Below are 72,089 nucleotides of genomic sequence, written 5' to 3' on the forward strand. Positions count from 1 at the left end.
TTGTCTGGAGATGTTGTGCTTTCGTATGTGCATAATTGAAAGTTAAAATGAATGAGTCGGCAACGCGTCCTGGGACGTCGCAATTTCATCGCAATTTCATGACCTAGTAAGGATGTTCACGTACTCGAGGGTTTGGGGCGTGACATATAGTATAAATAAAATATTCATATATTTTAGATAAAAAAAAGAATGGCCTTTGGTATCAGTTTAATTAAGATAGCTTGATTAAGTGAAGATTGGAAGTTAAGGGTAATAATTACAAAATGAGAAACTTTATTGGCGCAATTATATAATTACGAAAATCTAGAATTGTAGGAATTTACTTTCAATTTTGATGATTAAGGTGAATTTAATTAAGGTGTGGTCTAAAAATGGCAATTATATGAGTTTTTTTAATTATAGAAATTTTGATTGTCCAAGGAAATTCATCTCAATTACGAATCTGCATAAATTCTCTATTAAATCATGATGGCATGATGTTTAGAGAATATAGATTTAAATGTTGGAAAACACGAAATTATTTGATTCCGCTGTTTACATGGAAAATCTCAAAAGATTAGTGTGATATTATTCGTAAATGTGATTATTGGAAAATACGTGACATTTGTTATGTAGTGATGATTTGCACGTGATGATGTAATCTACTGAATGATGATTGTTAGAGTTTATGGTTTTGTAAATAATAATAAATGGATATTTGGTTCCAAGTTGATGCGGGGAATTCCAAAAGATTATAGTGATGTTATATCCACTGCTATATATGATTGAACAGGGGAATTATTATTTTCTTATTCCATCCCCCATACATATTAGCGGTGACAATGTTTTGTTAGTCAATATGTTATAATTTTGTTCCCCATTTATTAGTAGTGATGATGCCTCGTTAGTTTAGATGCTTATGAGTCGAGATGTTAGAATCCCGTCTCCCATGTGTTAATGGTGACGATGCCTCATTAGTCGAGCTGCATCACACTAATCAAGATTTCATAATCTCATATGTCATATTTTAGTGGTGATGATGCCTCGTTAATCAAGATGCTATAATTCCGTCTCCTATATAACGGTGGTGATGATACCTCTCTAGCCAAGATGGGTCTTGGTTGGTGACAAGTATGAAATAGATGCTCCCTTGTGTATAGCAGTGTGCTGCTATGTGGTTTTTGTTCATCATGAGATTCGTACATTCATTTGTGTACATTTGAGTATTCAATCGTATGTGACTCATGACATTTATTTAATTGCACATGTGATTATGGTCATTTATCTATCACGTGTGATTTACGTCTAAAATATTTTGAAATAACATGTTTGGAAAATGTAAGTGAATACTTGTGGTTTAGAGTAGATTGATATTATTGTTACTAAAGTGGAAAAGTGATGAAAAATTTGATTATGTGCTTGAAGATGTAAATTTTGATATACTTATGAATTGATGCTATGATGCGTGTTCATAGAAGATGAAATGATTAATATGTTGTTTTTGGATTAGATTACAAGTACTTGAATCATATATGATACATCTTGTACTTCTGGAGTGATTGAAATATTCCATTATGAATACAACATTAATTGAGGAATAAGTTTAATATTTATCATACTATAGCCAAATGGTGAGCTTCATTACTTGAATTATAGTGATTGATATAAGTGACATGTGATAACTCATTGGTTGTCATTATGTTGTTGTACTCCTAGTCGAGTGCGAAGATAATTTTCTACCTCAAATCTAGAGAGTTCGTTTATTGAGTTTATGCTCACCCCAAAGTATATTTAATAGACTGGTCAAGTTCAGAGTTTAGGGGCCTTTAAATTAGCATTTCCGACGATATCTCTGAAGACGAGATCAAAGTGCACGGCGAACGTAAATGTGTATATTTTGTGCTGGGAGTTTTGATCATGCATAATTGTGTACATCATTTGAGGCTAAACTATTTGTTCATTCGAGGTCCAAATTATATGGAGATTTCAGGTCTGATTTGGTGGATCGCCACATTAGCGATTTCGGGCGGCAATTGGTTAGAAGGACTTTATTGAAATTTCGCGTAGAGGTTTAATACTACCTTAACAAAATTGAAAAGTTTAAGCTTAAATTGATATTTGTATAATAGATTTAAGACTGAAATAATAATTTTCCTCAAATTTTTCCCCCCAAAAAAGAGGGAGCAGGACAAAAAGCGGGGAACGGGGCAAGGATCCGATGGGGCGGCTATTGACTTTGCCTTGCCAAATTTTTATGTTTTTGTCAAAAGAAAGTCTTTGCCTTGCCAATTTGTCCCGGTAGGTTTATTTTATTTATATTTGTAAAAGATATATATATATATATATGTATATTGAATATCGTTTCTTGTATGAATTTATTATTATTATTGAAAACTTAATACAACCCATAATATTATGTTATACAATTACATTTTCCATTGGATTGGAATTAGACTTTCGAAACACATCAAGCGTCGTGCTCAAAAATTAAAACGGTGGATAGCCCTACGTCTTTAAAAAAACAATAGATTAGCTCACAATTCTTGTTACTCATTCAATGACACAACGTGGGACCACGTTCTCGCGGTGTTCTCACTCACAAGTCATAGAGTCCGACTTCCATAAGAGATGCAAGTTTGAAAAGTGCGACAATTGCTTTACTCAATCTCTACTAGATTAGTAGCTCACCACCATGGGAGACTTAAGAGCCTGTCTCACTAGTTTGAACAATAATTCAAACTTAGTTCCAAAAGCCCAACCCAAAAAAAAAACCCTATCAAACCTTTTTATCCACAAATAACTTCGATTCGAAAAAATTTAGCCGGCAAAATTCGAATTTCGGGAAACAAATGGAGCTTAAAATAGCTTTCCTAGCGCACGGTCACGATGAATTACGACATTTCTTTTTGCAATTGGCCGCAAATAAGTAACTCTTAAAGTCAAACTCGCATTGTGGTCAGTACCCTTTCCACAAAGTAAAAAAGAAGAACAAGCAAGTTTTAACCACTGGAGTAATTAGCAACTCCTCGCTAGGTAATAACTATTGAAACGAAAGCAACGCGTTTCACATGGTCAATAATTTAGTTGAACTACGTTTAAACTTATCTTTCGTGTCAGCAAGGATTAATAAGTTTTCCGAGGATCAAGTAAAGATCGACCACAAGATCTGAGAATTGGCAGAGGAACGAGATCAGAGTGAGATGTGGAGGGGTAAAAGAAAACAGCGAATCTGTCCTGGAAGTGAAGGGATCTTCACTGTACAAGAAAATGGAAACTCAGGTTCTGCCACCAAAATCACCAGCACATGTTCCCATCGACGCGCTATCATCATGTCCCACAAATTAAAGACCTTTTCCCTTTTACAACGCTTTACATTTAGAGAGAAAAAAAAAATATTATTCCCCTCTCAAGAACTTTTATAATGGGGAAAAGAATTGATTTAAGGTAAAAAAATTAAGCAAAATGGATTGCGGTAAAGGTTGCATTGAGGGCACTTTGTAAGTCTGAGTGTGTATCGTGAGTGAGTGAGAGATAGAGTAGGACCGACCAAAAAAAAAAAAAAAAAAGTAACCCGCGACAAAAGTGTTCGTATTTTCAATGCCCCGACTTTTTTTTTTTCCATATATATGAGCAATATTTCAAAAGGTGGATATATTTATCTTTAAAAAAGACAACAAAAAAAGGAGAAGAAGATCACAGAAAACGCTCATTAATGTTTGGACAGTAATTTCTTTTGTCAAAGGAGAAGGCCGACCCACCTCTCAGTAACGCAATCAAACCTACTGTTTTTACATCGCCAAGCGAAGAAGAAGAAGAAGGAGGAGGAGAAGGAGGAGGAGGAGGAGAAGGAGAAGGAGAAGAATAGGAAAACTCCATAAAGAGATGCAAACTGATATAGAAAATAATATCTGATCCAAATCGGAACACTTTAATCACTGAACTAGAGTGCCGTAACACTCCCGATCAACAGAATCACACTTGCCAACAGACCCACATTGCCCCGACCCGCCCTCGCTCCGCTCTTGCTCGGCGCCGGAGCGGGGGAGGCGGTCTCGTTCGTCTCCGACGAGGCCAGCTCGAGCGTCCCCACCGACGCCTTGTTGGCCGGATCCAGCAGGTGGATGCTCGGATGGGTCCCGTTTACGATGCCGCCGACCTGCCAGACCTGGTTCACGCTCGCCGCCTTCTCCGGCACCTTCACCGTCGCGAAGATCCGCATCGTCCCATTCACCTCGTCGGCACTCAGGTCCCACACGTCGAAAGAGAGCTTCGACTCGACGATCGAGTGGTAGCCGGAGATGTTGTAGGTCTTGGCGACGACGGAGCCGTTGATCCTGAGCGCCATCAGGGCCTGCGACCCGATCATGCCGGTGAGGACGGGGTTGATGGCCCAGGCGACCCAGGCGCCGCCGGGCGACGGGGCGGCGACGTACGCCACGGAGAGGGAGGAGTTGGAGGCGTCGTAGGTGTAGTGGAGGTAGGCGCCGAGCTTGGGGAGGTCGCTGCAGTTGGTGTAGAGCTTGCCGGTGCTGGTGAGATTCTGGGACGTGCAGGCGAGGGAGAGGGCCTGAGGGAGGAGGAGAGGGAGGAGCGAGAGGGAGAGGAGGAGAGAGAGAGACGCCATTGTTGCTCCGTAGAGAAAGAGAGAGACAGAGAAAGAGAGGGGGGGTATTCCGTGCCTTTAGATACCGAGGGGTTTTATGAGGAGAGCGTGTGCCAAAGTGGCCGGCGGAGCGAACTAATAGCTGAAGATATTTTTTTTATTTTATTTAAATGGCAATTTAGATATGTCGAAATTTATGACGTGAGTCGTGCGGCCCAGCACGAGTGGATTATCTGGATTATCCATCCCCGGATTTATCAATACGTTTGGTAATCAAGCTAAATATCGGGATTTATCATATACCGTATTTGGTTCCTACCGGAGATAGAATAAAGTCGGATACAAAGGGTTACGGTCCGAATATCTCACGGGGAGTTGGGATAAAGATGGATATGATCCATGCCATGAAAGCTATTTTTCTCGAATAACAAATTTCTTAAATTTAAAAAATAAAAAATAAATAGAAAATAATATTTGGTTTCTGATATAAAAAAGAACATTCAAATTAACAAAATAATAAAGGACAATTTTCGTTTTTTTTATATATATTTGAATTTCTTTCTATTCTATTATATATATTCGGTATCTCTAATTGTTACATATTTTAGGTATATCAGTATAGTTTATTATATAATAAAATTTTTATTTGGGAATGATGGAAGGATATAAAAAAGAAATAAAAAAGAGATGAAAAATAATTAAATATTACGTAAATAAAAATGAAGTAGAAGAACTTAGATTTTAAATGAACAAATTCAAAACTGAAACCAATCTTCCTAATTCACTCCATCTTCTTCTTCTAGTAGCTCTTGTTCTTGTTGGCGCTTCACGGCTCCACTATAGTTCTTTGTTCATGTCAAAACTCCACAAAAATGAAAAGAGAGTCGAAATTCCTTGTCCTCCATAACTCGCTGACTCAAGTCAAATGAAGAGAATGTTTTAATGAGCTCTTTTCCAGTTTAAGATGTAGATTGCACAATAGTTTATGAATTGATTGATGGAGGCTATTTGCATTTGTGCATTTGTGGCTTCTTTAGCAGTAAATATGAGAGATCTTACAATCTCTATTTGGGCATTTTCATCATTTACATCGATATACCGATCATACTATAAAAGTATTCGGTGGAATAAGAACACTAAAAGTGTCATAATTTTCGTACGGCGCTCATTTGAGTGCCATAACTTTTTGTTCGCTCACTTAAATGCCACAAATTTGAAAAAATGATCACTTAAGTGCCATCGGCGATTTGCTTCGTCGGAAAATCCGACGTGGATGCCGGTTGTCCGACGTGGCTTCGCCGGCATTGACGTGGACAATTTTTTAGTATATTTTTGAATTTTTAAAATTTTTTTGGAATTTTTTAATTACTTTTTTTGGAATTTTTCTTTTCATTATTTTTATTATTTTTTTAATGTCGGCGAGGGTCACCGGCAACCCTCACCAGCTGCGAAGCCCTCACCGAGATGGGCGATGGCCGCCTTGCCCTCCGCCGCAAAGGTCCGGGCAAGGCCATCACGGCCTTGCTAATAGTGGGCGAGGCTGCGAAGGCTGTCACCAAATTTGGGCAGTCGCGGGCAAGGAGTCGCAACCAGATCTGGCGACGGCCTTTGTGGCCTTGCCCACTGCCGGTGAGGCCGCGATGGCCTTGCTCGGCCTTCGCGGCGGAGGGCAAGGCTGCAAAGGCCGTCGCCAAATCTGGGCGGCTGCGGGCAAGGCATCGCAACGAGATCCGGCGTGGCCGTCTTGACCGCAGCCGCCGAGATCTAGCGACAGCCTTCGTGGCCTCGCTCACTGCCGGTGAGGCCGCGATGGCCTTGCTCGGCCTTCGCAGCGGAAGGCAAGGCCGCGAGGGTCGTCGCCAGATTTGGGCGGTCGCGGGCAAGGCGTCTCAACCAGATCTGGTGAGGCCGCTTTGCCTGCGGCTGCCCAAATCTGGCGACGGCCTTCGCGGCCTCGCCCACTGTCGATGCGGTCGCGATGGCCTTGCCTGGGCCTTTGCGGCGGAGGGCAAGACGGCCCTAGAAAAAAAGAAAATTAAAAAAAGAAAAGAAAAACAAAAACTAAAAATCAAAATCAAAAAATAAATAAAATAATTAAATAAAATAATAATTTTTTTTTAAAAAATCCACGTTGGATGGAAAATTAATTAAAAAAGCCACGTAGGACAATTTGTCGAAAATGGCACTCAAATGATCTATTGTACTCCGATTTGGCACTTAAATGAGTGAAAAAAAAAATTATGCCACTCAGTAAGCGCCCTACGAAAGTTATGGCACTCATACTGTCCTTATCCCAGTATTCGGCTTTATTATTACGATTTACCAATAGTGGATATGATATAATAAAATCCCTGGATTTCTTATCACATTTTATCCGGTCTTATCTTGCAAATGAATGCAGCCTAATTATCTGGAAAGCTAGTTTTTTCATCAATTGGGCTTTCATATTGATGGACTTTTTGATAAGAAAAGAGAAATGTGCAATCGTCATGCAATGATCAATGACACATCATGCGACACGTGCATGAGATGTTTTTTTTTGGGTTAAAAAATAAAAATAAATAAAATAAAATGAAAGCAGAGGTGTACTTTTTTTTTAACTGTAAATGGTGGGTGCTTGGTACGATATAACCCATTTTTGATATATTAGAATTCGCATAAAAAATGATCAGCAACGGAAGAGATTTAAACTAAGTATAATAATTACGTATTAAAAGACTATCAATTATCTAAAAAAGGGTGAGAATGGATGATTGGCTTCGTAAACTCTCTTGAGTGTTATCATAGGAGTTTCAGAGCAACGAAGATATGTTCAGTTTGAGTTATAACTACTACTCATTTTGAGTGAATTTTATCATTGTCTCATGACTAAACCCACGTTGTAAATGAACCAAGGCATCCTAAGGTTGAAGAGCGATTAGCAGATTTGATGAACTTGTGACCAAGAGACTCCAAATCACTTGGAAATAAAACACTATACCACTAGGCTTACCACCGCGGTGTCATCGGAAAGATTTAAGGACACTTGTTAAGAAACATGTATCCAACTCTAGTTATGTATTAATAATTAAGCATATCCAATTCAGGCATCAAATACAACGATTGTTCAAAAACAATTAATTTTGGCATGTCAACTATGATTATATATTAAGAAAATCAATTTTGTCTAGATATATCTTTACTTCTTCTTATTTCGAGATGCATGCTTTGACTTATTTCCGTTTGAACACTTAAAACTTTTACAATAAACACAAGCTCGCATGTAGATTTTCACAGATAATTTTTCGTAATATTATGAAATTCGGATAATATTTCGACTTGCGACGGGGAAGAGAGAAAAAGAAATACTTTATTCTTAAATATGATCCAAAAAAAAAAAAAAGCAAGCCTGAAAATATTACATTTATAAAAGTAGTGACCCCTTGGCTGCACGTGCTTTTTCCCTGTCAGCCTAGTGGCCACACATCGCACAACGCCGCGCGCGCGGGAAGGGGGGCGAGGGGAGCGCGAATCGCGAGCCGCCACGTCAGCACGAGTATCCGGCGAGCGGTGACGTGTTGCTCCCGGATTGGCGGGGCAGCGGTGTCGTGAGGGGTTCGGGCTAAGCATCTCGGGCTCTGGGCCCCCCCCCCCCCGGGGTTTTAGCAAGTTGACTAAAAAGAGTTCGGGAGTCGCGCGCGAGACTACGAACGAGGAGGGGAGGAGGGGTGGATGATACGGTGACGGGTGGTTGCAGGGGGAGGCGTCGCGTGCTACCCGGACACGTGTCCCCCTGCGAGAGCGGTGAAAGCGGTGAAAGTCACGGACAACTTCGTGGAAAGTGGTGCATACTTCGTGGAGTCTCACCAAACTTTCCGGAAGTGGTCGATGATTTTATAGTTTCATTTTCTCAATTTAATTATTATTATTATTACTCCGTGGTTCACGTGACGGCACTTTCTCCGAATGCTCGTTGAGGAAGTTAAATGCAAAGTTGGGAAACTACTAAATGCTGCCACTAAACCGTGATTAACACGAGTCATTTTAGTCAAGGACACGGTCGTCTCACGTATCAATCACATGGCCATGCCCTTTTCCATTCTTTTTTTCTTGAAAACTTTTTTTGGAGTTATTCCACGTGCAGTTTCTAGGTATACTTATGCATCATCATTAATACACAGAGATATACGAAAGTTTGCAGGATCGTGTAGATCATAACGAGTATTTTGTTAACAAGGTGCTCCGAAAGCATTCGGTTGAGCACCCAGGTAAATAAGATGTTGTTGTTGCAGAAGTACTCTTCAGCGGAATCGATGCATTGGAAAATTGACATATTATTATCTTTTAATTAAGTATGCTTAACAAGTGTCTCGAGAGCACTCGTTAACAAGACCCTTATAATAAGTCTCGTACTATTATAGAATCGTGAAGAAGTTTTGGTGCATGCATAGGCCCTTTCGAGTCGTCCGTACTACACTAGACCCGGACAATACTTTGGAGTTTGAACAAAGTGCCGACTCAACCTTCTCGGTCCAATTACTTTCTAAACTTTCTTTCTTATGAATTCCTTTCTGATTCGAAATTTCTTCTTCTCGACATTGCGAAAAGGGACATCAAAATCAATTCATGAAAAATATAAACTTCGCGTTTTTTGGGGATCACCATTGCTTATACTTCACCTTGGAGAAGAACTTGATCAATGGTCCAAGGTCTTACCGGTTAAGAGTGAGAGTGCCATAGGCACTGATGCAGCTGTGGAGAGGCTAAGATCATTCAAATTTTCGAAAATGGAGTGGCATTGAAGATAGCTTCCTTATCTACATCGGCATTAATGAGGTTTCTATCATCCAGATGCAAGCACATTCGCCACTGTCCTGCACTGTCTTGGACGCAGAGTCACACCCAATAACCTTGACCGCAACCGCTTAACTTAATGAAGCCCCACGTGCGCGCCATGAATGTTCATCTTAGGATCCCTTTCACTGTTTTCTCTGAAGTGAGGAAGACAACTGTGTATGCACGTGAGAACTCTTTTCAGTGTCCACCCATGGAGTTGTTGGCGAAAAGGAAAAGGAGAACGTTGTCACACACGTTTCCTTCTAGGCGGGTTAGTCTCAGAGTGGCTTCTCGTCGCTCGAATCAAGCACTCTCGAATCGAGCTCTAGAACGGTTGTTTTGAGGGCTATTAGTATTCACCCATTTGAGTCTCTCTCTCGACACGCGTCTCGTTTTCTTATGCAATTTTTCGTGAGGAACATCTTATTCGATATTTTGTACATGTATGCTTTGAGCTCACAAAAAAGGAGATTATCCTTAATGTGTGCTTTGCAATAATATCCATGTACTCTATTTGTTACGTCAGCGATCTAAGGAAATCACAAGAAGTAGGAGCGCATCCGGAGTCCCAAGACAAAAGGAACTTTTAAAAAAAGCGGGCAACCCTAGCAGCTCGCACCTTTCTTACCTTGGATTGGTTCGTGCACATATGCATGGCCCCCAATGCCATTGGTTGCATAAAAAAGCAGATGAATTTATGGGACCTGGATTTAAGAAATTTTGGGGTTTTGCTTCAACTCTTTCTGAAAAGTTCACTTTGAAGATGCCAGCCATGTACTCCCAAAATAGCCATGACGCTGACAAGACGCAACAACATCCAGTTTTGCCCCTTTTATGATGTGTTGAGCCCAAAAAGAAAAAGAGAGAGGCTTAGGTTATATATTAACATTAAGAATGTTAGAAAATCCAATCTAAAAATTTAAGTATATAAATGTCATGCGCAAGCCAGATTAGGAATGACATGTGAAATTTGATGAACATGGTGTGGACATATACGCAAAATAAGTTGGGGCAAAACTCGATTTTTGTACCTTATTAGAAAAGTCATGTCCAAAAGTTTAAACTGATAGATGGAGGGAAATCACATGTATAAGCGACGTGAGATATTTCAATAAAGAAAATAAGTGCCTGTTCAAATTATACTGACATGGATCCTCTTGAATTCTCCGTTTTCCTTATCTTCGTTCTTCTAAATTAGAAGCTTCGCAACTACCCACTATGTCATAGTGATGAATCGCTCACTCACGATGTCGAACAACCCACCCTTGTCGTTCTCCTTTTGTTCTCATGGAGGTGGAGGTTGCTCGATTCAATTACTTATTATAAATGTCTTCTGGAAAGCTTCTTTTTGACAATGAAATCTAAAGTAAAACAAACTTGACCGCCATTTAAGAATGGCTCACTTTAAGGGGTTTCACACTTGTGAAGCAGCAAATGACGAAGGGAAACCAATTCCAAACGCAGCACCCTCGTTCCGGCGGTCGACCAAAGAGAAAAAGGCAAAAAGAGGATCCAAAACCATATCCCGCAACCTCCAAATGGACCATTAAAAAAACCAAACACAAAAGTCAGGGCTTGTCTCGAGATGGGCGGGAACAATGATAGGGAAAATTACTCGATAAGTCCAAAATCTATTATGTGTATGTCAATTCAGTTCTAAACTTTTCAATTTGATCAATTTTGTCCTAAATTTTTGCGCAAAATTTCAATATAATCATTCTGGTCAATTTTCAACGAGAATCGCTGACGTGGTGGTTCAATCATCGATGGTCGTCCTTGATGGCACACCATTACGTCATTTATTTTCTGCGAATATTGGCGGAAAATGATTACATTGAAATTTCACGCAACAGTTTAAGAGTACTAAATTGACATCCATACGATAAATTTAGGGTTAGACTAGATAATTTCCCCCATAATGGGATGTGCCGACTTCACCCTAGTCAAAGTGCTGACTTTAGTAGCCAAGAGAGGTCTTCCCTCTTTTGTTTACTTCTTCAAGATCTTGTCCCTCTGTATTACATTTGACCTTATTCATGTCCAAAACCCACATCTCCGATTTCCTCGTCGGTGCTGGACCGTTCACATGGGACCGTCCTAGTCTAAATGGTAGAACTTCTAGGTGGGTGCGTTCATCCTGTTCACAAAGCCCAATTTGAAAAAGTTCCCATGCATTGCAATTCAAACCCAATTTGGCCGTGACGCCAACGGCGGAGGAGATTGTGTTGGGGAGATTTCCCTTTTCTCAAGAAGCGGATCATACGGCAAACTCGCATTTTTTATCCTTCTTTGTTTATTCTGGTTGGGGTGGAACTTGTATGTTCTGCACTATGTGCGGTCGGCTAAATCCAAGGAATATACAAACGAAACTTCCTTGTTCATATAAAAACATTATATGTGGTAGGTTCAAGTTGGACGAAACTTGTAAGAAGAGCGTGGGAATCGGAGCCAATCCGGTTTTAACTTTTCGGCACGGTGAACAATCCTATTCCTACCTTTGGATCTTGAGTCTTTGACCTGTGGCTTGTGAGCAAAACCAATGATTTCCATTGGTGAAACCAATCATGTTGCGTTACCGATTCAATGTAGTCCATCGGGCTTGCTTCTCTTCTACACCATCTGAAGTTCTGAACGACAACAACCACCCAGTAACTCTCACTGGAGACCCTTTTAGTAGAGACTTGAAGTTCTTGTCTGTGGGTCATTTAGAACAGATCAGAAGCATCGTTATGATCATGTTGTTTATTAACCATACTCAAAAGCTATATACATTAGAACGTTGCTGTAAGAGAGCTGGTTAGATACACTGTGTGTACCCTGTTCCTCTCGAGAGATTTTTAGGCGGTCCGGGAGGATCATCGTATCCGTGGACACGACCAATTTGAAAGCACAGAGTTATGCATTCGTTGCCACTTTCACTCAAAAGAAATGTTATCCGCTCGTCATTATGTTACATGATTGGTTGGATGGATGGATGGATGGCATGATATCGGGAAGGATCTAAAAACTCTTCTTTCCTCTGAAATGTGATGTTTTTTTTTGGGTGTCGAAAAAGAGCTTCACTTCATTCGACTGAGAAAACCAGATGTGCCCTGTAAATGGGCTTCAGTAGATAAAATGTCAAGAAGAGTTGGAGGTGGTAAAACAACCCGATTCGAGGGTAGAGAAAGCCATCCGTCCGTGGGCTTTGGCCGCCCAGTCCGCTGCAATATTTTCTTCTCTTCTACGGTGTTGGATCGGGATCCGTGGATAGAGCTCCAGCAGATCAGTACATTCTCCATTTGACACGATTCTAATTGAAAAGCTTGAAGGACAAGACCAATTGTTCATATCAAGTGAGTGGTTTTTCCTAATTCGGAAGCTTTTCTTGAACACTAGCAGAATTCTCATACGCTGCACGGGTTCTAACCTTTTGTTTTAATGAAAAATTGCATAAAAGAACTAATCTGAAACCTAGTGTTGATTTTCACCCTCTCATTTTGAACTAATGATTTATAAAACTCTTATTTGTGCATCCCCATGCGAGGTAGAAATCGATGGGATCGCATAACTCCATTTTCTATTCATTTTGTTTTACTTTTTAAAAAGTTTCCATTTTCCTTTTATTTATCATTAAATGTATTTATTGTATTTTAAATTTTAGAAACTTTAAAAACTGTGTAGGACGACACGTCAGCAAATAACGGCAAATTAATGGCCACACTGGCATTTCCATTTACTTTATAACTGAATGACTTATCCCAAAGAAGAAGAAAATATATAGTCAAGTGAGTACATTGGTCAAAGAAAAAGGATGTGGACAACTACCATGAAGAATAAGATTTTGGTAAAGCTAACTACCATTTAGAAGAACAAATGAAATAATAAATTATAAAATATTGTTTAAGAAGACAAATGCGGGCTTCTTTTCATAGTTATGACATGATAATATCCCAATACAGGATTCTAGACTGACAACTTCAATGTTACATATGATTATATGGTAAATAGCATCTAAATGGTTCCGCCTAAAAGGAAAACCATATGTTACGTCAGAGGCCGACGTGGTCGGAGGATAAATATGAAGAAAAAGAATAATTCAATCAGTTTGGCCTAAATGAAAAATAAGAATCATTATCAAGTACATAAATTCGGGTGAATTATCCGAAAACCAAATCAAAATTGAAAATCTCAGCCTTTAACATGATCGATCGGATCTGTAGACCAACCAGGCCTTGATCTAACCAAACGCACAGGAGCCCCGGTTAGCCAGCAAAATCTACGCCCGAATTATGGCACCCCGGCAAAGCGGGCAATTCCAACATCGGCGGAGCCATTTCTCGATGCAATTCTTGTGGTATGCGTGGTTGCAGTCCTTGAGCAACCAACACTCATCCCTTTCCTCGAAAGATCCCAAGCAAATCGCGCAGTCCTCGCAATCGATCTCCCTAGTTTTGTCGCCTCGATATACCACGGCCTCCACCTTGGGAGGCACCGGTGGGAGCTCAAAACTGCCGTAAAAGAGAGTGTGACTATTCAACGCCGCAGGAGCCACTGGTTGGAGCTCGGCGGAGCGATCACTGGTCGCCGTCCGATTCCTCATCTTCTTAAAACAAAAAAGGGTGCTGACATAGATGAAGCAGAAGATGCAATATCCTATCAGTAGTTTGTAGGCCAAGGGCAATTTTTGGAGATGATGAAATAGCCGAAGCATGGTCGCCCCTTAGGAACTGTAAACAATCGATGGTGGGTTTTGGATTCGACATAGGCTTCACTATCTACCCAGTGAGTGCAATGAACTTGTATTTGTACGGGTTAAATGACAATCCATGGAAGAGTAATGAGGTTGTATAGTATATTATCTGTACTAGGGATTTCCCAAAGAGAGTCGGTTTGGAAAGTGAATAATCAGATTTACATTTCGCGTTGTCGCCTCTTTTTAGCTCGAAACATGTTTGGTAAGTCGATAAGAAAATTGCCTTAAATGGTGAAAATGTGAGAGACATCAATGCATGTACTTAAATGAGACCTTGTATCAAATTTATAGTCATAATTTGGGATAAAAACACCAAGAGTGTCATAACTTTCGTAGGGTGCTCACTTAAGTACTACAAATTTAAAAAATCGATCATTTAAGTGTCATTGGCGATTTGCTTTGCCGAAAAATTCGACATGGATGCTAGTCATCCTACGTGGCATCGCCGGCGATGATACGGACAATTATTGTAATTTTTTTCGCTCACTTAAATGTCAAATAGATCACTTAAGTGCCATTGGCAATTTGCTTTGTCGGAAAATCGGACGTAGAAGCTAGTCGTCCCACGTGGCACATCCGACGCCGACGTGGACACTAGTTGTCCCACATGGTACAATTGGCGCCGATGTGGACAATTTTTGTGATTTTTTTGGCTCACTTAAGTGTCACAAATTTGAAAAATCAATCACTTAAGTGCCACGAACTTGAAAAATCAATCACTTAAGTGCCAACGATAATTTGTCTCACTGGAAAATCCACCGTCGGCCTTGCCCAGATCTTGCAAGGGCCTTTACACCCTCGCTCGTGGCCGGCGAGGCCACGATGGCCTTGGGCGAGGATATCGAGGCCTCGCCAGCCGCGAGCGAGGTGGCCTCACCTAGATTTGGCGAGGGCCTTCGCGGCCCTACCGACCGAGGGCAAGGCCTTTGCGTCCAACCCACAGGAAAAAAAACAAAGAAAAAAGGAAAATAAAAAATAAAAATAAAAAAATAATAAAAAATATTTTAACAAAACATACAAAAAATCAAAGACTATTTGCCGAAGTGGCACTCAAATGATCGATTTTACTTCGATGTTGCACTTAATTAAGCAAAAAAAAAGTTACGGTCCTTAAATGAGTGCCGTACGAAAGTTACGGTAATGTTCTTATCCCTCATAATTTTGATGGCGTTGCTGGGCACATTCCTTCTGCTGGTTTGGTTTCTCAAATGAATTTTCAACAAATCAAGGGTAGTCTCCAAAGAAAACCAAAAGCAAATACAATTCCCCTTGTTATTTTTGCAGGCTTTTCTAAAAGCATCTAGAAGGAAAAATGCGGATGCACAGTGAAAATTAAATGACTGTCCAGCAAAGAATGGAGCCAATCAAAGGGATCCTCTCGTCATCTATTTCCTCTTTATAGGAACGAACCATTTGCTATTACCTGATTTATTAGGCGCTAAGTCATTTTAGAATGTAATGGTTTATATTTCTTTTTCTTTTGCACGAAAAAAAAAAGACCTGTCCAGTGTTTAATTAGGTTTATCCTATAGATGTATTTTCCTATTAACATCAACCATTACGATGATAATTAGAGATGAACCCGCGCTCTGCCCGAGAATAAATTGATAACGAAATTTATGAATAATTGGCTATAAGGAAAAAAGCATCGTAAAATATATGCTCCGTCATTTGCTCTTTAACAAAAATACACATTTTATGGAAAAAAAAAATCAATGGATGACTTCAGGAAAATTTAAGGAAGAGAGTTATGTTCTAGAGAAGATAAATAATTTGATTATCATGTAAACTACGTATATTAATATAAATGCGAACTTTCAATTATAAATATGGGAGGAAAGTATCAAATTTCATCCATAACACTTTCTGTGATGAATTTGTTTTTCGTATAGGACCCTTTAGGCTATAAAGTTATCTACACCGACAAATATGTAATTAAGTAGCAGTTTAATGCAAATATATTATCTTACGCATCAAAATCTGAATAATATAAATAAAAAATTTAAAACATTCATAGTTGGTTATAAAATAGCTTTTTCTTTTTTTTGTCTGTCCTATTCTAACTCTCATTTCATTCTCAAACTTTTGCTCTGCTTCTTTGTAAAGTGTGAGAGTCGAATCTCACATTTGAAACTAAGGCTCCGTTCGTTTGGCGGAAAATGTGGAATTTTTGGAAAATGTTTTCCGGGAAATGACTTCATTTTCCGATGTTCGGCTAAAATCTAAAAAAGTCTCGGAAAATATTTTCCGTTGTTCGGTATAGAAATGATTTTCCTTCTTGCAATACTTTTAATATTTTTAATTTTTTCTTTTTTTTTTCTTTTTCTTTTGCTTCTTCTCCGGCAGGTCGCCGGCGACGACTGCGGCCGGCGGCCGGCGACCGGCCGGAGGCGAGCTCGATCATCGCCCCAGGCCGGCGAGGCTCGAGCTCTGGCGAGGCTCGAGCTCGCCAGATTCCGGCGAGGTCGATCCTCGCCGGCCTGTGGTGACGCTCCGCCTCGCTTGATCCGGCAAGGCCGGCGAGTCCGACCTCGCCAGATCTGGCGACCTGGGCGAGGCTCGAGCCTCGCCCGAGGTCGCCGGATCCTCGCCGATGTCTGGCGACCTCGGGCAAGGCTCGAGGTCGCCGGATCTAGCGAGGCCCAAGTCGCCGCTGGCGATCAAGCAGCCCAAGGAGCCTCGCCCACGAACAAGAAGAAGAAGAACCCACGAACAGCAACACCAGAATACGAAGAAGAAGAAGAACCCACGATTCCCCTCTCTCTCTCTCTCCCCCACGAACAACAACACAAGAAAACAAAAGAATCAAAGCATCAGCAGATCCGGCGACCTCGAGCCTCGCCTAGGTCGCCGGATCTGGCGAGGTTGGAGCTCGCCGACCTCAGGCGAGGCTCGAGACTCGCCCGACGTCGCCAGATGGCGGAGAGGCCGAGGTCGCCTGAGGCCGGCGAGCTCGGGCCTCGCCACTGGCCAGTCGCCGGCCACAGCGCTGAGGAAAGAGAAGAACGAAAAAAAAGAAAAAAAAAATAGTGAAGAAGAAGAAGAAGCTCCGGAAAATGACTTCCGCTTTTGAGAAGCGGAAGTCATTTTCCACAGACTTAGGCTATTTTGTGAGGGGGGAAGGAAAATGTTTTCCCACGGAAAACGTTTTCTGCCCCTCGAACACCGGAAAACCCGGAAAACATTTTCCGGGGCTCGAACAGAGCCTAAATGTCCCAACCCTCCAGCCCCCTGAGAAGCTGGGGAATCGAACTCTCCACTTCTCCCTTCTCAAGTGAGAAGGGTGACCACTGGGGTAATCCCCAGTGGTTGGTTTATAAAATAGCTTCACACAGAAAGAAGTATACACTTTCCATCAACGAAATAACTCGAGGAATTATCAGTACAATCACTTCACTCTTATTTTGTGCTCTATTGTTTTTTTTTTTCCTTCAAAATTCATAGAGAATGAAAGAGTAATTCATATCTTTCCTCGACTTGTTTGATTTAAGTGATAAGGTAAGATAAAAAAGAGAATTTTAATGCCTTCAAACGGGGAACATGTACTCGTTGCTCTTGTGCTCTTTATCGTAAAAACCTCTAAAAGAAAAAGTGTCAGAAAAGTCCTAAACCCATTGCATTGGTGTCAATTTAGTCGTAAATCTTTTAACCGAGAGCTAATTCATAGTTTTCGGCTAATTTTGATCGAATATTGCTGACATAGACGTTGGCCGGCGCTGTCGTTGATATTTTTTAAATAATATTTAAATAATTTTTTGAATTTTTATCTTTCTTTTTTTCCTTTCTTTTTTTTTTTTCTTTTTTTTTTCCTTTCATTCCTTCTTCTTCTAGCCGGTTGCCGAACCGGCCAAAGGCGAGTGCAAGCCTCGCCATGGCTGGGCAAGGCTCGACCCCACCAGATTCGGCAAAGGCTTGTGCCTCGCCAGCCCTCGCCATGGCTGGGTGAGGCTCAACCTCGCCAGATCAGACATGGTCGTGTCTCGCCCAGCCATTGGCAAGGCACAAGCCATTGTTGGATTTAGCGAGGTCGGGCCTCCCCCATGGCCGGCGATGCTCGATCCTCGCCAAATTCGGCAATGGCGAGCCTCACCATACCAGCGCGAGGCCACCCTTGTGGCCTCTGGTGAGGGCTCGAGCCTCGCTAGGGGCTAGGCGAGGCACAACCTTGCCGGATTTAGTTAGGTTAAGCCTTGCCCCGCCATGGCCGAAGGCCGATGAGGTTGCCGAGGTCCAATGACTAGCTGGAGGAAGAAGGAAGGGAAGGAAAAAAAAAGGAAGAGAAAGAAAAGAAATAAAAGGAAAAATAAATAAATAAATAAATAATTCGAAAAAATATTTAAATATTATTAAAAATTGTCCACATCAGTGCTGACCGACCGGCGTCTACGTCAGTGATATTCGGTTAAAATTAGTCGGAAGGACTGAATTGGCTCTAGGTTTTGGTTTAAAACTAAATTGACACCTTTAAAATGTTTAAGACTATATTGGCACAAATGCAATAGGTTTAGAACTTTTCTAACACTTTTCCTAACCTCTAAAAATATACAAATAAGTCAATAGAAATTATTCTACAGAAAAAATTCAATACGTGTGCAATATAAAGAAAAAATGATAAATAAGTGTTATCGTGGCTAAAGTCTTATATGAAGAGAGAAGATTTGTTTTGCATGAAACAGGCAAGGACTCTTTGAGTTGATGGAAGCCAATTGAATCAAGAAACCAAACCTCTAGTAAGCACCTTTTAAATATGATGAATTACCTTTTCTTTTACATATGTTGTGTAACTAAGGAATTTCTAAAATTTTACTGGAAAATATATATAATATTTTTGAGAAAAATTTCCAGAGAAATATGAATATCGTGGCACAAACATAGAAACTTATGCGGGTGGTTAAATCTCATATGATTAATATTAACAAAAGTCAAGTCATTAAGGTGACGAGATCAAAAAAAAAAAAAGTGACGACATCAGAAAAAATATGTACGCCATAATAAGTGTTAACTACGGGCGCGTTTGGTAACATTTCTGTTTTTAGGAACAATTTCTTTTCAGAAATAGTTTTTTCTATTTCTATTTCCTAGATGAGTTTCTGAGCATAAGAATGCGTTTGGTAACTGCACAAAATTTCTATTCCCAATTTTTTTCATTCAAGTCTGTGTCTTTTATTTAACTATAAGTACAAGTTATAAGTGAAAAAAATCAATAAGCATTGTTTATTGGTTTGTCTAATCCTTTTTAACTCACACTACTTTATATATATATATATATATATATATATATATATATATATATATATATATATCTTTAGCATGCTCTTCATGGATAAAATTAATTTTCTTAATATTTTTATTATTCTGAATACCATATTTATCTATTTCAAAAGTTTCTTCACAACCGCTATTATAAATACTATTTATTCTCATATTAAATTACCAAAAGATAAAAAAGAATGCTTACATCTTAACCATGTGTTAGTTGTTTTTATTACCAATAAATAAACAAAACGAGAACTCCTTCTATGAATGTGAAGAACTCTCCGGGTCGACCTTGACAGTGCTATAATATACAACAGCTGACGTCACTAATTTTTGTCACTTAAGAAGATTATACATTACTTTCTCTTTATGAACTCTTTCCTATGATGCATAGAGTTCCTTGCCACGATATATATAAAGAACATTCGAAACTCCATATACGACATTATAATAACACGTGGATGATGATGCGGATTTTATTGGGCGCTTGAATATGATCCATTCGCTTTATTAATCACTTAAATAGTCACAGTAACTTTGAAAATTGATTTATATAGACATGAATCCTTAATGCCTCCTCATGCCACTCATCTGCATCCTCCACTTGTGTAGGTCCAAATGGGTACTCCGGATCTCCATATAGGAAAAAGTTTTTATCCATCCTGTCTAGCATTAATCTCTGTGGTGTCTAGCAGTTGATTGCATGTAGAAATTTGAATTCTATGCACAGCCTGTGAAAGAAATTGGTAGATGGATTTACTTCCTTCCTAATTTGGAGTTGGAGTTGGAGTTGAAGATGAGTAAACAGCCTATGAAAGAAATTGGCAGATGGATTTACTTCCATCCTAATTTGGAGTTGAAGCAGAAGATAAATTTATATCCTTGAACTAGTGAATTCAACACTGTAAATCACAATTTCCTGATCGAGCCAATAATGATCTTACGATGGTATTTCATGAACAAGTATGTCAAACATAAGGACGATTGTGTGTGATCAATTGCAGCTAATAATCTCAAAACTTGCCTCAACAACCTCTTATTGTCCATCCTAAGCAAAATAAGTTTTCAACATGGGCTCTATTGTCATACCACCGGTCACTTGTGAATCCCTGCTGCGCAGGCTAAGCTCTGCAATTGGAAGTTCTATTCAGGCTTCAACAAAGCAGGTATTATACTCTACATGACCATTCCACCATCTATCGTGAAGACCTGCATAGTAACATCAAATTATTAAGCAAAGCAAAGATGAAACAACGTCATGAGGGGGGAAAAGGGTAAAACAGCGGGAACAGCGATTCTTTTACCTGTCCTGTAATGTAACTGGCTGCAGGGTTGATGGCAAGAAATTCCACCAGTCCAGCAACTTCTTCTGGCTTTCCGTACCTTCCTGAACTCATAAAGATGACTAACATCAGAACAGAAGTCTCACATACTCTTTGATAAAATAAATTTTGAAGGGCTACTCTTAGTTAAGACAACACAACACGGATACGAGGTCTGTTCTTCTTATTCGATGTTCAATCAGGGGTTAACGATACCCTCAATCCCTCCCCAACCCTAAAGCCACCAAAACTTTCCCGAGTATAGCGAGTATCTTCCTAAGTATAAAATATAATTCATACTTCAGTGTAACTGTTATTAGATCTCATGTAATGTCCTCAGAAACAGTTAGAGGACTGGAACATCCCTAAATCAGCAATTCTTCGGTGAAATACCACATTACTGGCAGCCACTCCTTAATATCTCACCTAACGGAATTGTCTCCAAGATTTTCTTTTCAACTTCTTCCCCAAGTTTGGCAGTCATATCAGATGCAATGAACCCTGGAGCAATAGCATTAACCTGGGGAAATGATGTTGTTAAGTGAGCCAACAATGGCAGAATTACTTTGGCATGACGGATGGGTTACTAAGGGTGAATAAAATACAGTTCGAATTACTTTGTCAAAATTATGCATGGCTTAATACACGTGAAGTTTCAGAAACCCGAAAAAAATTAACAAGTAATAAATATCGTAGCTTTTGTGCAAAATGCAAGTGGCAGAGTTTCTGTCATTTATTTCATGATCCAACGTTTTGAGTTCCGAGTTTAAGTAAGTCACATCAATTAGCTATATAATACCATCAATCATGTCCAAATCTTTTTACATTTCTTGGAACTATCTTTTCTTTCAACTTGTGGAAATTGAACGAAAAACTTTAATGTGGATATTCTGAACCAAAATACAGGACAGAAGTGCATCTACAAATACACACTAGGAGGAATGGCACGTGTGCATGCACACACACAGACGCATACACAATTATGGCCTGTTATGAAGATGTGCTGTATCTTGAGAACCAACGTATGCAATTTCTTGAATTATTTCAGAATGGCTCGCTAAATAAGGGAGTCTGTTTACTCAAATCACCGTAGCCACTTTGCCAAGAGAAAGCAACAGATGTGCGTAGGAAAATATATCATTCATTTGCAGAGCAGAACACTCATAGCGGGCAAAGTACTAAGTTGCTAACAATCAAAGCCTGTGGATTGAGAAGATCACACCCACCTTGCAACCTGCTTTACCCAGTGATAATGCCATGGCTTTACCAATACCCCTGGAGGCTCCGGTAACTATCACGACAGGCGATTCTACGCTTTGAGCACCTTCTGTGCTCACTTTTTCAACAGTGGCAACCTGAGCTCTTACACCTGCATGAACAATTAATAACCCACGAGGTTAATGATAGATTTATCCAGCAGTAAAAGCCAGAGATTTATGGCCCATGTTTCCTGTAGAACAAAGCCAAACCACAATAGATCACCACTTCCCTGAGGCCTAACTTGCATTGAATGCAATTACTACGCGAAGCTTGTGTTCCCTTAGCCTCACACTCACAAATTAAGGAAAAGAATATCTTGTCATTGCTAATCCTTTCCATGGAAAAACACAAATTACTCATCCTATATTGTAACTACTCCTCATAATCTCCCACTCCTCAGCATCCCAATCATTCAACTCTATTAAAACTCAGAAACGAAAAATCCGCAAACATCTTCCACGATCCAATTACCCCGGCACCTGCACTCCACACACCTCGGGCACTCCACATAATTTAAGAGTCGAAGGATTACAAAGACACGGAAGCACATAACAGAATGCCGCGACTCTACATGCCCGAAACTCAGCAGGACCAGCGAAAACGTAGCAAACGCCTTGCACGAAGGCCAAAAACGAAAGAATCAATACCGGCAATCGAGCTTCCGCTTCGGCACCGAAGAGACGGCAGGTTCCGGAGCTGGCTCCATCGGGCTCCGCCGAGAACCGGCTTCACAAACATGAAGATATATTCAAATGCTCGCCCAGATCTGGGCGCGAGGGCCGTCCTCGCCGCTGTCGACCGAGGGTGGCCCGTGCCCAGATCAGTGAGGGCGGCCCTCGCTCGACGGCGTCCCTATAGAATTGCCACACTATCAAAACAAAGACGAGAACAGAAAGGCGTACCGGTGGCTTTCGACTGGCCGGGGCTTCGCCGCGAGTGACGGGGTTGGTGGCCGGTGCTTTTAGACCATCTGCAGACGATGGAGGATGGAGGAGGGGCGGAAGCCGCAGCTTGAAAGGGAAGAAGACGGTCTGCAGATGACGGTCGTCAGTTTCTTTTTTTGTTTCTTTGTTTCTACTTTTTTTTATTTCTGAGAACAAAGTTCTTATTTCTGTTTCAAATTTATTTCCTAGCCATTTTTCTATTTCGAAAAATAAAAAAAATTAACTTACGTTATCAAATGAATTTTTATTCTTTTTTTATTCTGGAAAATAAAAAAACAGACAAATAGAGAAGTAAAAACATTACCAAACGCGTCCTGCATGTTTAAATGGTGCTTACATGGAGCATTTTTTAGCTTTGTAGAGTTTTACGAGTCATCATGAAAGAGTGTTTATCAAGAATACTTTGTAATTAAAGTTAAACACATCAAAGTGTAGTACCGAAAGAGAAAGCCCAAGGCAGTTATCAGAATTCGTCATGTACCATGAGTTGAGTGATCATTCGGTCCGCTAATACACATTTCTTGTGTATATAGTAAAATGACGCGCAACGAAGTAAAAAGTATGGCAATAGTCCAGTAGAGACAGGCCATGGTATTTAGTGCATTTTTTTTATTTTCTGATTTTTTCTACAAATAAAAATATAACGTTTTGTTTCGATTGAAAAATTGTGTTAAATAAAGAATGTGATTTTGTCGTGTGGGTTTTTGCTAGTATTTTTATACCGCACTGTTTTCTTATAGTTCGGAATTTTACGTTTGTACTTTCTCACAAAAGAACAATGGATAAGGGAAAATGAGGTTCTACCAATGAAGTCAACCCATTTTCATGGTGAAAAAGTCCTTCTCCTAGATACCAAAAAAATTGGGCGACTCACGCAAATCATCAAAATTTCAAATAAAAACCTAAAATGGAGTCATTTTCTCAAAAAAGGATCTTAAATGAATCTTGTATTAAATAAGGGCTCGAAGTGATCATTTAATCTCAAATAAGGACCTACATGAGTATGTGCATCTCACATGCCACTTTCCAAAGGCAAAATGGGGGCATTTTCGGGTTTTTATGTTTTCTTTCTTCTTCTCTCCCATTCATCTTCTTCTTTGTGGCATCTTTTTTTTTTCCTTTCTTTTTCTCTTTTTTTTTTTATATTGTGCCGGCAAGGGCTTCGCGGCCCTCGTCCGGCGTCGCCTAGATCTGGCTGGTCTCCGACGATTGCCACTGGATATCGAGAATCCTTTGGTGCCAAAGGCGTTGCATTGCCATAGGAACACGTGGCGATCTACACCACGAAGAGGAGCATCTTGTGCGAGAAGATGAATGCTAGGATCCAGCGTTTGAAATCGAGCATGTGGTGGTTGAATCTGGCAAGGCCTAGGGTTTCCACTATGGCTAGACAAGCGGGAATCAATTTTGCGCCTGAAACTCAATTCAACTTCAAAAGGTGAGCTCGATTCAAAGAGAGAGAGAGCGTCTGCCAATTGGGAGGAGTAATTGAGTGAGCTCTACATTGGGAGATCGGTTGTGGAAATGGCAATGGCCGAGGGCAAGGCCGCCTTGCCTAGATCTAGGCCAACCTTGCCCGTGGCCACTATGGCCTCTCCTAGATCTGGGCGAGGCTAGGTGAGGGCCGTGACCCTTGTCGGCCATAGTAAAAAAAAAAGGAAGGTAAAGAGAAGAACAATGAACAAAGAAGAAGATTAAAGAGAAAAAAAAAAAAAAAAACAGAAAACCCGAAAATACCCCCATCATGCCTTTGGAAAGTGGCATGTGAGATACACATGCTCGCTCAGGCGCTTAATTGAGACTAAGCATTACAATAAAAACACGAATGATCGACCTTTTTGCAATCGATTGTAGGTAGAGGTGATACGCACTCAAATCGTTGGTCCGGCCTAAATTTTTACGTAAGTCCCTCAATCATAAAAGTATACGTTTTATAAATCTTCGAGTGGGACATGACTTTTTTTTGTTCCATCACGTGTAACACAGTGAGAATCCATGACTCGCGAGGAAGTAAGCCCATGAAGAATGAAAAAGCAAGTCAAGAACTTACTGGTTAGAAATAGATAAAAAGGAAACGACTGCTTAAAAATGTCATTACTTTGATAGTTGAGTTCAATCATATTAGGAAATTGAATAGCTTTGCACTAACAATAAAGTAACTAGACCATTTGCAGGGTGGAATCCAGAAGGAGGTGAAAAAGGTTAAGGTCCTCATGGTCAAGGCCCTCCACATGATTAAGACAATTTGATAAAGCTGATGTCGATTTTGTTGTTTCTGAGGATTTCATGTGTACATACACTGATGAGTGCTGTAGTAGGTGAAGACTGGTTGAGCAAGAAAAAAAAAAACCCGCACTAGTCAAGTGAATCCAAGATTGTGCGAGAACGTGGAATCTTTTATTTTTGGCCTAGATGAGTCGCACTACATTCGAAATGTGATCTAGTTCAAAATATTTCAATTTAGAAATTTTACACAAAACAAAAAGAAACTACTGGGGGAGCGAGTGAGAGTGAGATTGAGCCAGAGGATGAGAGGCTTGCGAGGAGCGTATGCTAGAAACATCCGAATAGCTAAAAAAGAATTACAACTTAGTAAAATACCATATAACTTCCCTAGATATCAGAAGATAATTTTTGTCATGAAATAGTCCTACAATTGAATTTTCCAAATTCTAGTTTGAATATATTTTCCAAACTAACATTGATACCTTCAAAACTCACTTTCCAGTAATTTTTATGATTAGTAATAACATATGGCATTCACCTTGTCCGCATGGTCAAAAAGCGGATTGTTCTGGACGTTTGGCCAAACGGTTTGGAATGAAAAGGCCTTGGTGTCCAATAAGTTCAGGATTCGATGCTTGAGGGTGAAACATTTATCGGTGGAATGCCCCACTTCGCCTATATGGTAATCACATTGCTTGGACTGATCAAGTTGGGGTACTGTTTGTGATTAGGCCGCTTTGACTCAGTAGTAAACAAACCCTTCTTCCGTAAAATTACTAGCACTTGAGATAGAGACCCACGTAAAGGAGTGAATTGTCTCCTACTGTTTCGTCCCTGAAAAGGCTGACGACCAGTGGTTTGTTGTTGTGCCTCAACCACTTGAATCATTAGGGTACGATGGCATTCTCACAATTCGGCTGAGTATAGGTCACGTTCACATCCGCAATAGGTTCTTTGTTCTTTTTTGAAGTAAACCTTTTACTTGACGAGAACGGCTAAGTGAACCATCCATCTCCCAACCCTATTTCAATCCGTTCTCCCACAGGGATGAGTAGATTAAAGGTATCTGCAATGGTTCTCACCATTCGAGTGTGGTATTTGTGTGGGAGGGTCTTAATAAACAGCTTCATCAACTCCTTATCCCTGGGCTCGATCGGGAGTGATTTGGGCGGCCAGATTTCTCCACCTTGCGGTATACTCCTTGAAAGATTCACTTTCTAGTTCTCAATTCGCTTGAGATCGTCACGGGAGGGAGTAATGTCTAGATTGAACTTGTATTGCTTGAGAAGCACATCAGCCACTTCGTCCCAAGAGTCGGGGAGTTTTATATTCTTCATGATATACCACTTTAGTACGAGCCTAGTCAAAAACTTGCTTGGAATGATTGAATCACAAGGGGCCTATTATTGACATATTGAGTCATCTGCACGTGGTATATCTGCAAGTAGGATTTTGGGCAAGAAGTGCCGTCGTACTTCTCAAACTTTGGCATTTTGAACTTTTCGGCACTTTGACCTTAGCGTAGACAGATAAGTTGATGGGGGGCGAACTCTGCGAACCTCGCAATTATCTCACCTTCTCCTCAAGCTTAGCAACGCGTTTGTCATGCTTCATCTTTGGCATGTCATCGGGTTTATCTTTCTCCACAATGACCTGGATAGGGTCATCTTCTAGGTCGGGCATCCTATCATCAACTTCCTTAATGGTCTTCTTACCACTTTTATGCTTCGCCGCCGTTGCTTCAAGATAAACGGGTGCAGGAACTGGGTTCACTCAGAGTGCTTTGACCTTGGAAGTCAGCTGCTGAATTGTAGTGAGGAACTGCTTCATTAGATCCTCAACACTAGCGACACGATCTCGCAAATCAACCTGATCGGCCAACCTCATTTTTTATCGTGGACGAATTGGTGAACGCGAACGTTATGTAATCACCTAAGTCGATGAATAAGCACAAGTAAGCACAAAGCACGAATGAAACACCGGCACTTGACAATGGTCTAATTGTTTTTAATTATTTATTGCTGAAACGATTATCAAATCAAATGAAGCCCCTTAAACAGAAACTATGAAAACAAGACTTGAAATATCCTGAACAATTCGAGTAGAAAATAAGTGACTCAACTCCCTAAACAATGAACTAGGAAACGAAAAATAGATTCAAGCCATTTTCACTCGGCTTGATCTATATACAAATGGCAGACAACTTTCTCTCATAATTTCACGTTCTTGAACTTTTTTCAGCCTTCCTCTTGAGGCGCTTGATCTCCGCACGTCTAGTAGACTTCAAGGGCACCTTGGGTGTCTTTGGGAGTAGCTTTTTCGGGATCTGGTGTCAGCGGATGTAATCAGTTGAGGCATAGTAAGTCCTCTCATTACCTTTCAACTCCTTCTCGGGCCATATCGACTTCTGCGGGTGGCACATATCCCGCATCGACTTGATCAAGCTAATGGCATCTTCATCATCACGGTTTTCATAGGTGAAATCGACCCAAATCGGGTCTGTTTGCAACGCCGACAGAAGTTCTTGCACAACTTGATACTAACAAGCCACTCTGGACGGGTAGTACTCAATTGCACTAGTAAAATCCAGCATAGGAATCGGTTCAGTACTTCCACAAGTAAGTCTCGCCTTGCGAACTTGGAATCATTTAGCATATGCCATAGAAAACCTTTGGGACTCATATTTTCCATGAAAGCTAGCCATTCAGAGTAATAATAAGCCGGAGTGTGTTCTTTCTTACTTTCGAACTTCATAATTGGGTGATTAGAATTGCTAATTTCATCTTTAGCCATTATGATACCAAACCCTTTTATGTGATAGAGACACCAAATTTGCAAAAGTTCGGAAGGAGCATGAAAAACTTTATCCTTATTTTCTTTAAATCGAGTGAGGGAAAGGAATGTTTCAGCTAAGATAGTATTGGCAAAATTTCTCCCCGCACACACTTGTTGGACTATCCATGCAATTGAGGGACTAATGGCATTCTTATGATGAGGGAAAATTACTAACCCGAAGAAAGCTAACAGGAAAATCCTACTCATTTGAAATGATGTGGTGTTATTAAAGCATTCATCCAAAAATGAGAATGGACACGCATTACAATTATCTTGCAAAATTTTTCTCACTTCACCCTCTTTGGTTCTTAGAAAATCAGATAAAATCAATGGGGTCTCTACTCCGATGGCTGGCCTAATTAATTTAGGGTCCAAGGTTTCCCAATAGCAATGCTATATTCTTCCAAGATTGGGGTGACACTACAAAAAAAACATCTTTTTTCCAACGAAATTTCCAACGAAAAATTGAGAAAAATTCGTTGGAAAACGAATTTCCAACGAATTTTCCAACGAAAAAAAATTCGTTGGTAATTCTTCGTCGCAAATTTTTCGAACAAAAAATTTCAATTTTCGTTGGAAATTTGCGACGAAATTTTTTTCGTTGGAAAATTCAACGAAAAATTTGGAAATCCAACGAAATTTTTTCGTTGGAAAATTCAACAAAAAAACAACTTTTTTGGAAATCCAACGAAATTTTTTTCGTTGGAAAATTCAACAAAAAAACAACTTTTTTCCAACGAAAAATTTGGAAATCCAACGAAATTTTTTTTTGGTCAAAAAATCGTGGCAAAATTAGTTTCGTCGTGACAAAATCATGCGGGCGAGGCCCGGCCTCGCCGCCGGTGAGGCAGATCGCCCCAGACCGGGCGAGCTCGAGCCCGCCTAGATCTAGGAGGAGGATACAGCGACCTCGAAGCTTGCCGGCCATGGTGAGCGTTCTGGGCGAGCTCGAGCTCGCCGGCCATGGCGAAGGCCGATGAAGGGGGCGGTGTCCGTCGCTAAAATAATTGCCTGGAAAATTGAAATTCATGGGAAAATTCGTTGGAAATTTCCAACGAATTTTCCCACGAATTTAAAAAATGCCAAACAATACCGGGTTTTTTTGAATTCGTCACAAAATTCGTTGGAAATTTCCAACGACAAATTTTTTGTCGTAAAATTCGTTGGAAATTTCCAATGAATTTTCCCACGAATTTAAAAAATGCCGAACAATACCGGGTTTTTTTGAATTCGTCACAAAATTCGTTGGAAATTTCCAACGAATTTTCCCACAAATTTAAAAAATGCCGAACAATACCGGGTTTTTTTGAATTCGTCGCAAAATTCAATACCGGGTTTTTTTTGAATTCGTCGCAAAATTCATTGGAAATTTTCAACGAAAAATTTTTCGTCGCAAAATTCGTTGGAAATTTCCAACGAATTTTCCCACGAATTTAAAAAATGCTGAACAATACCGGGTTTTTTTGAATTCGTCGCAAAATTCGTTGGAAATTTCCAACAAAAAATTTTTCATCGCCAAATTCGTTGGAAATTTCCAACGAATTTTCCCACGAATTTAAAAAATGCCGAACAATACCGGGTTTTTTTTAATTCGTTGGAAATTTCCAACGAAAAATTTTTCGTTGCAAAATTCGTTGGAAATTTCCAACGAAAAATTTTTCGTTGCAAAATTCGTTGGAAATTTCCAACGAATTTTCCCATGAATTAAAAAAATGCCAAACAATACCGGGTTTTTTTGAATTCGTCGCAAAATTCGTTGGAAATTTCCAACGAAAAATTTTTCGTCGCTAATTTCGTTGGAAATTTCCAACGAAAAATTTTTCGTCACTAATTTCCAACGAATTTTGCGACGAAAAATTTTTCGTTGGAAATTTCCAAAGAATTTTGCGACGAAAAATTTTTCATTGGAAATTTCCAACGAATTTTGCGACGAAAAATTTGTCATCGTTAATTTCTGACGAATTTTACTTTTCGTTGGAAAATTTGTCGCAAATTTGCGACGAAAATTTTTTCGTCGCAAATTTTCGTGGCAAAAATCCAGTTTTTTTGTAGTGTGAGTTCATGCTTACCAAATAGGAAGGTGGATGTTTCGGGGCACCGCAAATGTGCCAATGCTTGGATGAGGCCGGAGTGGACTTCTATCTTCAACAGAGGGAGAGCCGACTGATCTTAGACTTCACAAAATCGTAGCCGGTTTGATCAAGTTTGTTCCACCATATGTCTAGCTCGTCCTTGGAGGGAAAACTAAGAGAATGTCGGGCCCTTCGATTGTATATAGACCAAAACTCACGATTGACCTTATTATCATGGATCGACCAAAGGTACCGTAAAGTAAGTAACTTGCAAAGCAAAGGATAGAAGACTTACATCACCAATATGACGATGGCAAACACATAGATATGCGCATGATATGTGAGGCTCGATTTCTACTCTAGGTGGTTTAACAAAGTGGAGCCACGGGGATGATTAGACTAGTCGCGGGGTTGCGAACTAAGTCGGGTCGTCAAGACTCCAATTTGGTCAAAGAGTTGACCCGATATTGTAGGGTTGCGAACGCGGTGGTAACTCTCGACACCCGAAAAGAAATTTCGGGATTGAGATGGGCGACTCGTACTACGGGGTTGTAGTCGGAGTGGTATCCATCTCAACACCATCCTAGATAATCCTCTGCGTCCCAAGTCTGGCGGCAAGTTATGTGTGCTAAAGTGTAGTGCAGATGTAATAGGAACATGCATAACAGTTTATAAGCAAATACCGCTTCAAATATCGAATTTAAAACATTTATTCGAACACCTCGCTGCAAGATAATGGTTGGTAAGCATTCCACCCCTTATAACTCTCATCTGCGAAAACATTTCACACATCAAAAGTAATAGACTTACCTAGAGTCCCTGCTGCCGAATAAAAATATTTAAAAAAAAAAAAAGAAATTGGCATAAGTCCAATAAGAGTTTTTGCAAATCCGTAGTGGAGTCGCCAACCTGTCGCGACCTTGTCTCAAGGTGTACCACCTAGGGATTTGGCTAATGGATTATTAATATTAGATTGCACTTGAAAGTTTGTGATGAAGACTGTCCATTGTTTTCTCTATAAATCATTGATGATTGTGGCAATTCCATCCTCCATAGCCCTCCTGCATGTTTTTGCATCTCACTTTGTTGCTTCAATAACGTGTCAGTTTATTGCTTTGGTCTTTCTTTTGCTGTAAATGTTTGAGGTGTGACTAAGCCCAGAGGACCAGAAACTCCGAACCGTAAGGGGGCCGAATAGCTTGGCGCGGGTTAGCCTCGGTCAGAGTCAATTCATATACAACCTTTTTGTTGCTAGGTTACCTTCTATGAGATTCTTGAGAGAAGACATGATTCCCATGTGCTGTAACAGGAGAAATTTTACATTGGATGATGAAGAAACGATAACCCGTCGGCAATCACACGGGTTTCAGTAGCATCTGTTGAGATGCCTGCATGTTGTCTCTTTTGACTAGCTCAAGGTATTTGGTCCTCTCTTGCCTTTTTCGGTTTGATACTTAAGCGATGCTCCTTTTATTCATCCTTCACAATGAAAAAGTTGGAACTTAAAGGAGCTCTGGTTTCTGATTTACGAAGTAGCGACGGTTTCTGCTGGAGTCAAACCGCGGAGGAGCGGTTCTTACGAAATGCGTCCTTAACATGTTTCCGGTAAGCAATCACTCTCCTATTTCTCGAAATGAGAACAGGGTGAAAAGAGCAGGGCTGGACGACGACGACCACATCTTCTATTTGTTGCGGAAGCCAAGCGATCGAACAATAAAAAATTACACCTAATAACTCACGCAGTGTTTAGCCCCACAATTTCTCACGAAATAATCTCTCAATCTCGTAAAAGAATTATATACAAATCTTACCACAAGATTTAATCTGCTAAATCACTCACGCACGAAGAAAACACCAGGATGTAATTCCACGAAGACTCACGTCAAGCACTCGATTCGGTGCTTCAGTTCTTCTCTGGACACGAACGGCACAAAGACCACACTCTGCACTCTTCAACTTTTTCTTTTCAAAGTGCCCATGATAGAATATAATATATGTGCCCAAGAGTTGACCGAGTCATGATCCGAATCAAAAGCCACGTTGGACTTTGTTGTTCAAGCCGTAGACTCCAACATCAATTAGGAAAGAATATTTGTTTCCTCCGGCACATATTTGGAAAGTAAATTTCCAATATTTCCTTTTGCTCAATTTCGGATGTCCGTAAAATATTAATTCGGAATATTCAGATTTTCGTTTGGGCTTAAACTCGAGACATATATTCAACAATCTCCACCTTGGCTCGACGTTTGAGCCAAGTCACAATCGCTTTGATAGAATCCGAATTCCGCTACTACTCTCCCACGCCCCAATGGGCTCAACCGCCACAGACGTCTTTCAAGTCCAAGCCTCGCTTGAACTTCGTCATAGCCGTGGACCTCATCGAACACCAACTCCACATGCACCTTTAACCGCTTTACAAGGATTTTCCGACACAATCTCCTTAACCGCGAGATAAAGCAAAACCATCGTTGCATCCATATCTATCGGGAGATTGAATACGCACCTTGTTAATTTCAGCGAAGCAAGAACCGTTGGCTCAATAGGCTCCACCTCGCTACAAGCACCATCCGTGTCGATTACTTCGCTAGCACCCGCTACCTCGGGAGTTTCTGGTTGCAACTCCACCTCAAGCGAACACCGTCCGATCCGTATAAACACGCTACTAACACTCCTAGCCGGAATCGAAGACTCGTCAAATGTAACTTCTCTGCGATAATAGGTGAATTTAATTCCGGGCACCACAACTTATAGCCCCGCTCACCTTGTGCATAACCTAGGAACATGCACTTCATTGTCCTTCCATCGAGCTTACCAAAGCACTAACTCGAACATAACATGGACAACCAAACATTCTAAGAACAGAATAATCAGCAACGTTACGACCACACTTCTTCGGGAGTCCGACATTCAATCGCATCGATGGGGATCTATTCTTCGGTGGTAGCTCGCCGTACTAAGCGCATCCGCGGAATCTCCTAGCCATACCAAAGACTAGAGAGCATTTTATGGGCCGTCTCTAGTAATGTTTTGCTCATCAATTCTGCAACATGTTGTGATTTATTGGCACTAGTGCGATGTCTCACTATGCCTTCCTTCATGCAGAATTCGTTTAACGAGCTTCAAGCAAAACTCCATACTATTGTCGGGTCGCACCGCTTGATCGATTTACGTCTCCTTTTCGATCAAAGCTTTCGCCTCGATCCCGACAATAGCATCGACTTGTGCCTTAGCACAAACACCCAAGTCTTCCTCGAGTAGTCATCAACAACTGTTAGCATAAATCGACACTCTTTCTCGAAGGAAATCGCGACAAACTGCCGAACATCTAAGTGAATCAATTCTGCAATTTCCGTGGTTTCTCTCCGACAACCATACTAATCGCACTTTCCGCCGTTGATCTAAATCACGCACTGCATACATTCCGTTCGTTAGCCACATAATCACATAGCAAATTTCTTTCACTTAGAACCTTGAAGTTTCTCTCGCTAATGTGCCCCAAACGCATATGCCACAATTCGACTCTCGAACCGATGCATCCGGCGTCTCCGCAGCAAATTCCGTCACCTGTCTCACCTTGAAGCTCATACGATGGCCATTATGCTTGATTCCTTTCATTATCACCAAGGCACCTCGAACAACTTTCGAAGTCCACATTACGAAGAATACCGACACCCACCGAATCCGGGCACTCAAGGAAATCAGATTTTTCTTCAACTACGGAACATGCCTCACTCCGAGTTAATGTCCACACGATACCATCATGCATTCTAATTCTAACGTCACCAACACCTACAACATCGCATTCAGCGTTGTTCCCCAACCGCACTTTACTACTATTCGTGCACGATAAGTAGTAAACCGGTTCCCGTTTGGTGTAGCGTGAAAAGAACAACCTGAATCCATAATCCATCCGCCAAACGATGAATTATCGAGTGATGACAAGACATAATCAGCATCATCCGAATTACCATCAGCTATAGTGCAACATCATCCGCAGGATCAACTCTAATTCCCTTACCCTTGTCGTTTTCAGCTTAAGGCAATCCCTTCTAATATGTCCCCTCTTGCCACAACTCCAACGGATAACACCACTGGCCCTAGATCGACTTCGTCTATTCGAGTTCATACTACTCCCGCTAATACGTGTACCAGTTCTTCCTCTATTTTCACCTACTAAAGCGGATAGATACATGTTCGCCGCGATTCTCTTCTACGGATATCTTCACTTAGAATTAAATCTCGAACACCATCAAACGTCAAACTTGTTGACCCGGAGGAATTACTAACAGCATAATGTAGTATTCCAACTATCGTGGCAATAATCTTACCACAAGATTTAATCTCGCTAAATCACTCACGCACGAAGAAAACACCAGGATGTAATTCCACGAAGACTCACGTCAAGCACTCGATTCGGTGCTTCAGTTCTTCTCTGGACACGAACGGCACAAAGACCACACTCTGCACTCTTCAACTTTTTCTTTTCAAAGTGCCCATGATAGAATATAATATATGTGCCCAAGAGTTGACCGAGTCATGATCCGAATCAAAAGCCACGTTGGACTTTGTTGTTCAAGCCGTAGACTCCAACATCAATTAGGAAAGAATATTTGTTTCCTCCGGCACATATTTGGAAAGTAAATTTCCAATATTTCCTTTTTGCTCAATTTCGGATGTCCGCAAAATATTAATTCGGAATATTCAGATTTTCGTTTCGGGGCTTAAACTCGAGACATATATTCAACACTATTGTTCTTGTATATGGGCATATTGCAACACAATTTCATTAGTTAAATACAGAGTTAGCTTAATTTAATTACACTATTGAGTCCTCCCTTCCTTCCCCCCCATTTTTTTTCTCATTGGGGAGTCTTCGTGTGGTGCTCATCATGTCTAGGCTAATCTACTACAGTATTAATGTTTGTGAGAGACCGACCTATATATTGATAAAATGGACCTTTATCTATCCATATCCAAATCATCTTTTAAAAGAGCAATATCCTATTCAGTGTCCACGTTCATTTACATGAAATTTTTTAAAATAATTTTCTCATCGGTATTACTTTTTTTTTTAAAGATTAAAATTGTAAACCGTCGGAGAAAACTGCGCATTACTTTACGGCCAACGATCAAACCATATACGTGGGACTCCAAAACAGATTTTTTGGTTTATAGTGTCATTCAGCTGAATTTTTGTGGGAAATTACATGAGTTTAACTCTGATGAAAGCTCCACTTGTCAACCAAATTTTTGGACCATAAAGGGTTTCATCAGCACGTACATGCCTTTCAAATTCCCTATTTTGTTGGAAAAACATCTCCAAATGAATTTTGATGATACCCAAATTATCCTTTGTATAATGTCTACATTGTCTAAGTGCAGATATATTCAAAGGACCGAGTAATACTCATAATATTATTTATTGAAAAAAAAGATCACAAGACTGTCTTTGAAGGATCGTGTAAACAGCACCATCGATCATAAAGATCAACTAAATGACAATGTTTTTGTTGAAGCTGAAAAGATCGATTAAATGGTAATGTTTAGGTAACGGATCATTTAATATGACCGTTACTTCACTATTGTAGTCATTGGGACTGGACGGGCACAGCAGAAGATTTGGCATAAAGCAGAACAGTTAGTCTAACAGGTAGTTAGAATCGCAGCTACAGTACAACAGCAGAAGCTATTTTAGGAAAGTTTGCAAAAGTTCAGGAATAGGTTATATGGGCAGTCAGTTCCGAGGACAGCAGTACCAATGACTCTAATGGCTACCTTGACTCTCCCAAACATCAGCAACGACTAGTTTGAAAATACCTATAAAAAGAGAAGGTCCTTGAAGCCAAAGAGATAGAAAAAAATAGTGAGCTTATAATTCTCCGAAATTCACTTCTTGCTGTATACTGAGCTAAAAGCCCTTGTCTGTTGATAGCACTTGTTGCATTGTAATTGTGTTGAAGAATCAAATGTACCAAGTGATAGCTGCATCCATCTCCTGATAGTATGATCTACAAATTGATAGGAGTGGTGCATGCTGAGTATAACTTGATTAACAAATTACTAGTGCAATCTAGCCTAACTTGTGGCTGTTAGTGGTGAGAGTGGATATAGGCTTGGAATCTAAGCCGAATCATTATATATCCTTGTGTGCAGTTGCTTATTCCTCTGTTTATCATTTCCTTCATATAAGTGATACATTGTTTCTTTTACATCCAGTGAAACCTGATACTTACTTGGTTCGTGCTGTTTTCCGCAAAAGTTTTAAATTCTTCCAAACAACCTATTCACCCCCCTCTAGATTGCATAGTTAGTCCCAACATGTTTTTCCTAACATTGTAACAATGCTTGTCCTTGGCATACCACATCTCGATTCTCATCGACTCTTCCATTCATGACTCGAGCCTATCTTCATCTCCGGACTTCAATTTAATCTTGAAGCTGGCAAGAATTTGAGACATTATTTAATAGGTACTAAAGTAGAATCACTGAACTTGCTCACTTGGGAACATATCCATTTGTCATTAGTCGTTCTTTTTGCTGCCCATGTGAGCGATAACCTAATTCTTTTATGCGGAAAAATTCTGAAATCCAAGATCTTAGATCTTCATAATTTTCACAATAAGAGGGATGAAGACATACATTTATCCATAGCACTGTCCTCGAAGATAATTGTTGCAGAAACATAAGAAACGTAGAAATCTGATTTCTCTCCCTTAACCCACTTTTCTCTTTAACGTATTTTATCTGATGGAGGTTAGATTACAACCGTTCGTTCTTCTTATGGGTGGAGAGAGGACCAAACTCTATTTATACATGCTATTAACAAGTGTTTTCTATCAAAGTACATTCTATTTCGTAAGAGTCGCACCTCTTTGTAGTTAATACGGTTATTATAGCATAATAATTATTAAACCATTAATTTAATAACATATGTGGCCACAATTATTCTTACGTCCCAGTCAGATGTTTAAGCTTTCAGCTTTGAAAGATACCCCATGATTATTAACTGAAGGATAACCCACAATCAAACGGTTTTTCTTCACAGCAGTTTCTTGCCTGACAAATTGACTTTGATCAAAGTCGTGCAATCTTGTGTGATGGTTCAGCATCGTGTCGGTGACTAATTAGCTAGTCGCGGGGATACTTACATCGCGTACACATCTGTTAAGCATCGTTTATATTGAGCTGACAAGCAAAATACCTGCAGGAAACTTCTCTTGGTTGTCACCATGTGATAGATTTAGCACCAAAATCTTATTCTATTCTAACTGAAGCTGGAAAAAAAGTGTTTTTAACAGGCAAGGAGTGCCTGTTACCATGTCCTATAACCATCTCCTCTATCCACACATTGGATGTCATCTCTCTCTCTCTCTTTCTCCATCAAACTCGTTAGTAACTTTTTCCAAAGGGGGACAGCATTGGGAAAAATACCTCGCGCCCGGCCAGTAGGTCGTGGCCCCCGTCGACGCACTTGACAAAAGAAAGAAAACTATTAACCATCTTTTTATCTTTTTTCGTTATCGTTTCATGTCACTCTCCCTCATAATATCCTTGTCCCACTTCTGCATGCGATACTTTATGAGAAAAATGACAGATAGTCATTGGATGTTCGTAAATTTTTTTTAATTTTACACGTTACTGTATTTTATATGGTCATTACAATAAGGCAAGTATGATTATGAGTTACTAACGTTTTTCAATAAATCATAGAAGTAGAGATAATCATTGGGCAGGCTGAAATTGAGGTTTGAGCTAAAATTTTTACCTAAATCCGTCCATCATGAAATTTTACGTTTACAAAGCTTGGGCCCACCGGGTGTGCATGATAATTCCATGACTCACGAGGAACTAAGCCCAGGAAGACTGAAAGGAGTAAGTCAAGGACTTGTCAAGAAAAGAAAAAACAAGGAAACGACAGCTTAAAAAGATTGAGGACATTATTGCAGCACGATGACTGCTTCCCATTGGATCCATGATTTTTCAATACTTTAATAATTGAGTTCGATTAGGTTCAATTGTCCAAGACGGATATCGACAGAACTCAATTAGAAAGTAAATTTATTCATAGCTCGAGCTCAAATGCTGAAAATACTATAAAATTGAGAAAAAAAATACTATTTTTATCTATTACTAATGTTGACAAACGTGAATTCGATAATTGATATTATTCATTTAATTGTTACATTGTTAAATAGATACTTAAAGCTCGATCTCTGCCCAATTAAGTATTTTTTTCAATACTCAAACTCGATAAGTGTATACTTTCGAGTTAACCAGAAAAATCTTGGAAGTTACTTGACTCGTTTTCAATTGTATATGTGACCTCTACGGAAGATTATTATAAGATAAGCATGGACAGATGCAGCATGCATTTGATTTTAATTTCTTTGTGCTGTAATATTGTGCTATAATTTTGTCAAGCTCAAATGCTGAAAAAACTCTCTTATTTCTTGAGTTGAAATGGGAACAATGTAAAAAGAGCAGAGCTGGACGACGGCAACCGTGTCTTCTATCGTTCTTTATATGGGTATATTGCATCATATTTCATTACTTAAATCCGGAGTAAGGTTAATTTAATTACGCTATTGAGTCTTTCTTCCCTTCGGTGGAGTCTGCTTGGCGTGCCTATCACCTAAATCTTGTATAAGCTAATCTATCACATTATTCATGTTCGAGAGAGCGATCGATATTTCGATTAAATAGATCTTTCACTATTTATATCTATACCATCTACTTTTTAAATCCATAAGCTACCCGTTAGCTAAAAAAGAAAAAGACTGTCCAAATTTCCACTCATAAAGAAAGATTACCTATTAGTCTTATAGAATTGAGGGAGTTTGGTCTTTAACGGCCAAAGATTAAACCATATGAGGTGAGGACTGCTTTTTTTTTTTTATATATTTGATCGGTCTTACTCTATCTCTCACTCACGATACACATTCAGACTTGCGCCCCGCCTCTTGCAGGGTGTGGGCGTCGAAACCCATATCTTAAACTACGCGGCCCCACCCCTACCCCCTGCGAAGGTGGGGATTCAAACTCCTGGTGAGGACTGCTATGCAGAGGAATTTGCTTGAAAAGTGAAGATGTACGTGGGACTCTGAAACAGAGTTTCGGGCTTATAATGTCATTCAGCTGAATTCTTTTGGGAATTTACGTGGGTTTTAACTCTGATGAAAGCTGCACTTGGTAATCAGTTTATAGATGCCTTTCAAGTTCTTTTCTTTTACCTATTGGGTACCACAAGTTTAGCTAACTGGCAAGAAGAAAATCACAAACCAGTGACAGTGTGCATCTGTCCCTGCGTTTAGCTATAAGGTTTGTCCCCTTCACCGCGCTTGAAGAAGGAAGCCATTAACCATCTTTTCTGTCTTTTGGAGTTTATTTTTTGAGCAATTTCGTTTTTTTTTCTTTTTGCCACAAAGACCGATAAAGAAGAAAGTCATTGATTGCGGTCGAACCTCAATTATCTGGATTAATTCGTGTAAAAAGAGATTAATTGAAATTTATCGCTCACTTCATTAACACTTGAAGTTTAATTAAATATCTTAATCGAAAAGGGACACCACAAGTGTTATAACTTTTATACAGCTTTTATTTGAGTGCTACAACTTTTTTTTTCAATAATTTAGAAGCTATTATTTTCGTATGACGCTCACTTGAGTGTTATAACTTTTAAAAAGTGTTCACTAGAAGTTGGGGAAAATTGTTCAATCAGTCCTAAATCTATTGTACAGATGTCAATATAATACTAAATTTTCTAATTTTGTTAATATAGTCCTAAACATTTGCATGAAAATCCCATGTAGTCCTCATGGCCAATTTTTGTTGGAACGATTGATGATGACTAGACCGTGTTAGCGATTTCCTGCGAAAATTGTCTAGAATGACTACTTTAGAATTTCGCGCAAAGGTTTAGAATTAAATTGATAAAATTAAAAAATTTAGGATTGAATCGGTAAAAAATTATAACATCCAAGTGATCAATTGAAAGTTATGGCACCGGGTGGACATTATTAGAAGTCGTAGCACTCCGGTGACTGAGAAAAATATTTCAACCTCAATTGAATCCCGCGAAAAATTTATGACACTTGTGATGTCCTTATACCTATATCATATATCTAAAGCTTTTATGTGGTGGTAGACAGTGATTTTGTTGTCCATGCAAAATGTACAGGAGTTTTGAAATGAAAGATTGCTAATTGCGCCAATAACTTTAATTGGGAGCCATGCTCCTTGTTTTAGGTATGATTTCTGCGTGATAGGTTGCAAGTAACATGCATCGTCCAAAGTAATTAAAACAATAGTTTGAACACTTAAAAACTAAATACAAAATGTCCCGTGCAAGTGTACCGTGGGTGAAACTAGGGGTGTCAAAAGAACCCGCTGAAACATGACCTGACCCGACCCGACCCGACCCAAATATGAAATTTTTATATTGGGTTGGGTTGGACCTTAACTTGTTTGAGGTGAAACTGTTGAATAGGAATTACAAGCAGGCAAAAAGTTTACCATTTTAGAATTCAGTCAACTACCAAAAGAACCGTGACAAACATGACTTGTAATCAAAAAGTTAAGTAGCTACTAGCCGATTGTGTAGCCTGTAAAAGTTCATAAATTTAGTATTTATTTTTTTGCTATACAAGCTATTTAAGTTGTTGATTACACAAGTCATCTCTCAAGCCATTCATATAGATAGAGTAACAAGTTTTAAAAATCAAAATTAATTGTGAAAACCATAATTTCATATGAGGTGATATAGTGGCTTCTAGAAGGTGTTGTGTTCGTATAGTCTTTTGACATAGAATTGGAATGCAATAAATCTCAGTCATTCAACAAATCTAGCTGTGATTCTTTTACCTTTCGATCTAACGTTGAGGCTCCGGACTTTATTTGGGTCCATTGACGAGAAGGTCCCTTCATCACAGAATTACACGTATGTATTTTGTCTGAATTGATCCCGCAACGAAATATTTTTTACAGAAAGTCGTTCTTCGGCCTTTAATGACAAGAAATGGGTCCTGTGGCGATTCCGGACAGGAAATATCCAGGCAAACAAGAAATAACCGCTTTTATTTCGAACTTCGAATTGAATTGTAAGTACAAACCGTGTCAGAATTTAATCAACGACAAAGCTTGAAAATGTAGCCACTTTCACAAGAACACACGTACACAAAGATGTACCATCGGAATTTAATCAACCACACAACACTCAGGTTAGATATGCACGCCGGAATTTAATCGATGACGCAAATCAAAAAGCTACAGCTAAGGAAAAATAAAGTGCAGTACATTAAAACAATGATAATTCAAAGATAAAATTTTATTTGATTTATCGGGGGGCTTTCCAAAGAGTACGGTGTGGCTAGTTAAAGCCTACAATTGACAGTTATCAACGGAAATTACAAACGGTTACTCACGGAGGTTACAAACAGTTACAAATAGAGGTTACAGACGGTTACTAACAGAGGTTACAAATGGTTATTAACCGAGGTTACAAACAGTTACAAACGGTTACGTTGAGTCCTCTACCTTAGCGGTTTATTCGACTCTACTACGTTGACGGTTACTTCTTCGATAGTTGTATATGAGATTGTTGACTCCACTTTTTGTCGATTCCTTCAAGTTGGCGATTCTTCAATGAAGTTCTTATCCTTTTTCCGCATCATGACCAGTCACGACCGTTCACTTCCTTCCAAAATCAACAACTTTACAGTGCTTTCCTAAGAAAACTCAAAACATAAAAGTTGTAGATTCAGAAGTCTTCATTCTTTTGACTTTGGAATCAGCTTAGTCCAATTTTTATCGACAAAGTTATGACTATTTTCCCAAACTAGCGCAGAACTGAAGTTTCCGCATCCTGACTAGTCACGACCATCTACTTCCTTCCAAAATCGACAACTCTACAGTGATTTTCTGAGAAAACTCAAAACTTAAAAGTTGTAGATCCGGGAGTCTTCGTTATTTTAGCTTTGGAATCAGGTCAATCCGATCTGTATCGACAAAGTTATGACCATTTCTCCTGACGTGGAACTGAAATTTCTGCTTGTTTTGTGACGGAATCTCCGTGTGTATAAGTCACTCTCCCGATCCTATTGCTTGAGTAGTCGACACATTGGGCTATATCAAAAAGACCACGAAACTCTGCTCTTATTGATTAAGCCCATCACTTGTTGATAATAACAAAAAATTGATCATTTTTTATTGTAAACTGTATGTAAATCTTCGAGTGGGGCCGGACTTAGTTTGGGCCCATCACGTGAAACATGATGTGAATCCATGACTCATGAGGAAGAGCTAGGCCCACAAAGACTATGAAAGTAAGTCAAGAACCTATAGGTCGATAATAGAAAAAAAGAAGACGATAACTTAAAATAATTGAGGACGTTATAGCATGATAACTCCTTCCAATTGGATACGTGATTGCCACCTACTTTAATAATTGAGTTCAATCAAATTATTAAATTGAATAGCTTTGAACTAACAATAACATAGCTAGACCATTTGAAGGGGTGGAATTCAAAAGGAGGTGAAAAAGTTAAAGGACTTTATGATCGAGGCCCTCCACGTGATTAAGACAAATTGATTGGAAAAAAGAAAACTGGGGCAAAAGAAAGATAAAGCTGATTTTGATTTTGACGTTCACGAGTGTTTTAGGAGGTGAAGACTGGTTGACCAAAAACAGAGAGAAGACTCAAATTCATGAGTCGCATTACTTGTCACTTTTCTCCAGTAATTTTTAATGCAATATAGATTGGGCGGCCACTAACTTAGGTTTTAAAATAATTTCACTTTCTTTCTTGGGTTAATACCACAGAAAATCCCAAACTGATACATCTATAATAATTTTACCCTGAACTAATTTTTTGACCACCAAAAACTCCAAACAAGTACACTTGTGACAAATTTATCCTGAACTATTTTTTTGACCACCAAAAACCCCACATTGATATACCTATGATAATTTTACATCGAACTAATTTTTTGACCATCGAAAATCTTAAAGTGGTACACTAGAGGCCGCGAGCTCGCCGGCCGTCGTCGTGGCCGGCAACCGGCCTGAGGAAGAAGAAAAAGAAAAAGAAAGAAAAGAAAAATAAAAAGAAAAAAGAAAAGAAAAGAAAAGAATAAATAATAAACAATTCGATTTTTTAATTAAATATTTTTATAAAAACCATCGTTTCATTAATTACCAATCGAATCAAAAAACAGGGGAGGACTCTTTGAGTTGATGGAACCCAATCGAATCAAGAAACCAAACCTCTAGTAAGCACCTTTTAAATATGATGAATTACCTTTTCTTTTACATATGTTGTATCTAAGGAATTTCCAAAATTTTACCGGAAAAGACATAATATTTTTGAACTTTGAATTGAATTAACTCTTTGGCCACAAAAAAGAGAGAGGGAGAGAGAAAATTTTAAATTTTATCACTAAGGTCGTTTCACTTTCGCGTCAGTTTCTTTACTCTGCAAAAGCTCCTGAATTTGCCTTGCAAATTTTCTTGTCGACTCTCTCTCTCTCTCTCTCTCTCTCTCACGTCTCGACAGTGAAAAAGAAAATGAGCAAACCAAATACTCAATCCGGTCGCTTTCGGAAAACCTTCTAGAGCGAGAAACCAAGAACAAGACTAGAGTGACGGAGGTACTATAGAATCGGATTCGGACGGTGGCGAGGCAAGCGGCAAGGTTGAGAATAGAGGTTTTCCAAAGAATAAGATGCAAGAGATAAAATGCTCGACCTTTAAAATTGGACGACAAGATGATGAAGTCGACTTTTATTGGATATTTGAATATTTTTTTATACTTTTAAAAGTATTTTTACTTATTTATCGCGTTACTTTATAAATTAATTTTGTAGTCACTTATAGAATAATGAGGTTCACATTCATCCGAAGTTGCTTCCTATCTCTCATGCAGTCACTTCATTCTTCTCTTTATAAAACACTCATAATTGGCACATAAACTTAAATTTGTAAATAATTGAAAAGCAAGTAATTTGCATAGCCATCACTGTTTTGAATACTATCCACCCCTCCTTTCCTTTTCTATTTTTCTCGCCTCTCCATCTATTTACCCTCTATTTGATTCCTCGAATCGCATTTTCAGTTAAAATAAAAATATGAAGTATGCCGCATCTAATCCGTTTTAGACGATTCACATGTCCAAACAAGACGCGCAACTTGTGAGTGCACGGACCTTAGTATTTAAGGTAATAGCATCGTAGTTTTTGAGTTAAATTTGGTTCAAATATAAGTTGTAAGCCCTTTAACTGTGATTTGTGAAGGACATTTCTTACGTTCCAAACAAGTTAAGATGTGGAATGACTTGGAACTGAAATCCATTTTATGAATCTTTATCAATGGACTTGTGTCAACTGAAAGACCTGAGCAAGATGAGGAGGAGACTCATAAATCCACCCGAACTAACTTGTTGACAGAACATTGAGCATTTCACTAAACTCTTGTTTCAGTATTGGAGGCCTAAGGTTCCTTCAAGTACCCTACTCATATTCTTGTTGCTGCTTTGTTTTCTCTCCAAGATAGGGAAGTGTAAAAATTATTCGCGGAAAGAAATCCAAGCTCTCTTCACAGACCAATCACTACATCTTAAACGTATCGGAATTGAGTCAATCAAGTGTCGGATGGAAAAAATTATGAACAATCGAATTTTGGTCGCTTTTTAACAAAATATTATTTCGAAATAAAAGAATGCCACAACCTCTGGGGAAATATAGAGGTCCAAGAACCTTGATCCCACATAGTGTATATTTCCTCTCAACACCTCACTGATCTACACAACACGGTCAATTTCAATGAAGACTAGGAAAAGTAAGTCAAGCATGACCAACGATTCACACTTCCATATTCTGGGCTATTTCTTCGTTATCCCCAAGGCGTGCGCTAAACCGATTGACAAGGGAAAAGACTTTCATCTTGCAAATATATCGTCACTGAGACGGACCCATTCTCCGGAAAACGCGGTACAGCTGTAATAGGAATTGTGCTCGATAGAGGCTTCGGGGACTGATCGTCCAAATCTATATAAGTATAGTCATCAATCTTGTTAACAATATGCAGACCTGAACCATCTCCCACCTTTCAAAACCCAACCATCCCCTCCCCAAATCATGGTTTCCTTTATGCTGTCCAACCAGTCTCTTTTAGCGGTCTTCTTCTTCTTCTCAATCTTCTTGGTTGGCACTGCTTCATTTCATGGTGCAGGCGTTTCTGTTTCCTCCACTCCTTTTTCCACTGTCCCCGCGACCGAGAATAAGGATGAAGCTGAGGCTCTCTTGAATTGGAAATCTACTCTTGACAACCATAGCCAGTCTCTCCTCTCTTCATGGCACGGCGACAATCCTTGCGGCTTTACCGGTATCACTTGCGATGACTATGGAGCCATCGCCCATCTAAATCTTTCCTATCTCGGTTTGAGAGGAACTCTAGACGGCCTCGACTTCTCGCACTTAACTGGTGTGGTTAGCTTTGAACTTGCCAACAACTCGATGTATGGCTCCATTCCCTCAAGTATCGGTAACCTTTCCAAACTCAACTCTCTTGATCTTTGCTTAAATGAACTGTCCGGGGACATTCCTCCAAGTTTAGGTATGCTAGAGAGTCTTCATTATTTGCACCTATGTGCAAACAACCTAAGTGGACACATCCCTCAGGAGATTGGACAGTTGGATTCTCTTTTGGAACTTCAGTTATCCAGAAACAAGTTCACCGGTCCTATCCCTACTTCACTAGGGAACTTGAGCAACCTCATTCATCTTTATCTATGGAAAAATCAACTTTCAGGGCCCATTCCTGCTTCTCTTGGAAAATTAGGCAATTTAACCGAATTAAGCATTTCGCGCAATAATATTTCCGGTTCCATTCCGAGAGAGATAAGTGACTTGAGGAATTTGAAAATTCTTTACATGGGGCAAAATGGACTTTCGGGACCCATACCTTCAGAAATCGGGAGGCTCACTTCTCTTACAGAATTAGAATTTCCGGATAATAATTTGACCGGTCCTATCCCTGCTTCATTAGGGAACTTGAGCAACCTGATTCATCTTTATCTATGGAAAAATCAACTTTCAGGGCCCATTCCTGCTTCTCTTGGAAAATTAGGCAATTTAACAGAATTAATCATTTCGCGCAATAATATTTCCGGTTCCATTCCGAGAGAGATAAGTGACTTGAGGAATTTGAAAATTCTTTACATGGGGCAAAATGGACTTTCGGGACCCATACCTTTAGAAATCAGGAGGCTCACTTCTCTTACAGAATTAGAATTTCTGGATAATAATTTGACTGGTCCTATCCCTGCTTCATTAGGGAACTTGAGCAACCTGATTCATCTTTATCTATGGAAAAATCAACTTTCAGGGACCATTCCTGCTTCTCTTGGAAAATTAGGCAATTTAACCGAATTAAGCATTTGGCGCAATAATATTTCCGGCTCCATTCCGAGAGAGATAAGTGACTTGAGGAATTTGAAAATTCTTTACATGGGGCAAAATGGACTTTCGGGACCCATACCTTCAGAAATCGGGAGGCTCACTTCTCTTACAGAATTAGAATTTCCGGATAATAAATTGACTGGTCCTATCCCTGCTTCACTAGGGAACTTAAGCAGCCTAATTCATCTTTATCTATGGAAAAATCAACTTTCAGGGCCCATTCCTGCTTCTCTTGGAAAATTAGGCAATTTAACCGAATTAAGCATTTGGCGCAATAATATTTCCGGCTCCATTCCGAGAGAGATAAGTGACTTGAGGAATTTGAAAATTCTTTACATATGGCAAAATGGACTTTCGGGACCCATACCTTCAGAAATCGGGAGGCTCACTTCTCTTATTGAACTTAATCTATCAAAAAACAAACTCTCTGGCTCAATTCCTCGTTCCATCGGCAACTTGACAAGTTTATCTCTTCTTGTCCTCTCTCAAAATGGACTTGCAGGACCGATAAGGCTCACTTCTCTTAGAAATTTAATTTTTCGAGAAAATAATTTGACCGGTCAAATCCCTGCATCAATTGGAAGCCTGGCCAATCTAACTCGACTGGACCTTGCCGACAATAAATTATTTGGTTCATTGCCTTTTGAATTCAATAAGTTAACACGGTTGACACATTTGCTGCTATATCATAATGAACTAGAGGGGGAACTACCAGAAGATGTCTGTATTGGGAGATCATTGCAATATTTCTCCATCTCCAATAATCATTTCACGGGTCCCATCCCCACGAGCCTAGAGAACTGTAGCACATTAATCAGATTGAGGCTTAATGGAAACCAACTTACTGGAAACATAGCAGATGCTTTCGGAATATATCCGCATCTATATTTTATGGACTTGAGCCATAATCATTTGAGAGGCGAACTTTCGTGGAAATGGGAGCATTGTCGTAATTTGACGAGCTTAAGGATATCAAACAACGACCTCTCTGGTGAGATACCTGCAATATTTGGAAGGATGGGTCAATTACAGTTACTGGACCTTTCTTCAAATACTTTAAGTGGAGAGATTCCGAGGGAAATGGGAAGCCTATCCATGTTGTTCGAGCTCGACCTAAGCAGCAATGCGATCATGGGAAATGTCTCGACTGAGATTGGACTTTTATCCCATCTGGCACATCTAAACTTAGCATCAAACAATTTGAGTGGATCGATACCGGTGCAACTAGGCTCATGCAAAAGCTTGTTGACCTTGAACTTGAGCAGGAACAAATTTTGGAGAAGCATTCCTCCTGAGATAGGCAACACACAAGTCCTCGAGGTTCTTGATCTGAGTTATAATATTTTGTCAAAAAATATACCAGGAGAGCTTGCAATATTGAGAAACTTGCAAGTTCTAAATATCTCCCACAATAGCCTGTCTGGTTCCATCCCCCATACTTTTGGTGATATGTTGGCCTTGACTTCTATTGATGTATCCTACAATGACCTAGAAGGTCCTCTCCCTAATGTCAAAGCTTTCAATGAGGCTCCATTTGAGTCAATTCAGCATAACAAAGGGCTTTGTGGAAATGTTGTTGGTTTACCGAGCTGCAATTCTACCGGAAGCATGAAACGTGATCAGCATACTGGAGCTAGAATCACAGTTATCCTTATTATCTCGTTCTCAGGGTTTCTCTTTCTCTCTTGCACCTTGATTGTTCTTGTCATCGTCAATCATCGTCAAAGAAGGATTATGAAGAGAGAGAATAATGAACAGGCAAATGATTTGGATTTCATGAGTATTTTGAGTTATGATGGAAAAGTTTTCTATGATCGAATCATTGAGGCCACGGAAGGATTTGACTCCAAGTACTATGTGGGTGAAGGAGCATATGGAATTGTTTATAAAGCCGAGATATCTGAAGGTCAAACTTTTGCTATCAAGAAAATTTTGTCATCCCAGGAAGATACTGAGATCGTTGATTTGATACCATTTGAGAGGGAAATTCAAGCCTTGACAAATATACGCCATCGCAACATCGTGAAATTTTATGGCTTCTGCTCTCATGCCCAACGTTGTTTTTTGGTGTATGAGTATATGGAAAGAGGAAGCTTGAGAACAATTTTGAATGATGATCAGAGAGCAAGAGAATTTCAATGGGACAAGAGGATAAATGTGGTCCGGGGAGTTGCGGATGCATTGTCCTATATGCATCACGAATGTTCTCATCCGTTGATTCATCGAGACTTGACTAGTAACAACATTCTATTGGATCGTGATTATAAGGCTCATGTTTCCGATTTTGGCACTGCAAGACTGTTGAGGCCAGATTCGTCAAACTGGACGGCTATTGCTGGTACCATCGGGTATATTGCTCCAGGTACTTCTCAATTTTTTGTTCAATTTGGATGGCATTCAATGTCATGCTTCTATAATTGAACTTTTACTAGTTTAGTGCAGCTCATTAGTTATTTAATCATCTTATGGAAATTTGTTATACTTATTTAGAGGTTTCAAGTTTGGTACTGATGAAAAAGCTTTTCGATTTTCCTCATATGTAAGAATTGGCAAAAGAGGAAAACATCATAATCAATCCATTTCAAGGATATTAAGTTCATGTTATCTAGAAGATGCTCATATTTTATGTGTCGAAGAAAAAATTTTGAACTTTGCCAAAGCATAAACTCCCATACTCAAATCAGTGTTGTAAGTATAGATTAAGCAGAAATATGTACTTGTGCTCATCACACGTCACGTCATGGGAAGTAATGTTGTCAAGTTGAATACAACTTTTGATCAAGATTAAAAAAAACAGTGGATTCTCTACTTGCAGAGCTGGCTTATTCTATAGTTCCTACCGAAAAATGCGATGTGTATAGCTTTGGAGTCGTCGCTTTAGAGACAATCATGGGAAAGCATCCAGGAGATCATGTCTCTCGAGAATGTTCATCGCCCGCCCAAACTAAGTCGATGATGTTGAATGATGTGTTGGATCAACGTCTCTCGCCTTCTAGACTTGGCCTTCAAGATGCGCGGGACGTGGTCTTGATCGCCAAGCTAGCTTTCAAGTGCTTGCAAGCTGATTCGAGGCTTCGACCGACCATGGGACAAGTCTCACGTGAGCTTTGCTTTCAAGTACCCCTGGATATGCCACTTTCTGCTGTCAGCTTAAACCAACTACGCGATCTTAATTAAAAAAAATTAGGAGCATTTCAGGAGATGGTAAGATTTGAAGTTTTCATATGCTATTGTGTTTGGTTTTCAATTATGATGATGATCGCCTTTTGAATATTTTCTTAGTTCTCACTAATCACAACCATGTGATTTCTGATTTTCACTACAGAGCTAGCTTCTCTATGAACATTACAAGAATAGTGTGATGTTTAGAGTTTGGAGTTGCGGTGCCAGAAAGAATTATGGGAAGACTTCTAGGAAGATCCCATTTCACAATTATTTCCATCCTTTTGCAGAGTGATCAGGAAGTGAATTTGCAAAATGCACTAGATCAACATCTCTTGCCTTCTCTGATTGAGATGTAAAGAACATGTAGTTTCTATTGCTGTAAGCGATAATGGTGCTAGCAATATGTAAACTTTTATTGATGTGCAATGTCGTATTTGAACTTTCAATTGATTCAATTAAATCAATTTTGAGTAATGTGCGCTATCGTCCCGAAACTTTCAGTTGGTCCAATTAAATCCCTAATATATTTTAATATGTTTATGTCATCCTTTCATAAATTAATTTAAATGAAATACAGCATGTACACCAATTAAATAAAGCTGGTGTTTAAATGAAACATTGCTTAGAAGTATTAATTTGAAATCTAGTGTTGATTTTTTATCCTCTCACATAGGATACAACTAATAGTTTATGGAACTCTTATTTGCGCATGCGAGATCTCGCCGGGGTCCCTGACCCGCATCGTGTTGCCTAGGGAGCAGCCGCCACAGCAGTGGCCACAGGCGACAAAGGTTGCAATGTTTCAATTTTTGTTGTTTTCCTTTGTGGAAATTCGTATGTCTTTTATATTTATTTTATTTTATTTTTAATAAGTTTTTATTTTCCATTTCTTTATTTTTAAATGTATTTATCGTGTTTAAAATTTATTAGAAAAATTTTCTGACAAATTAAGAATTAAAAGCTACGTAGAATGACACGGCAGCAAATCACGACAAATTGACAGTTACGTCAGCATTTCCGTTCACTTGTATAACGGAATGATCAATCCCAAAAAAGGAAAAAGTACGTATAGATGAGGGACTATATTAATCAAACAAAAAGTATAAGAACAATATTGAGCAAATCGAACTATAAGTACAAACCGTGTCGAAATTTAATCGACGACGAAGCATGAATATACAGCCACTTTCACAGGAACACACGTACACAAAAATGTAATGTCGGAATTTAATTGACGACGCAACACCCGGGATAGATATACAAGCCGGGATTTAATCGATGATGCGAATCGAAAAGCTACAGCTAAGGAAAAATAAAGTGTAGTACAGTAAAGCAATGATAATTCAAAGATAAAATTTTATTTGATTTGTCTGGGGACTTTCCAAAGAGCACGATGTGGCTATTTAAAGCCTACAATTGACAGTTATCAACGGAGGTTACAAACGGTTACTAACGGAGGTTACAAACAGTTACAAATAGAGGTTACGGACGATTACTAGCAGAGATTACAAATGGCTATTAACCGAGGTTACAAACAGTTACCAACGGTTACGTTGTGTCCACTACCTTGGCGGTTTATTCGACTCCACTATGTTGACGGTTACTTCTTCGATAGTTTTATCTGAGATTGTCGACTCCACTTTTTGTCGATTCCTTCAAGTTAGCGATTCTTCACTGAAGTTCTTATCCTTTTTCTGCATCCTGACGAGTTACGACCGTCCACTTTCTTCCAAAATCGACAACTTCACAGTGCTTTCTTGAGAAAACTCAAAGCATAAAAGTTGTAGATTCAGAGGTTTTCATTCTCTTGACTTTGGAATCAGGTCAGTCCAATCTTTATCGACAAAGTTATGACTATTTTCCCGAAATAGCGCAGAACTGAAATTTCCGCATCCTGCCCAGTCACGACCATCCACTTCCTTCCAAAATCAACAACTCTACAGTGATTTTCTGAGAAAATTCAAAACTTAAAAGTTGTAGATCCAGGAGTCTTCGTTATTTTAGCTTTGGAATCAGGTCAATCCGATATGTATCGACAAAGTTATGACCAGTTCTCCTGGCGTGGAACTGAAATTTCTGCTCGTTTTGTGACGGAGTCTCCGTGTGTATAAGTCACTCTCCCGATCCTATTGCTCGAGTAGTCGACACTTTGGGCTACATCAAAAAGACCACGAAACTCTGCTCTTATTGATTAAGCCCATCACTTGTTGATAATAACAAAAAATTGGTCATTTTTTATTGTAAACTGTATGTAAATCTTCGAGTGGGGCTGGACTTAGTTTGGGCCCATCACGTGAAACACGATGTGAATCCATGACTCATGAGGAAGAGCTAGGCCCACAAAGACTGCGAAAGTAAGTCAAGAACCTATAGGTCGGTAATAGGAAAAAAGAAGACGATAACTTAAAATAATTGAGGACGTTATAGCATGATAACTCCTTCCGATTGGATACGTGATTGCCACCTACTTTAATAATTGAGTTCAATCAAATTATTAAATTGAATAGCTTTGAACTAACAATAACATAGCTAGACCATTTGAAGGGGTGGAATTCAAAAGGAGCTGAAAAAGTTAAAGGACTTTATGATCGAGGCCCTCCACGTCATTAAGACAAATTGATTGGAAAAAAGAAAACTGGGGCTAAAGAAAGATAAAGCTGATTTTGATTTTGACGTTCACGAGTGTTTGAGGAGGTGAAGACTGGTTGACCAAAAACAGAGAGAAGACCCAAATTCATGAGTCGCATTACTTGTCACTTTTCTCAAGTAATTTTTAATGCAATATAGATTGGGCGGCCACTAACTTAGGTTTTAAAATAATTTTCACTTTCTTTCTTGGGTTAATACCATAAAAAATCCTAAACTGATACATCTATGATAATTTCACCCTGAACTAATTTTTTTACAATAAAAAGCTCCAAACTGGTACACCTGTGACAAATTTATCCAGAACTATTTTTTTGACCACCAAAAACCCCACATTGATATACCTATGATAATTTTACCGCGAACTAATTTTTTGACCACCGAAAACCCTAAACTGGTACACTAGAGGCCACGAGCTCGTCGGCCGTCGCTGTGGCCGGCAACCGGCCTAAGGAAGAAAAAATGGAAAAAGGAGGATAAGAAAAAGAAAAGAAAAGAAAAGAAAAAATAATAAATAATTCTATTTTTTAAAAAAATAAAAAATGATTTTTTAAAATAAATAAAATTTTGATTTTTTTTAATTAAATATTTTTATAAAAACCATCGTTTCATTAATTAAGGACAAGAGCCCGAGCGCTGAGGACTTGCGCACGGCCTTTGTGGATTCGGGCAGTCGAGTGTTAAATTATTGGTGACTTCCAGAATCTCACCAATAATTGTCCATTTGTATAATCGTTCGAGCCTTAAAGGGCCACGCTTGTAAAATTTAGAGGCATGATCTGCCATCAGAAAAAAAGCCTCGATAAATAAACTTGTGTTATGAATCCCTAAATCTTTGCTTCTGCCTTTCTGCCTGGTATGATTCTCTAAACAAACATACGTGCATTGATTAGTCCTGATGGTATGCTCTGCACTTGCCATGGTATGGAACCTGTGCATTAGAATTCTGCTACTATAAGGTGCGAACCAAAATTCAGAGAAGGGCTTGGTGGCTAAAATGCAGTCCCTTTTTAAAAAAAAGGCTTGAAGAGCCGTTTGTGTTTGGGATAGTATACCTACCACGAGCCTTGTCTTCATCTTCCCTGATTTGCATCTTAACACCTCTTTATGGTATCAGAGCTAGAGCTAGAGCTCGAGTATTGGGGACCTGAGCACGTCATTTATGGACCCAAGTTTGGGTGTCGGAGGATCGGTTATAGGCACCAGGAGTTCGGGCTCAGCTTCGATGGACCCGGGCGAGGGTGCTGAGGGCCCAAGCCCTAGACACCGAGGTCTCGAGCCCGGCTGCCAAGACCTGGTCCTCAATATCAGGACTCGGGAACCAACGTTAGGGTTTTCGTGCTCAAGTATAGAGTTTTGGGTTCAAGTGCCGATAGCTAATTATACTTCGGAAAATGTTTTCTGGTTCTCTCAAAGGAGAAATCATTTTCCTAAATTTAAGTTTTAGAAAGGAAACATTTTCCGTTGACTAGAAAAACATTTTCCGTTGACTCATTTTTCTAAGCAAACCAAACACCGAAAAATGAGGAAAGTGTTTTCCTGAAAAATGTTTTCCGCGAAACAAACGCACCCCTAGTGTTGATTTTTATCCTCTCACTTAGAATAGAACTAATAGTTTATGGAACTATTATTTGCGCACGTGAGATCTCACCAGGGTCCCTGACCCGCGTCGTGTTGCCTACGGGCAGCCGCGACAGTGGCCACAAGCGACAAAGGTTGCAATGTTTTAATTTTTGTTGTTTTCCTTTTTTGAAGGTCGTATGTCTTTGATATTTATTTTATTTTATTTTCAGTAAGTTTTTATTTACCTTTTCTTTATTTTTAAATATATTTATTGGATTTTGAATTTATTAGAAAAAATTTCCGACAAATTAAGAATTAAAAGCTGTGTAGGATGACACGGCGGCAAATCACGACAAATTAACGGTTACATCAGCATTTCCGTTTACTTGTATAATGGGATGATCAATCCCAAAAAAGGAAAAAATACGTATAGATGAGGGATTACATTAATCAAACAAAAAGTATGGGAACAATATTGCGAAAATTGAAAAGGAACATAAACTACCGATGCCTTTTGTTTTTTACTATTCATGAATAAGAACCTTTAGCATAAGATTTTGATACTACTCTTCAAAATCTTTGTTGAATATTATTATAGAAGACAAATGCGTGCGAAATTATTCGTCCTAAAAGAAAACTCATACATGTTAAGTTAGAGGCTGACGTAGTTGGATAAAAAAGACTATGAAGCAAAAAAATCAATTCAATCAGTTTGGCCAAAATAAAAAGTAAAGGTCAGTATGGATTTACACCGATCAAGGTCAATTACCCGAACACCATATCAAAACGAAAAATATCGATCGGATCCATAATCAACCAGGCCCTTGATCGGATCCATAAGTCCGTGCCTGAATGGCGCCCGGCGAAGCGGACCATTTGAACGCCAATCGAGCCATTTCTCAATGCACTTCTCGTAGTACGTGTGATTGCAGCCATTGAGCACCCAACTCTTGTCTCCTCTCTTGAAAGATCCGCAGCAGATCACGCACTCCTCGCAATCGATGTCCCTGATTTTTGTCGCAACGATATACCACGGCCTCACCATGGGAGGCACTTGTGGGAGCCATTCTACGCCGTGAGAGTCGCTAGTTGAAGCTCGACGGAACAAGCGCTAGTCGCCGCCCGATGCCTCGTCCCAAGGGCAATTTTTGGAGAAGAAGAAACAGGCGAAGCATGGTCGCTCATTAAGAAATTGTAAACAACCGATGGTAGGTGTTGATTTTCAACATAGCCTTCACTATCTAACAAGTGAATGAATCATTCCCTAATTCTTCTTATAGGAATGAATAATCCGCTATTTTCTGATTTGTTAGGCATTAATTTTTACATATCTTTTTCAATTTATTTTCCTTCACTTTCCTTTAATGTGCGCTAAGTAAAGATAAGGCCCTTTCTTTCATCATTTTGCTTTTGTTTTTTTTTTCCCTCTTTCCTGTTTTCTTTTTCCTTGCAGTATAATATAAGACAAATGTTTTTAGCTTATTTGTTTTTTCAACCGTTCATTGAAAATCATTTTGTGCTTTCAAATTTCATATTTCAGAATTAATTCATTCGTGTGTATTTTGATGATTATGTGGTTCATATCTTTGTACCTGTTGATAGTCTTCTAAAATATTTGCAATCAACTCCAAATATAAGTAAAACATTTCATTTTCTTCTTGAATCAACTTACCGAATGAAAAAAGGAGGAGGTTATAGTATATGTATTTTATGATTCTGTCAAATGCTATAGTATCTATAATTTTTCCATTGAACCGATCTCTACATCCTTAATTTGATGTACAAAATGAGAAATGAGCCCCAAAAAAAATATTTTCAAGAGATGGCGAGTTCTAATCTCTGCATCCTAGGCACGCTTCTTCTATTTTCCCATTTTTCGTATAAAATAAATCTACGACAATCTATTATGATTGGAAAAATTATGTTAAATAAAAGAAATGTAATTTTGTCGCACGGCATCGCGCGGGTTTTTGGCTAGCTCAGGCGGATCTGTATTGTGTTGTTTTCTTTGTAGTTCAGATATATTATGTTCGTACTTTCCACATTAAAAGAGCAATGGGTAAGATACTAAATGAAGGGGGCATATTATGGGAACTTCACGTTCAGATTCTCCTCACCAGCCAATCAAAAAGTGCTCGTCAACCTCGGTCGAGCCTAGCTGGCCCAATCAAACCCGACCTTCACCAAGCCAACGTCCTCGACATGTGATCTAATGATATGACTTTCACTGTACTCAATTGAGCCGTGTTGGATTATTAAATTAACTCTTTGATCAAAAAAAGAAATGAATTTTAATTTTTCTCGCTAAGCTCGTTTCATTTTCCCCGCCAGTTTCATTTCTTCCGGGAAAGCTCCCGAATTTTCCGTCGTCGCAAGTTTTCTCATCTCGACAGTGACAAAGAAAACGAGCAAAATCCAATTCTCAATCCCGTCGCTTTTTCGTTCGTCCCCGAAGGAGAAGCTTCTAGAGCGAGGAACCCAGAACTAGACGAGAGCGACAGAAGGTATAGAATCGGATTCGACTTAGAGAGAGAGATGGGGCCTGATGCGGAGGCGGTGGCGGCGGCGGCGGTGAGGCAAGCGGAGAGGTTGAGAAAGGTCGGGAACGGGTATTACCGGAGGAATCGTTTGGGAGCCGCCATTGATGCTTACGCCGAGGTGCCGGATGCATCGCCAATTCAGTGCCGAGTTGGCAAATAGGCGAACCTCTCTCCACCTGTATAAAAAATCATGTCGTTTACTTTTCCCTTCAGACGGGGAACATGTACTCGTCGTTCTTGTACTCTTTTTCGTAAAAACCTCCGAAACAATACAAATAAGTCAATAGGAATTATTCTACAGGAAAAAAAATTCAATACGTGTGCAATATAAAGAAAAGAATGATGAATAAGTGTTATCGTGGCTAAAGTCTTATATGAAGAGAGAAGAATTGTTTTGCATGAAACAGGGAAGGACTCTTTGAGTTGATGGAACCCAATTGAATCAAGAAACCAAACCTCTAGTAAGCACCTTTTAAATATGATGAATTACCTTTTCTTTTACATATGTTGTATCTAAGGAATTTCTAAAATTTTACCGGAAAAGACATAATATTTTTGAACTTTGAATTGAATTAACTCTTTGGCCACAAAAAAGAGAGAGGGAGAGAGAAAATTTTAAATTTTATCACTAAGGTCGTTTCATTTTCGCGTCAGTTTCTTTACTCTGCAAAAGCTCCTGAATTTGCCTTGCAAATTTTCTTGTCGACTCTCTCTCTCTCTCTCTCTCTCTCTCACATCTCGACAGTGAAAAAGAAAATGATAAAACCAAATTCTCAATCAGGTTGCTTTCAAAAAACCTTCTAGAGCGAGAAACCAAGAACATGACTAGAGTGACGGAGGTACTATAGAATCAGATTCGGACGGTGGTGAGGCAAGCGGCGAGGTTGAGAATAGAGGTTTTCCAAAGAATAAGATGAAAGAGATAAAATGCTCGACCTTTAAAATTGGATGACAAGATGATGAAGTCAACTTTAATTGGACATTTGAATATTTTTTTATACTTTTAAAAGTATTTTTACTTATTTATCGCGTTACTTTATAAATTAATTTTGTAGTCACTTATAGAATAATGAGGTTCACATTCATCCGAAGTTGCTTCCTATCTCTCATGCAGTCACTTCATTCTTGTCTTTATAAAGCACTCATAATTGGCACATAAACTTAAATGTGTAAATAATTGAAAAGCAAGTAATTTGCATAGCCATCACTGTTTTGAATACTATCCACCCCTCCTTTCCTTTTCTATTTTTCTCGCCTCTCCATCTATTTACCCTCTATTTGATTTCTCGAATCGCATTGTCAGTTAAAATAAAAATATGAAGTATGCCGCATCTAATCCGTTTTAGACGATTCACATGTCCAAGCAAGACGCGCGACTTGTGAGTGCATGGACCGTAGTATTTAAGGTAATAGCATCGTAGTTTTTGAGTTAAATTTGGTTCAAATATAAGTTGTAAGCCCTTTAACTGTGATTTGTGAAGGACATTTCTTACGTTCAAAACAAGTTAAGATGTGGAATGACTTGGAACTGAAATCCATTTTATGAATCTTTATCAATGGACTTGCGTCAACTGAAAGACCTGAGCAAGATGAGGAGGAGACTCATAAATCCACCCGAACTAACTTGTCGACAGAACATTGAGCATTTCACTAAACTCTTGTAACATTGTTACATCAAAACCTATATGCATCACGAATGTTCACCTCCATTGTTACATCAAGACTTGACCAGTAATAACATTCTATTGGATCTCGATTATGAGGCTCGTGTTTTTGATTTTGGCACTACAAGACTGTTGAGGCCGGATTCATCAAACTGGACTGCTATTGCTGGCACCATTGGGTATATTGCTCCAGGTACTTTGTAATTTTTTGTTCAATTTCGATGGCATTCGGTGTCATACTTCTATAATTGAACTTTTACTAGTTCAGTGCAGTTCATTTGTTATTTAATCGTATTATGGAAATTAATTATACTTATTTAGAGTTTTCAAGTTCAATGTTGATGAAACAGCTTTTTAATTTTCCTCAAAAGTAAGAACTGGAAAATGAGGAAAACATTATAATCAATCCATTTTAAGGATATTAATTCGTGTTACCTAGAAGATGCTTGTATTATAAGCGTCGAACACAAATTTGAACTTTGCCAAAGCATAAACTCCCATACTCAAATCAGAGTTGTAAGTATAGATTAAATAGAAATCTGTAATTGTAATCATCACGTGTCACGCCATGGGAAGTAATGTTGTCAACTTGAATACAACTTATGATCGAGAATAAAAAAAAAATAGTAAATTATTCACTTGCAAAGCTAGCTTATTCTATGGTTCCTACCGAAAAGTGTGATGTGTATAGCTTTGGAGTCATCGCATTAGAGACAATCATGGGAAAGCATCCAGAAGATCATGTCTCTCGACAATGTTCATCATCCGCCCAAACTAAGTTGATGATGTTGAAGGATATGCTGGATCAACGTCTCTTGCCTTCTAGACTTGGCCTTTGAGATGCGCAGGACATGGTCTTGATCGCCAAGCTAGCGTTCGAGTGCTTGCAAGCTGATCCGAGGCTTCGACCAACCATGCAACAAGTCTCACGTGAGCTTTGCTTTCCAGCACCCCTGGATATGCCATTCTCTCTAGTCAGTTTAGAGCAACTTCACGATCTTAACGTCAAAAAATTCGGAGCATTTTAGGCGACGGTAAGATTTGAAGTTTTCATGTGCTATTGTGTTTGGTTTTCAATTATGGTGACGATTGCCTTTTGAATATCTTCGTAGTTCTCACCAATCCCAACCATGTGATTTATGATTTTCACTGCAGACGTAGCTTCTCCATGAAGGCTACAGAGGTAGTGCGATGTTTATAGTTAGAAATCGTGGTACCCGAAATAATTATGGGAAGACTTCTTTGAAGATCCCATTTCACATTTATTTCCATCTTTTTGTAGAGTGATCAGGAAGTGAATTTCCAAAATGTACTGGATCAACATCTCTTGCCTTCTTTGATATAAGATGTAAAGGACATGTAGTATCTATTGCTATAAGAGATAATAATACTAGCAATATGTGAACTTTTATCGACGTGCAATGTTATATTTGAACTTTCAATTGAATCAATTTAATCAATTTTGAGTAATCTTCGCTATCGTCCCAAAACTTTCGGTTAGTCCAATTAAATCCCTAACATATTTTAATACGTTTATGTCATCCTTTCATTAATTGATTTAAATGAAATACAGCATGTACTGACAGAAAGTGTATAGAAATATGGGAGAATAGTGATTGTATTTCTCATTAAATGAATGTTGTACAAACGTATGGGTGTATTTATAGTACAAAAAAAAACTTGGAAAGAATGTGCAGAATATTGTCTTCCTAGAATATTCTCACAATATTCTATGTCGACGATTCACTTTATCATCTATAGAATCATAATCCATTCACTGTATCATCTACAGAATCATAATCGTGATCAAGGATCAATTAAGGATCCAATCAAATCCTTTTTCCAACACTCTCCCTCAAGCTGGCGGCTTATATACATCAAAGACCCCTAGCTTCCTCAATAGATACATGGGTTGTCTCTGGCACAATGGCTTCGTGAAAATGTCTGCAGGCTGTTCCACAATTCCAATTCCTCTAGGGATAACAATCCCTTCTTGAATTTTTTTTCCAAGTGAAATGACAATCAACTTCTATGTGCTTCGTTCTTTCATGAAAGACTGGATTTGCTGCTAGTTTGAGTGTGGCATCATTGTCGCAAAATAATTCGCTTGCACCATCAACTTGTACACCAAGATTTGAAAGCAATCCTCGTATCCAAACTATTTCACAAACAGTCTTTGCCACAGCTCAATATTTCGATCCGGCTGATGATAATGAAAGCATTGACTGCTTCTTAGTCTTCCATGAAATCAAGGATTTTCCCAACTTAATGCAAAAACCAGTAATAGATCTTCTTGTCATTGGGCAAGTAGCATAGTCTGTATCATAATAAGCTGTCATCTTCATGTTGCAGTCTATTGATAAAAGAATTCCAAGTTGTGGGTGTCCCTTTAAGTATTTTACCACCTTCATTGCTGCATTCATATGGGACTGCTTCAGACTATGCATGAATTGGCTGAGTATTTACACTACATAACATATATCGGGCCTAGTCATGGTGAGATAGATTAGTTATCCAACAAGTCGCTAATATCCTAACGGATCCTTAATTAGTGGATCTTCATTAGATGAGGATGAGTTCATATCAAATTCAACTGTCGTTAGCTTAACATTATGCTTGATAGGTATAGCAACTGGTTTACATCCTGATAATCTTGCTTCTGATATGATTTTCAAGACAAATTTTCGTTGACTGAGACATATGCCCTTGTCGGATCGAGCTATCTTAATACCAATAAAATATTTGGGAGGCCCTAAATCCTTAATATGAAAGGTTGAATGCAAGTATTTCTTGAACTTCTGAATTGCAGCATCATCATTACCCATGATGAGTATATCGTCTACATATATCAGCAAGTAGATCAATGAAGTACCTTTAGTCAAAGTGAATAGGGCACAATCGTGCTTGGAGTGTTGAAATCTTGCATTTGTGAGTGTTGTGGTAAATTTAGCATACCAATGTTGGGAGGCCTGCTTAAGTCCATATAGAGATTTACGAAGACGACATACTCGAGACTCCCCCTGTCTGCGTAAACCCTATGGAAGTTTCATGTATATTTCTTCGTTTAAATCACCATGAAGAAAGGTATTGTGAACATCTATTTGATGTAGTTCCCAACTGCGAAATATAGTAATGGACAGAAATGATCGAACAGTTACCTCCTTAGCAATGGGAGAAAAGGTTTCATGATAATCAAACCCTTCTCATTGTGTAAAACCTTTAGCAACAAGTCGAGCTTTATAACGCTCAACAGAACCATCAGCCTTGTACTTGATTTTGTAAACCCATTTGCAGCCAATGAGATTTTTATGAGAGGGAAAAGGAACAATGTCCCAAGTATTATTTTCTATAAGAGCTTTTAATTCAGCGTCCATAGCTTGTTGCCAGTGTATATCACATGCTACTTCCACATAGAAAGAAGGTTCATTTTCTTCGGATATACGACTAATGCAGCACATATGTTTTAGCGATAGTCTACTAAATGATACATATGAAGATATGAGATAGTGTGTACCTGGAGAAGACAAAGTAGGACATATGTAATCCTTGGTCCACGTAGGAGGATGAATATGCCTTCTAGAGTGTCAAGGTTTTTCTGTAGTGATTGGCTCGATAGCTGGTGAAGGATATTCCATATGTGGCAGTGAAGACATATCGGGTGAATTGTTTTGCTCACAAAAAGATACTGGAGATTCAACCAATGTGCTTGGAGATTCTAGAAATGCCAGTGAAAAAGATGAAGTAGGTGGCGTCTCGTTAGGTCCTACCAGAATATATTGAGGCGTCGTAGATAGATCTTCCTCTAATAAGAATTGCTGATGATTCGATGTTGATGTAGATGATTCGTATGAAGATGTCATTTCTTGGAAAGCAAAAATATTTTCACAAAAGACAACATCTTGGCTGACAAAAAAATGACCTGTAAATATCTCCATAACTCGGTAGCCTTTCTTCAGGGTAGGATATCCCATAAAAATGCATCGAAGAGCACGGGGGTCCATTTTATCCCGATGGCCCACATTTGTCATATAACATAGACAGCCAAAAACTCTTGGATGAGTAATACTTGGTTGTTTTCCAAAAAGCATCTCAAATGGGGTCCGTCCACCAAGATTTCGAGTTGGCATTCGATTGATTAAATAGGCTACCGTGACCATACAATCTCCCCAAAAAGATTCAGGAATGGAAGCTTATTATTTGAGTGCTCGAGTTACTTCTAGAAGTGTTGATGTTTGCGCTCAACAATCCCATTTTGTTAGGGAGTATACGTGTAAGAGCTTTCACTAAGTATTCCGTGAGAGGATAGAAAAGATCGACACTCAATGGAAAAAAATTCACGGCCATTATCCGTGCAAATTCTTTGAATAGATTTATCAAACTGATTTTTAATCATGGACAAGAATTTCGACAGATGAGAAAAAGTTTGACTTTTGGATTGCATGAGGAAGACCCAAGTGGCACGAGTGTAATCATCCACAATGGTAAGAAAGAAACGAGGTTCATCACGATGTGGGGTATGATAGGGACCCCAGATATCCATATGAATTAAGGGAAAAGCACTAGTTGCCCGAGATATACTAGTTAAAAATGGTGCTCGAGATTGTTTTGCCAAGGGGCAGATCATACAATTTGGATGAAGAGAACAAGCACTATGATCCAAACGCTAATGTGAAAGAGAGATTTTATTACTAGTGGTGGCAATACATGAAATGCTTTTATTTAATCAAGATAAATCAAAATCTCTGGGAAGCTTATCCAAAAATATAATCCTTGTGCCATTCTATCCCAAGTCCATCAGTTTCCCAGTCAAAAGGTCCTGAAAGGAACATTTTTCGGAATTGAAGTTGATGCGATAGGAATTATCCTCACAAACTTTGGAAACAAATATGAGATTAAACTCAAATTCGGGAATTTAGAGAACATTTTTAAGGGTAATGCTTGAGCTAAGCTGAATTGTGCCATTTTTTGTTACATGACTGGCGTTCCCATTGGGAAGCCGTACTGACACGGAATTATGGAGCCTTTTATGAACATCAGCAAATAAGCGTTCATTGCAGATTATGTGGTCACTAGCGCCCGAATCAATTATCCATGCACCGACTGAGATAAGATTGGTTTTACAAATAGAAGTACATGAAAAACCCGCAGTTTGGTCAGTTGTCTTGAATTGACCGAATGCCTTCATAATATTTTGATATTGTTATTGGGTTATCGTCTGATGAGCCCTATCAATTCCTTGTGCAGAAGACTAAACTCTTTCTCCCTTCTTTCTTTGTCATTAGATTTTCTATGTAATTTCCAGCATGTTTCAATGGTATGGTGAGGACGTTTGCAATATTCACAGCATTTACCTTTAATTCTTGAATTTTTTTCCTCCCTCTTTATGTGACGACGTGGCACTACGTGAGCCATTTGATGGCTTAAAAATTGGAGCTGACGTGGCTTCATAAGGGGCGTTTGATTCGCCCGCATAAGGGCTCAAATATGAGCCATCTTATCCACGCCTTGCATCTGGGCCGTCTGATATGCGCGTTATATATGAGTCGTTGGATCGCAAACCTTTAGGGCTTTCTGTTTCATTCTCATTCCAGTGAGAACCACTCACCGCACGGTGTGGCCCGGAGGTTTGTGCTCGCTGCGGTGCTCTGAAACCGCCATGAACTCGCTGCGACGGGCCAGCTGGTGTAGCAAGTGTAATGCTCTCCCCTATCTTCACAAATTCTGCGGTCACGAGTCGTTGATTTTCTTCTTGGACGGCCAATTGGAATATTCGACCTAGCAGTGAAATGGGCTCCGTGGCGAGGATCTGTGAGTGAAAAGGTATGCAGCTTTCGTTTAGGGTTAAGAGGAATCGTGTTACCTTTTCTCTCCTTTTGATTTCTTTGTACCGCTTGAGTGTCGCCTCTGGCCCTTCAAGCTGCTCCTCGGCCACTTCGAGCTCATTCCATAGAGACGATAGTCGGTTGAAGCAAGCGATAACCGAGAGGTTCCCTTGCTTCAATTCTGATAGGGCTTGAGTGAGTGAGAAAATTTTCACACGGTCGAGTTTTCCATACATTTCGCTTATCCCACATAGCCTTCGAATCTTCGGTCGGAGGAAGTTGGGCCGCAACTTCGGGTGCTAGGCAATTCCCAATCCAAGTGCGGACGAGCTGGTTGCGTTTGCGCCAATGCCGCTGCATTTGTTCGTCGGTCGGAAAGGGTCCTTTGTTACGACGGCTCGCCGGAAATCCCTTGCCCAGGCAGTGTAGTGGTCTGATCCGGCAAGTTGAAAGGTGATAAGCCGTAATTCCGGCCCGTCGGCCGGCGACGTGTAAAGAGGGTTGCCTGGTTCTGGGCGGCCGCCGACGGCCGGAAAAGCAAATGGCGAGAAACCGGGTTGCAAACCTGGGTAGGGATTCGTCCCTGGATCCCCCGGGTTTAATTCGGGTCTGTGACCCGGAGAAGTCCAGTCCGACCCACTGTTTGGGTGAGGCCCAAAAGCAAATGGGCCACCTCCATTGTGTTGGGTTCCCGAACTTGCATCTTCTGTGGATGGACCATGATGTATCCACTGCTGATTTGGTTGGGCCCTGGATTGGAACCCATTGAATTGGTGGCCATTGGGCTGATGCGAGGAACTGAGCTGCATTGCCTCCCGAAGCTGTGTGAGACTAGGCAGGAGGTCGGTCACCTTGTGTCGGATTAGTTTGTTCCGAACTTTGATTGGATGATTCCTCCGTTGTAGGGAAGATCACACCTTGATTTTCGTTGGTGTTCATGTTGAACAAAAGAATGAATTCCAATTTGGAGTGCTAATTTGTTTTCAAGGGATGATTTGCAACAACGAAATTAGAGAACAACCGGAGGCAATTTGAAAATTTTGCGGAAGCTAGGTCGGGATCACTGCTCTGATACCGTGACAGAAAGTGTATAGAAATATGGGAGAATGGTGATTGTATGTCTCATTAAATGAATGTTGTACAAACGTGTGGGTGTATTTATAGTACCAAAAAAAAAACTTGGAAAGAGTGTATAGTATATTGTCTTCCTAGAATATTCACACAATATTCTATGCTGACGATTCACAGTATCGTCTATAGAATCATAATCCATTCACTGTATCATCTATATAATCATAATTGTTATCAAGGATCAATTAAGGATCCAATCAAATCCTTTCTCCGACAAGTACACCATTTAAATAAAGCTGATATTTAATGAAGAAAATCACGTTGACTTGAAATTGCAAAATTATAATATCTAATTGTTTTCTTTTGAAGCATAATTAAAAATCCTCCCTCATTCTCCATTAGACACGATTTCAGTTGAAAGCTTAAATAAGAATGAGACCACATTATTCATATTAAGTCAGTGGTTTTGTCATGGCTTGGAAGCTTTTATTCAACACTGGACGACACGGGTTTTAACTCTCTGTTTTAATGAAATATTGCATAAAAATATTAATTTGAAACCAAGTGTTGATCATTCTCTCGCTTAGAACTAATATTTTATGGAACTAATATTTACGGAACCGCAGATCAGTAATATTTTGGTGGGATCGCTCTACTCCACGCGTGATCTCGCCGGGTCCCTGACACGAGTCATGTTGCCTATGGGCAGCCGCCGCTGTGGCCACAAGCGACAAAGGTTGCAATGTTCCAACTTTTGTTGTTTTCCTTTGTCAAAATTGTATGTCTTTCATATTTATTTTCTTTTACTTTTATAAAAGTTTTTATTTTCCTTTTCTTTACTTTTAAATATATTTATCTTGTTTTAAATTTATTAGAAAAAATTTCCAACAAAAACATGGGACAAGTGCATTATAAATCCTAAAACTTATCACGAAAATGCAATTGAACTTCAAAAAAGTGCAATTAAATCCTAAAACTTGTTAAATTTATGCAATCAAGTCCTTCCGTTAACTTTGTCCAACTTGGCTAACGAAAAATGCTAACCTGATTTTTTTTTATTTTCTCTCTCTTACGTGGCGATAACATGGCTAAAATATGAAATATAAGGCTAAAACGACGTCATTTTTGTCCAAATTTGATTTTTCAATACATATTTGATTTAAATTATATTAAAAATATGTAAACTTAAATAAAAAAACACAAAAATGAAAAAGGGTTAATACCACAAAAAATCTCAAACGGGTATACATGTGATAAATTTACCCCAAACTAATTTTTTTACCACCAAAAACTCCAAACTAGTACACCTATAACAAATTTATCACAAACTAATTTTTTTACCACAAAAAATCTCAAACTAGTACACATATGACAAATTTACCACAAACTGAAATATATGTAATAAATTTACCCCAAACTAATTTTTTGACTATCAAAAACCCTAAACTGGTAATCCTGTGATAAATTTACCCTCTGTCAGCGGACCAGTTTGGGGTTTTTCGTGGTATTTATCTAATGAATTTTCACGTGGACTTGCCACATCGCCATACCACATCACAATGTGTCATCCACATCAGTAAATTTAACAGTAAAATTTAACGAAAGCTAACGGAGAGTAAATTTGTCACATGTATACCAGTTTAGGGTTTTTGGTAGTAAAAAAATTAGTTTGGGATAAATTTATCACAGGTGTACCAGTTTGGAGTTTTTTATAGTTAAAGAATTAGTTTGGAATAAATTTGTTACGGGTGTACCAGTTTGGGGTTTTTCATGGTCAATAAATTAGTTTTGGGTAAATTTGTCGCAAATGTACCATTTTGAGGTTTTTCATGATATTAATCCAAAAAAAAATAAAAAGGAAAGGAAAACTTAGGCGAGGGCTTGTAGGCCCTCGCTTGCGATCAACTGCCAGCACTTCCTAGCAATGGTGAGTTTTCCTTTGCTTTTTTTTGTGCATTTTTAAAGTTTGCTTGTTATTGATATAATTTGAATAAAATTATACTAAAAAATCAGGTTTGAACTAAAACAATGTCGTTTTATCCACATTAGCACCACGTAGAGGTGGCAAATGGGTGGGTCTGGTTGGGTTTGGATGGGTCATAAATGGGTTCAACCCAAATTTACCCATTTAACTCACATTGACCCATTTACTTACTAAGCAATTTAAATGATCCATACCCAACCCAACTCAACTCAAATCTAACCCAAAACCACCAATATAACCCATGAGAAAAACAAATAAAAAGTCCCTACAATTCTTCAAAATTAAATAAATAAATATGTAAAATAAAATGAAACCCTAGCCGTTCAAGCTTGAGAAGGCTAGGGTTTCGGACCCGACGGCAGCTACCTCCACCCAGACAACGGCAACCCCGACGACGGTGGCCTCGAAGACGACAGCCCCTAACAGGATCAAAAGATGTCAAATCACAGGCTGAGGCTTCACTAATGAAGTAATCACAGGGCCGATTGGAGGCGGCGAAGTCGAGCTGGGGCTTCCACTTCACTTCGAGGGTTGGTAAGAGTAGGCGGAGATCAGGGAGGTCCATCCGAAGAGAGAGGGCGAAGAAGATGGAGACGAAGGAGAGGAGAGAGATGAGAGGTAGGAGAGAGTTAGGCCGTGATCAGAGGTCTCTAGGGGTGGCCATAGGGGTCCGATGGGTGGTGCATGATAGCTTCAAGTATTATTGTCGCTATAGCTGCTCCGTTGTCGCTAGTTCTACCGCGTTCAGATCTCCATTGCTGAGCAGCTTAAACCAAGCATATAAATCCTGAGAGTACGCAAATGAGAATGAGTGGCTTTGAAAGCAAATGTCACAAATGGATTGAAAATGGGTTTGTAAAAGACCCAATAAAACCCATCTTGTTTGGACTTTTCTTTTTTAAACAAATTTATGACCCATATCTTCATTTTAAGGTAACCCATATATAACCCACTTTCATAAATGTGGGTTAACATATGGTTTTGTAACCTATTTGGACAGCTCTAGCGCCACGTAAGATAGAGAAAATAAAAAAAATCAAGTTAGCATTTTCCATTAACCAAATTGAATGGAGTTAATAGAAGAGCTTGATTACAACAATTTGACAAGTTTTAAGACTTAATTGCATTTTTTGAAAGTTTTTGGACTAAATTGCATTTTCATGACAAATTTTATGACTTATAATACACTTATTCAAGAAAAATTAAAAGCTAAGTAGGATGACACATTAGGAAATAACGACAACTAAACAGTCACATCAGCATTTTTACTTGTATTACGAAATGATCAATCCCGAAAAAGGAAAAAAAATACATATAGTTGAGGCGCTACATTGGTCAAAGAAAAAGTACATAAAAGGTATAGAAACTGCCGACGCTTTTATTTTTTACTATTTGTGAAGGATTGCGCTTTTTCCACTCCTCCTATGGCTTAGACACCATTTTTTTTTATTGTTTTGACCATCCTATCTTTTGGGGAGCCCACCAATTTTGCTACAATTTTATATGATCTCTTTTTTATTATTTGGTCAACTCTTTTTATTTTGTTTCTTCTTTTGTCACACGGGTCCCACTTTCCTTTTTCTTCTGTCTTTCCACGCCTCTCACTCGTTTTCTCTATTGCACATCAATCTCTTCTTTTTACGCCTCCCACTTCTTCTTCCACAAACCTCGTTGTCCTTTGTTTATTATCTATGATGTCACCCCCATCTTCCTCAACACTTTCGCTGGCATTGGCATTGGGCTCATCAGTGACCTCCCCAATGAGCCCTTTTTCTTCTACCCAGGCTCTTCTTGCACCATGAAAGGTAATATCAGTGCTTCTGTCTCTTCCCTTTTTTTATATTTTTCTCTCCTTTTCTTGAACATGTGAGACCAAGAAAACTAAAAATGAAAAAAACAAGCTTTTGCCAGAAACTGTACCTCCAACAGCAAATGAGGAGGGTGCAAATTGTTCAAGTAAGCAGTTTTTTTGGAGATCACAAATGCAGGAGAGATTTATGGAAGAAGAAGAAAAAGAAGTGGGAAGCATAGAAAGAAGAGAACGGCCTGCAGAGAGAACAAAGAGACAAATGAGAGGTGTGGAAAGAAAGAAGAAGAATGAGTGAAAAAAGTGCAGCTCTTTAGTAAACTCTTAGAATCCATCACTTTCCTATTTTAACTCAAAGTAATAAAAAGAGTTGAACAAATAAAAAAAAAAGGGTTAATACCACCAAAAATATAAAATTAGTACATTTGTGACAATTTTGCCCTAAACTTATTTTTTGACCATAAAAAACCTCAAACGGATACACCTGTGATAAATTTACCCTCAATTTATTTCCGTTAAATTTTACTATCAAATTGCTTTGTTAAATGACACACGGTAGTTCACTGATGTACCAGTTTTATGTTTGGTGTATCGGTTTATGATTTTTTGTGATATTAATTCAATTTAACGGAAACTAATAGAGGGTAAATTTATCATAAATGTATCAATTTAAGGTTTCTAGTGGTCACAATATTAGTTTAGGGTAAATTTATCACAGGTGTATCAGTTTAGGGTTTTCGGTGGTCAAAAAATTAATTTTGAGTAAAATTGTCACATATGTACCAGTTTTGGGTTTTTTGGGATATGAACTCACGAAAAAAAGAGACCAAAAATTGTAGCAAAAGTGGTGAACTCAACAAGGGATAGAATGGTCAAAACAACAAAAACAAAAAAAAGAGTGTCTAAGCCATAAGAGGAGTGGAAAAAGCACGACCTTTCATGAATCGGAACATTTAGGATAAGATTTTGATAAAACTAACTACTCTTTAAAATCTTTGTTGAATTTTGTTAAGGAAAACAAATGCGGGCTTATCAGGTCATCCTAAAAGAAAACTCATATATGTTAGAGGCTGACGTAGTTGGCTAATGAAGGAAAAAATAATTCAATCGGTTTGGCCAAAATGAAAAATAAGGGTCAATATGGATCACATCGAACAGGGTGAATTACCCGAACACCATATCAAAAAGGAAAATATCGATCAGATCCATAAACCAACTGGGCCTTGATCTACCAAAAACATAGGAGCCAATGTCAGTTGGCACAATGTGTGCCCAAATGGCACTCGACAAAGCGGGCAATTCGAAGATTGGTCAAGTCATTTCTCAATGCACTTCTCATAATGTGCGTGGTTGCATTTGTTGAACATGCTCGTCTCCTTTTTCGAATGATAAAGATCCAAAGCACATTGCGCACTCTTCACAATTGATGTCCCTAAATTTGTCGCGGCAATATACCACAGCCTCCACCATGGGAGGCACTTGTGGGAGCTATTTGATGCCGCGAGAGTCGCTAGTTGAAGCTCGATGGAGCGAGCACTAGTTGCCGTCCGATTCCTCATCCCGACGGCAATTTTTGAAGAAGATGAAACAGGCGAAGCATGGTGGCTCATTAGAAATTGTAAACGACCGATGGTAGGTTTTGATTTCGACATAGCCTGCACTATCTACCGAGTGAATGAATCATTCCCTAATTTCTGATTCAACATATAAAATGACTGTCTGGCAAAGAATGGATCCACTCGAAGGAATAATCCGCTAATTTCTGATTTAGTAGGCGTTAATTTTACAAATCTTTTTAGATTTTTTTCGTTTTTTTTTTCATTTTGGTGCTCTAAGTAAAGATAAGGCCCATTTTTTCATCCTTTTGCTTTTGTTCTTTTTCCTCTTTCCTGTAATCTTTTTCCTTTCAATTTAATATAAGACAAATTGTTTTTTTTTTGCTTATTTGTTTTTTTAACCTTTCATTGAACACAATATTGTACTTTCCTATTTCATATGACAGAATTAATTCATTCGTATTACTGCCGCCGGCAGCGGTGGCGAGGCAAGCGGAGAGGTTGAGAAAGGTCGGGAACGGGTATTACCGGAGGAATCGTTTGGGAGCCGCCATTGATGCTTACACCGAGGTGCTGGATGCATCGCCAATTCAGTGCCGCGTTGGCAAATAGGCGAATCTCTCTCCACCTGTATAAAAAATCATGTCGTTTACTTTTCCCTTCATACGGGGAACATGTACTCGTCGTTCTTGTACTCTTTTTCGTAAAAACCTCTGAAACAATACAAATAAGTCAATAGGAATTATTGGGATAAGAACACTAGAAGTGCCTTAATTTTTGTACGGCGCTCACTTGAGTGCCATAACTTTTTTTGGCTCACTTGAGTGCCAAAAATTTGAAAAAGTGATTACTTGAGTGCCAAATGCCATTTGGCAGCGAAAAATCTGACGTGACTTCGTCGGAGCGACATGGCTTCGCGGAGCTGACGTGGATAATATTTTAATATTTTTTTGAAAATTTGAAATTTATTTTTTTATTTTTTATTTTTGCAAAAAAAATTTTCAATTCCGGCAAGGGTCATCGGCGACCTCGCCAGCTGTGAAGGCCTCGCCCAGATTGGGCAAGGGCCGCCATGCCCTTGGCCAAGAAAGGCGATGGGCGAGGCCGCCGTGGCCTCACTGGCGGTGAGCGAGGCCACGAAGGCCATCTTGTCGGTCGCGGGCGAGGCAGCCTTGCCGGATCTGGTGGAAACCTTCACCGCTGAGGGCGAGGCCACGATGGCCTTGCCAAGGGCATTCGTGGCCGTAGGCAAGGCGGACTCGTTGGATTTGGCGAGATCCTTCGCCGCCGCGGGCGAGGCGGCCTCGCCGGATCTGGCGAGATCCTTTGCCACCACAGGCAAGGCGGCCTCACCGGATCTGGCGAGAGCCTTCGCCGCCGCGCTCGCGGCCGGTGAGAGGAAGCATGCGGGCCTCGCAAGGGCTTTCCGATTCAAGCGACCTAAATGCCTGTCTGGCGACGCATGCGAGCCACCGAAGGCAATGACCTTCACCAACCTTGAAAAAAAAGAAAAATAAGAAAGAAAAATAAAAATAAAAAGATAAAGAAAAATAAAAATTAAAAAAATCAATAAAAAAATAAAATAACATTAAAAAAAATCCACGTCGGATAAAAATTAATTAAAAAATCCATGTCAGCTCATTTGCCGGAAAATGGCACTCAAGTGATCTATTTTCACCGGAAGTGGCACTCAAATCATCTATTTTACACCACCCGCCTGGGTGGCGCTGCTGGAAAGGGCACTCTTCCTCTCGCAAAAGGTTGAGTGTTCG

At 39.3% G+C, this 72,089-nt stretch overlaps 3 protein-coding genes and 1 pseudogene across 3 annotated transcripts; 2 read left to right on the plus strand and 2 right to left on the minus strand.

Annotated features, from left to right (window-relative positions):
• Positions 1 to 3,850: 3,850 nt before the first annotated feature.
• Positions 3,851 to 4,709, minus strand: LOC115690522 (auxin-induced in root cultures protein 12-like). Its single transcript, XM_030616878.2, has one exon. It carries the CDS (start codon positions 4,601 to 4,603, stop codon positions 3,920 to 3,922), a length of 684 nt encoding a protein of 227 aa, XP_030472738.1. The 5' UTR covers positions 4,604 to 4,709; the 3' UTR covers positions 3,851 to 3,919.
• A 15,574-nt stretch (positions 4,710 to 20,283) lies between these two features.
• Positions 20,284 to 27,571, minus strand: LOC115690563 (3-oxoacyl-[acyl-carrier-protein] reductase, chloroplastic-like). Its single transcript, XM_056314509.1, has 8 exons — positions 27,517 to 27,571; positions 26,716 to 26,879; positions 22,873 to 23,001; positions 22,618 to 22,696; positions 21,937 to 22,079; positions 21,137 to 21,230; positions 20,693 to 20,775; positions 20,284 to 20,597 (listed from the first exon to the last, which is right to left on the minus strand). Exons 1-8 carry the CDS (start codon positions 27,569 to 27,571, stop codon positions 20,565 to 20,567), a joined length of 780 nt encoding a protein of 259 aa, XP_056170484.1. The 3' UTR covers positions 20,284 to 20,564.
• Positions 27,572 to 47,017: 19,446 nt separating this feature from the next.
• LOC115666980 (MDIS1-interacting receptor like kinase 2-like) lies at positions 47,018 to 50,187 on the plus strand. The gene is made up of 3 exons (XM_030588621.2): positions 47,018 to 48,861; positions 49,315 to 49,703; positions 49,825 to 50,187. The coding sequence occupies exons 1-2, from the start codon at positions 47,391 to 47,393 to the stop codon at positions 49,674 to 49,676; spliced, it is 1,833 nt and encodes a 610-aa protein (XP_030444481.2). The 5' UTR covers positions 47,018 to 47,390; the 3' UTR covers positions 49,677 to 49,703; positions 49,825 to 50,187.
• Positions 50,188 to 58,645: 8,458 nt separating this feature from the next.
• LOC130139025 (MDIS1-interacting receptor like kinase 2-like) lies at positions 58,646 to 59,492 on the plus strand (annotated as a pseudogene).
• Positions 59,493 to 72,089: the final 12,597 nt, after the last annotated feature.

This window comes from Syzygium oleosum, unplaced genomic scaffold (genome assembly GCF_021117445.2).
Source record: "Syzygium oleosum isolate NSW1041296 unplaced genomic scaffold, Sole_v2.1 Sole_v2.09, whole genome shotgun sequence".
Lineage (NCBI taxonomy): Eukaryota > Viridiplantae > Streptophyta > Magnoliopsida > Myrtales > Myrtaceae > Syzygium > Syzygium oleosum.

Coding starts and splice junctions, on each gene's coding strand:
- LOC115690522 (XM_030616878.2), bottom strand. CDS start 4,603: ATGGCGTCTCTCTCTCTCCTCCTCTCCCTCTCGCTCCTCCCTCTCCTC.
- LOC115690563 (XM_056314509.1), bottom strand. CDS start 27,571: ATGCGGGATATGTGCCACCCGCAGAAGTCGATATGGCCCGAGAAGGAG. Junction 21,231..21,936: donor TGGGTAAAGCAGGTTGCAAG/GTGGGTGTGATC, acceptor TCATTTCCCCAG/GTTAATGCTATTGCTCCAGG. Junction 20,598..20,692: donor CCAGTTACATTACAGGACAG/GTAAAAGAATCG, acceptor GTTACTATGCAG/GTCTTCACGATAGATGGTGG.
- LOC115666980 (XM_030588621.2), top strand. CDS start 47,391: ATGGACTTGAGCCATAATCATTTGAGAGGCGAACTTTCGTGGAAATGG. Junction 48,862..49,314: donor CATCGGGTATATTGCTCCAG/GTACTTCTCAAT, acceptor CTCTACTTGCAG/AGCTGGCTTATTCTATAGTT.